Raw genomic sequence first — 72,089 nt, forward strand, 5'->3', positions numbered from 1 at the left:
GCCTTGAACATCCATCACCATCTCGTCTTAAAATGGTTTTTTCGCTTCACTATCATTGTTGCAACCAATTTCTTATTATTCTTCTTCTTGTCCTTTGATTAGGGTATATGTAATAAAAACGGAAATATATTTCTTGAAGTATTGAGACATGTCAAGAAGGTCTTGCATATTTTCATCATTTTCGATTTTTATAAGGTAGTCGAGCTCAATTCTTCTTGGTTTCATACATGGTTGAATATAGTTTCTAATTGGATCAATACTACACTGTTCATTCAAAAGTTAAACAAATCTCTCAAGTGTTATTCCAAAGGAAATTTTAACAAATTGTTTACAACCTCTAATATACTTCATTGTATTGTCATTACGTTAGATCCATTCTCTTTGGAAAAAAACAAAAGCAAAAACATAACCAACCATTTTAATTCCTACAATGAAAAATTTTAGGGAAAAATTAAACATTTATTTAAAAAAAATCCACAATAACCATTTATTGATATATATATACGACCTCTAATTCGCAACATGTCATTAAATACCCCTATACATTATATGAAACCAAAGTGTTAATTTCATATATTGATTAATATCCAAATGGCCTTATATTTTTCAATATTTCATTTTACTCCTTAATATATTATAAATATCAAATTGCACCATTCTTTTATAATATATATGAACTTGATATTCTTATAATATTGTAAATGTCATCTTGTTTTTTGTGTATTGTGTTTAGCACCCTTAAATTTTGTATGATTTCATAGTATCCCTATATTTATTTAGAATTTTTTAAACCCCCTGAAATATTGTATTGTATCGATATGCCCTTATATTTTTTCAAAATATCTATATATATTCCTAACATTTTATTTAAAACATTTTTATAATGTCAAATATCAAAATACCCCCATATTTTTAACATTTTATTTAACCTCTATAATTATCTAACATTTCATTTAATACCTCATATGTTGTCTTGTATCGAAATACATCTATATATTTCTAACATGTCATTTAAAACCTTCTTATAATGTTAAATATCAAAATATTCCATATTTTTCTAACATTTCATTTAACCACCATATAATTATCTAATATTTCATTTAACTCTCATATAATTATTTAACGTTTTATTTAACACCCTCATATGTTGTCAAAATGCATCTATATATTCCTAACATTTCATTTAAAACATTCTTACAATGTTTAATATTAAAATGTCTTCATATTTTTCTAACATTTTATTTAACCCTCTATAATTATTTAATTTCATTTAACACCCTGAAATATTGTTTTGTATCAAAATGTCTCTATATATTACTAACATTTCAGTTTAAACCTTCTTACATTGTTTAATATTAAAATACCCTCATATTTTTCTAGCATTTTATTTAACCCCTTATAATTATTTATTATTTCATTTAACACTCTATATGTTGACTTATATAGAAATGTCTCTATATATTGCTAAAATTTCAGTTAAAACCTTTTTATACTGTTTAATATCAAAATGCCCCTCTTATTTTTTAATATTTTGTTTAACCTCTAAAATATTATCAAATATCCAAATGCCTTCTTTGTATAATATACGAATTAAATTTAACAAATAAAATTAAGTTTTGAGTTAAAATTCGTATAAATACTTTTTTATTACTAAATGATTTCTTTTGATTTGAATTCAAAAATACAAATTTTTTCTTTCAAACAAATCTACAGTATGAAATATTTAGTAAAAATGAAAGTGAAAGTGAATATTTAAATTATGTGAGAAATATATATAAGTAGAGTTTATATAGAAGTGGTGAAAAGTAGTTTTAGTAGTTTTAAAAATTTTTGGGACATTTATGCTTGAAAGTTTGAAAAGTGGATATTTTTGCTTAAAAATAAGAAAAGGGAGTATTTTTGCTTAAAGGGGGGTAAAATGGATATTTATTTTAATTTCCCATAAAAAAGTTGTATATACGTAGAGATAGGGAAGACTAGGCTGGGCCTAATAGTTCTTGTTCATTATTAGTTTAGGAGTTTGGGTTTTTCAGGGAATGTTCATATAAATTTTAAAAATTGTTTTGTTTTTGAGAATAAAATATTAAAGATATAGAAAACAGTACAAAAGATTTTACGTAGAAATGCGTCAAAATGTTTTTGAAAATCATTTTCGGATTTAAAAAATGATTAAAAATCAATTTTTATAGTTTTTAATTTGCAACAAGTTTTCGAATATCATTTTAAAGTTCATTTTTTATTAATTAAAATAAAAGAACTTTAAAGGGTTTTTAACATGCGCTTTCAACGATGATTACATTATTAATCCTAAGAAAAGTTTACATGTTAGTTGTACAAAATAAATATCACAATTCATAGGATTCTCTACACACCGCTAGATAACTTCCCCACAAAAATCTATTAGCATATTTTAGCACTTGGGTTGGTTGTTTGACATGTGGGCTGGACATACCCAAAATGAAGTTGAACACTGGAAACAAGCCTTGTCCATGGATTGATTTCGTTGTATGCGTGCGGGTTGTGCTGAAACAGTACTCTATTGCGCTAACAATTAGTGACTCGTGACACTAATCACTTGATTTAGTATTTTGTGTGTTTAGTTAAGTAAGAGTTTTGATCATATAATATATTCTAGTATTTCAATGTTTCTTTGATTTCAAATTAAAATAATATTTATGAATTCGTAATATTATAAATTTTTGTCAACGAAGCATTCAAGTTTATATTGATATTGAACGATCTCATATGATATAAGTATCTTTAAAAAGAAAAATCAATCAAGTAATAATCAAGATCTTAATATTGTCAATTTTATTTTAAATGTTAATCATGCGAGTATTTAATTAAAGAAAAGGAAAAACTACCTTCTACTATCAAACTCCATCTTTTTATAAGAAATTGGGTGATTGATGCCAAATTACATTTATATAAAATTTAAAAAAAAAAAAATGAGCTTATTTTATGAATGTTCCTTGTGCTTACATGAAAGCATTAAATTAAAAAATATAACAAGATTTATAAAATATTTGCAAAAGATACAAAATACTTTTTAGTATCTCATAATTCTTAAATAAAAGTGTCAATTAGGTTAAACCATTCCAAAACCTGTAAAAAAAGTGTCATTATAGCATGTCAAGCCCGATCTATGAACTATAAAGGTTGGATAGTAGGTTTAAATAATAATTTTATTTATTTTTATTTTTATTTTGCCAATCAAAATATTTAACAAGATGTAAATTAATTTATTTATATTTATTATAATATTTTCATGATATAATCATAATATTCTTTCGTTACAAGTGAAAAATTATTAATAAAATATGTGAGATATTGTCTTCAATTTTAATAATTAAAAAATTGTTTAAAAAACATAATTTTAAAAAATTATTTTTTAAAAATTCTGGACTGACCTGTTATTGTAGGGTTGCACTCGACTCAATACTATACGGCTTAACCCAATACTATATATATCAGATCCGAGGCATGGGTCTTATATATTCCATAAGCTAACCTGATCCATAAGATCTATTACTGTAAAACCCTTAAGCTGGATCCAACCCATGAGTTCAATGGGTCTCTCCTCAGCCAACCTAACCAGTCCACTGCCACCTCTACTCCTAAACAACTCGACCTCCTCAATAGCTCTTCTTGAAGATGTGGATAAGCACATATCCAACTAAAATTAAATAAATAATTAAAAATATTTTCTCTTTTCTCGATCTTTCTTTCATATCTTGTATAAAATCATGGTGGGCTCATAAAACTTTTAATCTTATAGGTGGATAGATGGATGATGTACTCCAATCTTGACCACCAAATTATGACCAAACCCACCAATAAATTTGCCACAAATCAAGATGACAAATGTCAAGAGGGAAATACTATATGTGCACATACTCAAGTGTATAATTGAATATATGAATAATATATTATTATATAATTAAAATTCTATTATCTTTAATTTAAAAATATACACACAATTTTATTATTGATTAGTGACATTTTTCCAATTGTGTCTAGAGATTAGAATTTAAAAACTAACAACAAAACTACTTAGACCCAATTTTGAATACCGAATTAAGTATTAGGTGATTTCGAATTAAGAATAGGTACACATAACATTACTTAAAAATTAATGTAGATTAAACTTTCCAATGTTTTTGTTAATTTGATACGTGTAACATGAAGGCTGGAGAAACCATATTGTAAAATTGGAAGTTTGTGAACTTTGCGTCATTGCGTGTGCTAAGTTTGATTGAAAAGTTCAAATTGGGAGGGCTTGTCATAAGCCATTCAATTTCAAGAGCTTGTTGGAGTTTTGACTAATGTGATGTGATTTCAAAAAGGCAGCTTGGATTTCGCTGGATTTGGTCTCCACCACCCACCTCTTTGGAACCTCTTTCTATGACCAACTATATAGCAATACTTTTAAAACCGGATTGATGATCAAATCAGTTATCTTATTGATTCATAATTCAATTGATTCAATCAGTTTAATTGAAAAATCAATTGATTTAATTTATTATCAAATTATAATGAATAGATTTTACTTAAAAATTTGTAAAAAATAAAATCAATTAAGATACATACACCTATGAAGATTAGAACATATTATTTTTAAGGAGTAACAATTATTTTCATTTGATTTCAATAAAACAATTAAAATAAAAAAAATTTCAATCTCATGGTACAAAAAAATATAATTTTGTAAATTATTACCTATAAAAGATATTTTAATGGATATGAGATACTTTTTTCTTCTTTTTTATTTTATTTTTGAATTTATTTTTCCTTACAAACATTTAAAAATTCATCCAATTGAAAAAAAAAAAATTAAATTATTCAAAAATAATTCAAATTTCAAAAAAATTCAAATTTTTGGTCAAACCCGATCAAACCCAATTTTAACTAATTCATCTAGTTAAACCCAGTTTTTTTATCAAATTTGACAAAGTCAATGAAAAAATCATTTTTCCATATTAACTAGACCAGACTTAGAGCTGGTTCTCTGTTCAACCGGCTGCACTTATTGGTCCAATCCGATTTTAAAATCATTGCTATTTAGATTTTGAATCCCAATTGAATAAGTAAACATAGGGGTGTATTTCAGGCTAAATTGAGTAGTTTGTGATAAAATAAAGGCAAAACTTAAATCCGTCAAGCTACTAATTTCTTGACACAATTGGCTGGTTCGAGCTCAATCCAAGGTTAGACCGAGTTTTAATCTATAGTTTCTAAATGATTACATTTAAATTTTATAACTTAAACATTTATCAATTAAATTCATCCTCAAAGTCATAAAGTAAGATTATAGATGTCTAAATGCAATATTTGAAATTGTTAGAGGTATATTAATATTTTACTTGAGTCGTAAGCTCACTGAACCTACCACCAATGAGTTCAAACTTGAATCGACATTAATCAAGCTGAACTATAAAATTACTCACTAGTGGCTCGATTCGATATACACCCCTAGGTATACTTACAAAAAAAAAGATAAGTCATTAATGTTATCGAGTGATCTAATTATTTATTTTATATTTAATTTAAAATTATTCAATTATGATGACACATTATTTTGTTTATACTCATTAATATATCTCGTTTGTATATAAAATATTATGGTTTCTATCAACAACCATATTTAGTTCAAACTTATTCCCTATTTACATACTCTTTATAACTAAATTTTTGTCTATTGAAGTTTTATCAAATTTATAGGAACACCTATAGTAAAGGACAATGTCATTACACTTATTTTTAAATCTTAAATGACAAAAGATTGATCTTCCGAATGCATTGTTATAGTAACAAAATCATGATAATCGAATTGCATTATATATCGAAAATATAATTTTATGTATTGTATATCATATTGTAGAATACATATTTTTAAAAATAATAACAAAATTTTTTAAATATTACGCCATCATCTTAAAAAATATTATAAATCCCTCTTAATATTTTGAAATTTCTCATATATACTTTATTATCTCATCATTTTTACAAAAAGATGTAACGTTTTTTTATTGATAATATGTATTATATTGTACAATAAACTTATCGTATCGTATCAATTTAATATGTTTTAATATATGTGTCGTTTTTATCTGTATAATATTATGTCTTAAAATAATAATGAATAAAATCAATTGACCAAGCCAATAGATTGAATTGAAATTATGTTTAACACATTCAATTGTCTAAGTCATGTTTCTTACAAAATTTACTAAATATATGAATTAGACAGACCAACATGATAAGTCACGGAAAATATGTTTATATTTAAAGACTTGGCCCCATCAATCACCTAGTTTTAGAAATTGATTGATCTCTCCTCTTGGCATATAATTTTAGGTCATTTTGGTGAGTCTAAAATTTGAATATACCTATTTATGTCAATCTATAGTTAATACAATACAAGAAAAATAAGTTGTTTTGTTAATAACATTTGAGAAAGTTTTGAGGTTTCGGTTCTTGTTTCTGCTTTTTTAATAGGATAGTAAAATTTACTAACAATTAAATAAAATATTTTAATTAAAGTAGTGTTATGTGTACAAACAATATGTATAACTTTATAAATAAATAATATACATAACTTTATAAATAAATAATATACATAACTTTATACACAAATAATGATATGTCATCATATAATAGTGTAATATTTTATCTTTAATTTAAAATTAATCGATCATATGGTGACATATTATTGTTATGAACAAAGTTGTATAAATTATTTATGCACATAGTTTTATTATTTTAATTATATATCTAAATAATGTTATATTTTTAAAAAATTAACCCACCAAAAATTGTTTTCTTTTAATCTTTCAATCATAATAGTCGAATCGCATATCATATCGTGCATCAAAAACTAAATTTTCTATATTATGTATCATATTGTATTGTTTTTTTTAAATAATAATAAAAAAATATATAATTGTCATGTCATCATTTGAAAAATTTTACAAAAACCTTTTAAAATTATAGAACTTTACCAATACCACCCTACCATTTTATCTCCAAAAAGGTGTATTGATCCATATTAATAATATATATCATATTATACGATACACCTACCGTATCATATAATTTTTTATATACCTTCGGATATATATCGTTATTTATCTGTATCGTATTATATCATATAATACGTATGAAGTTGATTTATTCAAAAATGACAAAGATCCATTTTTAAATGAGTAATACTATGTATCGAGTATCCAATTAGATATTCAGATGACAGAATATCATATGATTGAGTGTTATTTTATCTTTAATTAAAAAATTTTCAATTATATGATAACACATCATCTAAATAATTATTTATTTATTTAAAATTTGATATACATAGTTTTATTTTTTTGAACCAATATGAAAATATAAACATATAAAATATTTTTATTATATTAATTTTCTTTCCAACTTGATATTTTCACATTGGTTCTCTTTATTTATATAGATAATAACCAACCACAATTTGAACACGGAAAGTAGACAAGCCCCAAAAGGGAATACAAAAGGTTAAATAGACAAACAATGAATAATATTAATATTGTTTGGAATAAACTAAAGAGATAATTAGTCTTAATCTTTTATTATGATTAATTAAGTGATCATTATTCAAATGGGTAAAAAGTCTTTTGAATGATCTAATAGGGACTAAATTTGATGTGAACATAGCAAAAACTTTCTCGGGAAAATGACCTTGTTTGGCCAGTCAAATCCAAGAAACTTTATTGATTAAATTAGAAAATTTGTCAAAGTTTTAAGCTTTTTTGAAAGCTAGTGAGTTTGGTGGATTTTCTTTACTTTTTGTAATTTTTTATATGCCTATATTTAAAATATAAAAATCTCATTGAAAATCAATTAACCATATGTAGCTTCACGACGTTTTTGAAGAAATTTTGATTGAGAAAATTATTTTTATTATTATATTATCATTATTATTATAAATAAAGTTAACTTTTTCATATTAAAACAAGCCTTATTAAAAATATTTATGAAAAATATTTACATACAATAATTTCTAAATCATTTTCGGATCTAGAAAATGATTAAAAGTCAATTTTTATAGCTTTTAATTTTCAGCAAGTTTTCGAATATCATATTAAAGTTTAAAATAAAAGAGCGTGTGCTTTCAAAGATGAAGCAAAATCTTTGTAGTTTAATTAAGAGGGGAAATTACTTAAAATAGACACCGAATTTGTCATCTAAACCTTTTACGGTAAGATTTCTCAAGTTTTACTATTTTAAGTAAATAATATTTTTCATTCTTAAAATACTCTTCATTCTATTTCTTTCCATTCAAAGCAGTTTTCACAGATTAAACTCTTATATTTTAGAGTATATAGATTAAGCTTAATTTTTTTGTAATGGATAAGATTTACAGATGAAAACAGATTAATTTTAGATGTAATAATTGATATTTATATATTTTTATACCTTTACAAAATGATGAACATAACTAAGATATGATGTGTGTGGGTTGTGCCAGGTGAGAAAGGGTGTACGTCTTTTCGAAACGATGCGAAAATGAGTGAAAGGGTGGGTGTTTTTTTGAAATGGTGCATTTATCCAAACGAGTGCAAAAATGTGTGAAAGTGTGTGAGGGGTGCGTGAAAATGTGAAAGGGTGTGTGGAAGTGTGAAGGGTTGCATGAAAATGTGAAAGAGTGCATCAAATTGTAAAAGGGTGCGTCAAACTCTAAAGGAGTGCATGAAATCGTAAAAGGGTGCATCGAACTCTGAAGGGGTGTGTGAAATCGTAAAATGGTGCATCGAACTTTGAAGGGGTATGTGAAATCACATCAACCTCAGTAAGGGTGCGTCAAAGGTGTGCCAAACTCTGAAGGGGTGCGTCAACGCTGAACGGGTGCGTCACTTTGAAAGGGTGCGTTAATGTTGAAGAGGTGCGTGAAAGAGTGCGTCAACGTTGAAGGGGTGCATGAAAGGGTGCATCAAGACTTGAAGGGGTGCATCAATGCTGAAGGGGTGCGTGAAATAGTGCATCAAAACCCGAAGAGGTGCGTGAAAAGGTGCATCAAAACCGGAAGAGATACGTGAAAGGGTGAGTCAAAACCTGAAGAGGTGTGTGAAAGGGTGCGTCAAAACCTAAAAGAGTGTGTGAAAGGGTGCGTCAAAACTTGAAGGAGTACGTGAAAGGGTATGTCAACGCTGAAAGGGTGCGTCAATGCTGAAGGGGTACGTGAAAAGGTGCATCAACATTGAAGGGGTAATGAAATGGTGCATCAAGATTTGAAAGGGTGCATGAAAGGGTGTGCCAATGCTAAAGGGGTGCGTCAAAACCCGAAAAGGTGCGTGAAAGGGTGCGTCAGAACCGGAAGAGGTGCGTGAAAGGGTGCGTCAAAACCTGAAGAGGTGCAAGAAATTGTGCATCAAAACCTGAAAGGATGCGTCAAAACCTAAAAGGGTGCATCAAAGGGGTGTGTGAAAAATGCATCAAAACCTGAAGAGGTGTGTGAAAGAGTGCGTCAACGCTGAATGGGTGTGTGAAAGAATGCGTCAAAACCTGAAGGGGTGCATGAAAATGTGCATTAAAACTTGAAGAGGTGCGTGAAAGAGTGCGTTAACGATGAAAGGGTGTGTCAAAACCTAAAGAGGTGCATGAAATGGTGCATCAACGTTGAAGGGGTGTGTAAAAGGGTGAGTCCAAACTTAAAGAGGTGTGTGGTGCGTCAGCGCTGAATAGGTGCGTGAAAGGATGCGTCAAAACCTAAAGGGATGCATCCAACTTTGAAGTGGTGTGTAAAATGAGAACGTTAATAACCTTTAGACGAACAAAGCAAACATAACAGGACGATTAATAATTTCGATCAAAACCTAAAATTACCCACCCTTGATTCACAATCGACATTGGAAAAATTATGGCAATGTCGTTCGAGTCGTCTGAGTTATCTCAGGTACATGTTTCCTTGTATATTGTTAACATTGATTAGATTAGAGTTAGGGATATTTGAGTTGGGATTTAGGTTTTTATTTGGTTGGATATTTGGGTGCTGATAAGTTTCATTACAGTATTATCAGTTTAGAATATATTATGATTGATTGTGTTGGTTCATCATTAAGGGAGAATGAAAGATTATTTTGGCCATACTGATGGACCTTGTGCACCCGTTCATATATTCATGCACCCCTTCACACTTTTAGGTGCATCATTTACACTTTCACAGCCCCTTTTCCAATTTTACACACCTTTGCATGACTTCATACACCCCTTTAGAGTTAACGCACCATTCACACTTTCACGCACCCTTTCACATTTTAACTCACCCTTTCATGCATTCAAGCACTCCTTCATAGCTTGACGCACCCCTTGACAATTTGATGCACCCTTCAGAGTTTGACGTACCCTTTCACACTTTCATGCACCATTTCATACTTTCACGCACCCCTTTACAATGTCACTCACTTCTTCACGCATTTAAGTACTCCTTTGTATCTTGATGCACCCTTCAAAGTTTGATACACCATTTCACACTTTCACGCACCCTTTAACAATTTGACGCACCCTTTCACACTTTAATACACCCTGTCACACTTTCACGCACTCCTTCATAATTTCACTCACCTTTTCATGCATTCAGGCACTCCTTTGTAGCTTGTCGCACCTTTCAGAGTTTGATGCACCCTTTCATACTTTTATGTACCCCTTCACACTTTCACGTATTCTTTTACAATTTGACACACCCTGTCACACTTTCATATACCCTTTCACACTTTCACACACCCTGTCACACTTTCACACACCCCTTCACAATTTGACACACCCTTTTCACAATTTCAAACACCCCTTCATGTATTCGAACACTCCTTTATAGTTTGACGCACCCTTTGACAATTTTCCTTCAGAGTTTAATGCACCATTTCACACTTTCACACCCCCTTCACACCCTTTTACAATTTCATGCACCCCTTCATATTTTCACATGCCTCTTCCACACTTTCACTTACCCTTTCAGATTTTCACATACTTTTTCACAGTTTGACGCACCCCTTCACACTTTTAGACTTTCATACACCCTTTCACATTTTCACACACCACTTCACACTTTGACGCACCCTTTCACACTTTCACACACCTATTCACACTTTGATGCACCCCATTAACAATTTCCACCCACCCGTTTACATTTGCACACACCTTTTTACACTTTGATGGATTATATTGGTTGATGGTTTAAATGATTTAATATTGCAAATTGTGTTGTTTCCAGCAGGTTTACTGGGGAATTTGAGTTAATGAGCACCCAAGGGAAAGAAGCTATAATGATACTCATAATTTTTTCGCAAAGTTAAAAGTTAGAGGTCACGTGGAAACAGTAAAGCAAATTAAAAATACTCTTACTCATGCCTAGAAAGAATTGTTCAAAAAAAGTTGTTTTAGACGATTCTTAAAGATGGAAACTTTGAAACGTAGCTCCAGTTTATTGCATTTTGTACTATTTTGACAAATCAACAAAGGAGTGCTGGGAGAGGAATTATGGTTTTGTCTTAATAGGGTTGACTGTAGATTTGGCCTCGTTGAATTTGCTCTAATAACAAAATTGAAATTCAGTAAGAAAATGGATAAGGGTAAAAACCAAGGTATTTTTCAGGTAACAGACCTGCGACATATGGTGATCTGGCAACAGTATTTAAAAACAACACGTGAGAAAATAATGATGAAGATGTTGTTAAAATATTTGGGCTATACCTACTTTATTATGCATTGTTGGGATCAGACAATAGAAAAATTGTATCAGACCATGTTTTCTGTATAGTTGATGATTGGGATACATTTAATTCATAACCATAGGATACACTTGTTTGGAGAATAATTGTAAAATCTTTGGGTGAGGCTTTACAAAAAAAAGTATGATGAAGTTTCGAAAATGTATCCACCATATTCACAAAATATCCCAATATTAACTTATGGGATGCGGGGATGTGTCGTCACATATCAGGTAATGTTTACTTTTCTGTAACATTTACGTTTAGTCTAAATACTCATATATTTTCGTTTCCATTTATTTTATATATTAATAATATATTTTGGAATGGTAGATCTGGATATACAAAAAACTTAATAATCTAGAAGGTTTTATGGTTTGTAAATCTCTAAAGAGGATTCCCCAAATGTTGAGATGGAAAAGTTTAGAAGGTCCAAGTTGGGAGGAGATTGATCGTATTTTAAACTCTTCTCAAGTAAGTTATTATGTTGTATAATCCAATCCTATTAAACATCTATTCTTACGACCTTTCAACTAACCTATTCTGAACATTTTCAGGATGTTGTTGCTCCTCATTTGATTGCATCCACAATTGAGAGACAGTCATCCTAGTACAAAGATGTTATGGAATACATTAATGATCGAGAAGGATATGATACTGCTCCTGTCACTATAACATCTTCTCCAAAAATCCAATCTGCACATTTAAGTTGGAGTACTCTTGTTTGTATGCAACGGAGTACAATTATACATAGTCCTATGCCAGTAGCTATGTAGCCACTTGAGCATAGCCCTGTTATATCATCACCTTGAACGACAGAAGAAACACTCACCCGTATGGATATAACCGCATCTGCATGAATAGATGAAGATAAACTTGAACAACTTCAAGAGCTTGTCCAAGGGTTCATGCACAAAGTTGACGAACGACTTAGAAATATCGACGAGCGTCAAGCAATACTTGAAGCACGTCAAGCATCGATTGAAGCCAAATTGATAGAGTTTCAACATAGGTACCATGCAACCCCCACTGAAGAGGTAAGTCTTTTAATCATATTATTTATTATTTAGAATCTATAATTATATTTTTAAATAAATGATTAATTTTCTCTTCACGACTATTTTTTTTTTCTAATTCTAAGATAAGTCAACATAAGTAGTGATTGAGTTCTTCAACAATGATGATGCGGGTATACAACAACCAACTAATGTCACAAATGAAACTCCAATTGAATAGCGTTCGAGTACTTGTATAATATTATGAGGAAAAATTGTCAAGAAGGGTAAATCACTTCAGAGCCCATACACTGATCCTTTCAAACAACATCGTATGTGAGAGGCTTTTCAGCCATTGTATCCAAAGAGAGAAGAAAATAACATGTTTGAATATTTGCAATAGTATAGGGACACTCCCGAACAGGCAATGGCAATCACTTATTTGTACAGACCATATGTTAAAAATCAATGGTGGAAGCCGCTATGTGAAGATAACCAATGGTTGTTGGATCAGGTATATTTTTTTGAACTCACACATGAGATTATTTTTACGTCATATTTTATTTTGCAATGTTTTCTCACTATATTTATAATATTATTCTTTTAGCACATTGTTTGTTATTTAGTAGTGTTAAGACATGTGTTTCCATCAATTAAATGGACTTGTCTGGAGACATCTTTCGATGGATGGTTACCACAGGAAATAAAGGATCGGGAAAAATATGGATCCGATAATTATCAGTGTTCACGTTTATTATTAGATCCAATCAAAAGAATAAATTATCTAAACTTAGATCGAGGTTGTATCTCATGGGTTCACATGGATCAGGTTTGTCACATTTAAATTGATATTGATATATTATTTTATTAGGCATATTAGTCACAATGATATTGATGGTATATTATTATTTCATTATAGGTGTACATTTCGATCAATTATGAATGTCAACATTGGGCTTGCAGTGAGCTCGACTTAAATGCATGGTCTTTGACTGTGTATGACTCATCTAGAGCATTTTTTGACTCTACAGAGAGGTTCTCTCAGGTGATGACACATTATCTTTATCTTCCATCTATTATCAGCGTGACATGGGGTCTTGAGCCAAAATTAGAGTCGTTGATGATTAGAAAATGTGTAGACGTACCCCAACAAGGCCCGACCTCGGGTGATTGCTAGATATTCTCATTATTTATTTTAGAGTATCTTGCCATTGGACGTGATTTTGATTTCATGCAAAAAACGTTACCCACATGTGTTGCATTGTTGCATCGAAGATATGGAAACATGGTGTCAATTCACATTCTTCATGATTTTTCTTTCGTATCATACTTAAACTTATGTATATTATCATTTTTTCAGTATATTATGACAAATTTGCATATTTATTTTGTATTGGTTGGTTGAGGTTTAAGCATAGGTTGATTATATGCATATCCTAAATTATTTTTTTATTTGTTTAATGTTTGGGCACAGTTGGGTCGATTGATCCTCAATATATATATAATAAATCATGATCTATTTGCTTATATAAATTTGATATGTGGATGTGGTTGGAGTTTGGGTTGATTGGATATATATATATATATATTGGAGTGTTGTATCTTAGGTGGTTGATTTTGGTTTATACAAGGAGGGAACTACTGAAATTATAGAGGAAATGCTATCGAAATTTTTTAAACCAATGTATAATCAAATAGATGATGATTTCTAAATAGTTTTGCCTTTATTGTTAGTTAAATTTGATGATTACGTAACAAAGTAAACATCCTAACCAAAGTTTTTCTCAACTTATACATCTCAAATTTATTTTTCATGCTCAAGTTGCATGCTTAAGTTTTATTCTAATAAAATTTAATCAGAATGGAGTAAGCAAATGAAAGAGGCAAGCTAGCAACATTCTAAACCAATCCTAACCATTTTTCTCCGTTGAGACAAATTTGCAATCTTCCTCAAGACATTCAACATATACCAGATGCAGAACCAATAGAACATTAAAAGGAAGCAAATACAAAAAAAATATACCTAACCAATATAATATATCTAAGTTAATAATCTCGATTAAAATATCTGATTTATATTATTTTAAATTACATTCTTCTTGAGGAACCGATAGCTAATAAAGACGTTGGAGCCTGAGGTAATGGATTTGTACAAACCAAACGTGTGTGCCCTTTCTGATGATATCTACTACATTCTACTTGACGTACTTTTTCCCCTCTAGATGGTCTCCTATTATGTTCAAAAGAACGATCGAAACATTTGCGTTCTATCTGTGGTGGATAAACTATACTTATTTCTTCAAGTTGCACCCATTCAAATAGATCGCCCAATGGTTCTACACTCTCCCTATAAACTGTTTTCCAATATTCAGTTAAGTAATACTTATTCACCTATGGATAACAATTTAAGAGGTTTTGAAATCTGATAATTGTTGCAACATGTGTGCATGCTATTTGTGATAGTTAAAATTTCTTACAGTTGCATTCTTTTGTTGCAAGATTGACTTTAGTGACTAGTCTGCAGAACCATGTGTTTCATATCTATCGATGGTTATTGGTTTGATAATCATATTGGCTGATTTGCTGATATGACTAGCCAACTTTTCTTCAGCCCACGGAGTCAAAGGATGAGTACAAGTATCTACATGATCGCATAAACACTAAAATATTAGTAATTTGTGAATTCATACAAGCACCAAATTATCTGCACTCACAAACAATCATACCCGCCATATTGCGACGAGTATAAAATCATTTTTGTAAAGTCGAACATAGAAATTCAAGGAGCATCATCACTGCCAATTTGCGTGTGTGTCGTGCCAAAACATTAAACGACTTAGCAATATTTGTAGTCATAATATTATATCGGATATTTGGAAAGTGAGCACGAGCCCACCTTGCATAGTCAATTCCTTCCAAATAAGATGCCGCAGTGGAGTTTTCAGCTTTAATAATATACAATGCCTCTTTAAAATCTTCTGTTCGATAAGTTTTAGCTACTCTCCAAAATAATTCTTCTATATGTTTTGTTTGCTTATATCGACTATGCATATTCCCTTTTATATGATGGTTACATCAACCATGGTATGCATTCGAAAACACTTCTCTCATGCAATAGGTGATAACATGGTGCCTGTCTGAGATGATTGCTAGATTTGAGATATCCCCAATACATCTGTGTAACACTCAAAGAAACAATGTCTAAGTAATCGTTTCCTCTTTTCCTCCAACTCTAAAAACTATTTGATAAATTTGATTGTTTTCATCTTTATCCACTGCAATAAAAATTATACCCAAATATCAACCTTTCAAGATTGCCCCGTCAATACAAATAACAAGACGACAATACTCACAAAATGCTCTAACAAAGCATCCTAAAGCCATAAAGACAAATTAAAACCAATTATCCGAGTCAATGTCTATTTGTGTAATAGTGCTAAGGTTTCGTTGTCAAAGGTTATAACAAAATATCAGTAATAGTCTGAATGACTCCTCCGATGAACCTCTTATCTTATTCAATACCTAATTATTTGCATGTCAAGCTTGTGCATAAGATATATCAATTTGATATCTATCCATCATATCTGTTATAATATCTTTTGGCCTATACACATGGTCACCTACAATAAATAATGTTTATAATATTTTTCCAAGTGGCCTTTTACCTTTTTGCCTATGATGAGGTCTTATGACATCGCGAGGACAAATATATGTTCCTCACTTTTGTAACACAAATATATTGTTGTTACTTAACTTCACCCCTCCTTATTTCCATTTGCATTGTTGATGCACACATTTTATATCCCATCTATTTTTATTTGAATTCGAAACCTTGAATTGATAACCATTTTCTAATACATCTCTATATAATGTATCTATTAAAACTTTTTTAGATGCAAATTGGTCTGTAACCATTTTCTAATACATCTCTATATAATGTATCTATTAAAACTTGTTTAGATGTAAATTGGTCTGTCACTTTGAATCTGCCATCCGGTGGTGCAGCTGTATGAATTTCAATTCCCTCATTTTCAACGTCTCAATAGGGTTCTGGACTACCAAAAAATGGATTGGAACTATGATGCATTGAAGCAATGTTAACTAAACTTTCAGGCACTGTCACTGACGAACCAACCCCTGCATTATCAACAACATCACCACCCATTTAAACACCAACAATATCACTGTCACTATTATAATCACTATCGCCCTCATCATCACAACCATAATATTCATTTTCTTCATGGAAGTGAATATCATTTGTTGGTAAATCATCTATTTGATAACAACCTTTGAGTATACCCCATATCGGTTCTAGGCCTCTTTCACCGTATGCCCAATCTTGAGACAGAGGATTCCAACCAACATCATTCTCAATATCGTCATGATCATGGTTTATATTTACCCTGCTATTTTTTGGTACACTTTTTGGTTGTGTATATATATTATCTATGGAATAAACTTCAGTTGATTGATTTTGATGAATCCTTTGATGAATCTCTTGTTCTGGTTGTGGGTGATGTTCATAATTAGCTCAGAATTCAATTTGTTGTATCACCACTTCAAGAAATAAGGAAGACCTTTTGTGTGACTTACATAGTTGCATCATCATTCAAATATTGTAATCATCTTTTAATAAATAAGGCAAATCACTAAACTCTGTTGGATTTGGCATATAATTTTTTATCTCATTATAACTTTGATTGATACTCAAGCGAGAACATACTTCTTTTACAAATCCGTCGTAATTGATTATTCTATTGACTGAAAATAATTTTTGAACTCCACCAATATATTTTAAATTATTATCACCTTCACTGCGTCATTGCCCACCAAATCCAAGCATGAACATCACTCCTATCATTTTTTCCGATCAATGGATTCAAGAAATAGAAATGTGGTTGGTTTAGAATGAAGCAAATTTGGAATAATGAAAATAACTGAAGAAAGAGATATTTATGAAACAATAGGAAAAAGTTTTGTCTGGAATAAGTAAATAATTGTTTTATTTTATATTGCAGTAAATATTTTCATCTGCCTCAAATCTACCCCATCCAAATATTAATGAAAGAAATGAATTCTCTTCTAGTTTAATGAATTATTTTTTTAATTTTTTAATGATATTGCTTTCATTACAGCAGATACTTCACCAATTTAAATTGTTCATGCATGCATGCATGCACCCTTTCAGAGGTTGACGCACCCTTTTACGATTTCACGTACCCCTTTACAGTTTGATGCACCCTTTTACGATTTGACGTACCCCTTCATAAGTTGACGCACCTATTCATACTTCCACACACCCCTTTCACATTTTCACGCATCTTTTTACACTTAGACGCACCCCTTCACACACTTTTGCACATTTTCGCACCTATTTGGAAAAACGCATCGTTTCAAAAAAACGCCCACCCTTTCACTCATTTCACATTGTTTCAAAAAGACGCACACCCTTTCTCACCCGGCACAACCCACACACATCCTATCTTAATTATGTTCATCATTTTGTAAAGGTATAAAGGTATATAAATTTCAATTATTACATCGAAAATTAATCTGTTTTTTATTTGTAAATCTTATCCATTACATAAAAATTAAGCTTAAATGTATACTTTGAGATATAAGAGTTTAATATGTGAAAACTGCTGTGAATGGAAAGAAATAGAATGAAGGGTATTTTTGAAATAAAAAATACTATTTGCTTAAAAAGGTAAAACTTAAGAAATCTTCTTGAAAAATATTTAGGTGGCAAATTCAGTGTCTATTTTAATTAATTTCCCAATTAAGAGGTAGGGGTTGCCTAAATTTGCTTAATTTTAGGCAACAAATCTTTTACTAGTCCAATCAAAGTGATCTCTTCCCCTTATGCGCTAATTACAATATTGATTAGACATGTCAAGGTTAGATGAGTTTGCAACAAGAATGGTTCAGGGCTTTTTTTTGGCACAACCTAAAAAATAGTTAGTCGTGCCAAGTTCACAGGTCATGTTGGGATCCCTAAGGTATGGTTCGCAAGTCGGTCCAATGCAGTCTAATAAAAATAATAAAAAGTTTTAATAATTAAAAAATAATTAAATTGAAAAAATATTAAAAAGTAAAATGATGGGTTAGTCACAAAAGCACGTATGTTGATCTACAAAAACATAATCCAAGAGACCTTAGACCAATGATTATATATCTAATTATAATTCATAATACCTTACGATACAATATGTGAAAAATCATGTGTATTTTAAAGTGTATCAAAAATTGATAGTAAATATAATCTCATATTTATTAGAATTACATAATGGAATAGCATTATACAACAACCCACAAGAAAGTGACTAATTATATGAATAGCATTATACTTATGCCAGTAGAAGCCCTCACCTAGCGACAACGATCTATCAAAAACATATTTCATTCTTATCTCATGTTTTTTATTTTAAAGCAATTATTTATTACCTAATTAGGTTCTCATTAGACAAAAAAGTAAATTAAAATCAAATTTAATTGATGTAACATAAGAAAATATAATTCCACTTCTTTATTGTATAAATATAAATCATTGAGTAGAGAAGTAAAGGAGAGACACAAAATCTTTCATAAAAAACTTTATATATTACTTTTATTTAACTCTTTTACATAGTTATCAAATTTTTTCACTCATTGTCTAATATAACGGACACAAAAATATATTTCTAATTTCAATTATGATCATCTTCCTCCTCCGCAAAATCCTTTTTACGTGTTTCTGGTTGGTACAAATTTCTTTATCGACAAACATTAATAGAACCATGTAGAAGATATATAAATTAATGATGCTAACTTTTAAGGATTAGAAATTCAATCAAATATTAAATGTGATTAGGTGAAAAATCATCTTATCCATTGTTTGATATATAACTTTCATTTCCAGGTAAAATAATAAGAGAGAAGATTAAACAGCTGAGGGAAATTGTACTCTCCAAGGAAACAAACAATTGGATATTCAATTGTTACTAAAAAAGACAAAAAACTTTGGATGTTTATTAACTTATTAATGTCAAACATTATTTCCATAAATAATCAGCAGTGTGCTAAAAAAACTTTTTGTAAGATAGTTTACAATAATGGTGATTATAATTATATAATTATAGAATCATTGCATAACAATAATGGTGATAATGAGACAAATGACATATAAGATAATTTTTTAAATGGTTTGACCCATTATTTAAAAGTTTATGTTCATAATTATATTGTTGATCTTTAGAAAAAAAAAATTGTAAAAATAAAAGATAATTATCTAGAAATCTCTAAAGAAGGTATTTGTGTTTTTTTTAAGGATTGAGACATGATTATCTAAATATTTCTAGTGAAAATATTTATGTTTTTTTTTTTTAGGATTCATCAATTATTCCTCTATATAATTTTTTATATTTGTAGGATAGAGTTACAATCTAATTTGTTGTATCCAAATTTAAATTCAAAATTAATTTCTTTTTTTTTTAATTTCATTAGATACAAGATAAAGATGAAATGTCATCTAGAAAATTGAACTTCTACCCATGTGTCAAACCTAATCAGTGCCATTGTAACTTATGTCAAATGTTGATTGCTCCCTAGTAGAGATGGCAATTTGGGCCCGACTTTAGGGACCCCGACCCTCCCCGACCCTAACGGGGAGGGGATTCCCCGATAAAAACGGGGAAAGGGGCGGGGATGGGGATGAAAAAAATCCCCGTAATGGGGGACGGGGATACATATGTCCCCTCCCCGCCCCGCCCCTCCCCTCCCTACCACACCCCCTAAATCTAATATATTAATATAATAATTTCTAAACTATTAAGTTTTAGAAATTTTTACATTATGATTTAATAAAAATATAACTTTAATTTTACTAATTTTTGAATTATCAATTATCAGCTTTTACTAATTTCTGAACTATTAATCTAATATATTAAAAAAACCCCAGAATCTCATTATCATAAAATGCAAATGCACCAAATTAATTCTATTTCAACTTCAAAACTTAGTTAGTCAATCCACCAGGTTTTACACAAAAAAAAAAACAAATTAGAAACTTGATAAAATCAATTGAAGTGAATAAAAAGTGTTAAATTTAATGTTATTATAAAATTACCCTAAATCACATACATAAAGAGCTACTAATGAAGATATTGATTATTGCATATTGTTAGATTTTATGAAAACTTTGTATTTGAACTAAAATAACAATGAATATTTTGTAGCTCTTGTAGCAAGTGATATTTTGAGAGAATATGATTTATTTTATTTATTGAAATGCATAAAGGAATTAAAATTTATATTTACGGATATGGGGAGGGGATTTTTCCCCACAGGGACGGGGCGGGGATGGGGGGGGGGGGATTTTTCCCCGCGGGGACGGGGAGGGGATGGGGAGGGGATTTTTCTTCGCGGGGACGGGACGGGGATTCTTTTTTATCCCCGTAACGGGGACGGGGCGGGGACGGGGATGGGGATTGATATCTCCTCCCCGCCCCTCCCCATTGCCATCCCTACTCCCTAGTGCTCTTATTTAACACTAAGTTAGCCTTTCCCATCTCCAGTACATAGTGGATTGTAGCACACAAAGAAAACACAAAAAAGAATGCTAGATTGCTTCTATTGTGTGTGTTAGGGTTGCATTGGGACAACGCCTTACCGTGCTTGGGTTTGCTGGCTTGTGACACCAATCACTTGATTATGTATCTCGTGTGTTTAGCTAAGTACGAGTTCTACAGTATAATATCTTATAACATCTCAATGCTTTCTTGATTTCAAATTAAAAATAGTATTTATGAATTCATAGTATTATTGATTTATGTCAATGAGATATCGAGTATGTATTAGCATTAAACAATCTTACAAAAGAGCAAATATCTTTTAAAAAGATTTTAATCAGGTAATGATCAAGAACTCAATGTCATCAATTTTATTTTAAATGTTAATCATGCGCATGTTTAATTTTTTTTTTTAAAACAACTTCTACCACCAAACTCCATATTGTTTTTTTAAGAAATTGGGTGGTTGATGCTAAATTACATTCATATAAAATTTTTTAAAAATATTCAGGCTTATTTTATGAATGTTCTTTGTGCTTATATGAAAGAATTCGAGTAAAAAAAATATAACAAGATTTATAAAATATTTGCAAAAGATACAAAATACTTTTAGCATATCTAATAACTCCTAAACAACTCAATATCATCAAAAGCACATATCCAACCATAAATAAATAAAATATATTTCTCATTTCTCAATCTTTCTTTCATATCTTGTATAAAACCGTGGTGGGCTCATAAAACTTTTAATCTTATAGGTGGGCACATATCCAACCATAAATAAATAAATTATGACCAAACCCAACAATAAATTTGCCACAAATCAAAATGACAATTGTCAATCACATTTTCCAATTGGGTCTGGAAATCAGAATTTAAATACTACTAATAAAATTATATATATTTAATTTTAAATACTTAATTAAATATTTAGAATTATATCCAATTGGGTCTAGATTAAAATTTGGATGTTTTTGTTAATTTGATACATGAAGAAGGTTCAAGAAACCTTATTGGGAAATTGGAAGTTTGTGCCCTTTGCGTGTGCTATTCTTGATTGGAAAGTTCAAATTGTGGGGGCTTGCCTAAACCATTCAATTTCAAGAGCTTGTTGAAGTTTTGAATAATGTGATTTCAAAAAGGCAGCTTGGACTTCGCTGGATAAGGTCTCCGCCACCCACCTCTTTCGATGACCAACTATTTAGATTTTAAATTCCAATTGAATAGGTGAATTTAATTTTTAAATCCAACTTGTCATGATAGATAAGATAAACTTAAGCTCAAGTTTGAAATAAGAGAGGCTGACTTTGGTTATTTAAGTTTAGCTCAAAAAGAATGTTTAACCCACAATTTTTGAATAATTACATTTGAAATCTTTTTTAACTTAAAAATTTATCAATTAGTCTATTATTCAAAGTCATAGGGTAAGATTGTAACTGTGTAAAAGTAAGATTTGAAACTTTTATCGGTATATTGATATATTACTCAAGTCGTAAACTCACCGAGCCTATCACCAGTAAGTTCAAGCTCGACTTAAGATTAATCAAACTTATTCCCAAAGTACACTTATAAAGAAATTAACATTTTATTATGTGATTAAATAATCTAATTGTATAATTTATCTATAATTAAAAATTACTTAATTATATAATAACATGTTATTTTATTTATATTTATTAGTAATCACCGTTTTTGAATTATAATATAATTTGGTTATGAAAATTTTGTTATGTTTAAGACTTGACCACCATCAATGGGTAAACAGATAAACAATGAATTATAATGATTTTCTTTGAAATAAACTAAAGAGATAATTAGTCTTAATCTTTGATTATGATTAATTAAGTGATTATTATTCAAATGGGCAAAAGTCTTTTGGATTATCTAATAAATACTGAATTTGATTTGAACTTATCAAAAACTTTCCCCGGAAAATGACCTTGTTTGACTGGCCAAATCCAAGAAAGTTTATTGATTAAATTTGAAAATTTGTAGTTTAAAGCTTGTTTGAAAGCTAGTGAGTTTGGTAGATTTTTTTTATTTTTCGTAATTTTTTATATGACTATATTTAAAATATAAATATCTCATCGAAAATCAATTACAATACGTGGCTTCATGACGTTTTTGATAAAATTTTGAATTAGATAAAGCAAGCCAATATGTAGTTGACATGCAAATAATAATAATTATTATTACTATAAATAATGTTTATTTTTTTATGCTAAAAAAATAGAGCTGATAATTTTTAATATAATTTGTTAACACAACACAAAAAATATTAAATTAGAATTGAGTTTTTTTATACAAAATGTATTTCAAATAAATCTAATATGATTTAAAACTAAATCAGATAGTGTTAGAGTTTACATAAAAAGTAATTTGATACTACTCAAATCGATTTGATTATTTTGGAGAAATATTAATTTAATAGAATTTGTTAGGGATAAATTATAAAAATATTAAAAAACAATATTAATAGCAACTAAAGTCTTTATAGATTGTAAATAGTTATATTTTTATATAATTATAATTACTCATATTATTGCTTATTTTTATTTAAACATTTTAATTTATTATTAAGTATTAAAAATTTGATTTGGTTAGTCAAATTATCGACTTGTTTTAAAGGTCTTACTCATATTATAATTAAATGTTGTATATTTATAGTAAAAATTTGAAATATTTACCTATTATATATAGTTGTATCTTTGTACAATTAAAATTATCTATATTTTTTTTATTTACATATTTTATTTTATTATTGAGCAGTAAGAATTTGATTTGATTAATCAAATTATTAACATATTTTAAAAGTTTTAATATATTAATTTTTAGATTATTTGTTAATGAGACAAAATGTTATATTATATGTTTTATTAATAGTAGGTTAGGATAATTTAGTGAAGAAATTAAAATAATAAAAATACTTTGAAAAGTAAAAACAATAGATATTTTTGGCTCAATTTCGGTTGGATCAGGTCAGGTCAGGTCAACTTTAATATTAAAAGGTTTGATTAAAGTTAAAAAATTTTAATACAATTCTAATTCGAATTAGGTTAAAATTAAAAGCTTTCGATACAAAATTTAAATTGACATATTATGAATATGATCTGATGATACGAACTTCTAAATCTAAAAACAAGTCTTATTAAAAATATTTACATACAGTAATTTCATATTAAATAAAATTTATTATGTCTAATCTAGTTTTACAAAATTTTAAATAAAATAAAATTTTAATATTTTTTATTACTATAAATTAAACATAATAATTATTTATACATGCTAATTTTATGTTATATAATATTAAATAATTCTAAACTTTATAAACATATATAAAATTAAGAAAAGAATAATATTATTCAAGAGAATAATAAATTTGAGATAAAATTAAAAAAAAAAAGTGCATGCTATGAGATAACCAACATTTTATTTGAATTTTATTATTAATACCACTTTCCACATTAAAAATATTTTTAATTTTAATGAAAATTACAAATCAGCAATGCCATTAAGGAAGTCAAAATATTTACAGGCATGTGCCAAAATTTGTGATGCCTCTGTCAGTTCGGATCAATCTGCATAAACCCTCCTCATGTTTATCCATGTCTACTAGAATGTGAGAGTAATGTTATATGTATAAATAATTTTATGTATAAATAATAATATATTATCATATAATTAAATAATTTTAAATTAGAGATAAAACAACAACTAGCCAATTTTAAATTATAATGTAAAAAAGATTAAATATATTTTTTATATTTAAACATAAAATTTATTTCTTCCCATATTTAACATGTGTTTTTAAGCACAATTTTGAAAACCGGACTACATCAGCCAATTCAACTAGTTAAATAGAAACCAGTTTTAAGTCCGATCCAATTGACATTAAATAAATATATATTTGTCAGTCGCTAAAGTTAATGAAAGTTTTTTCAGGCTTAACAAATTATACCCGTTAGTTGAATTAACAAAATATGTTAAGTTTTAAAAACTTAAATATATATTTGTCATTTGTTAAAGTTAACAAAATATGTTAGTTTGAGGGGTATAATTATCATTTAACATTTAATATAAAATAATAATAAAATTGTATCTCTTTTTCCCCCTAAATTACCATTTCCCCCTAAATCTAAGTTTTGAAAACTTTACATTTCCCTTGTAGGATTTTTTTCCCTTTTTTCTTTGGCAGCCTATTTCGTCATCGGCTAACTTGGGCTTGTCGCCCATCTTCTTCTTCGGTCTCTCCCCCTCCTAATGATCTCCCTAAAGAATGATGATTGAAGAATCGTTGAATCAAAGCAATGGAGGAATCGATCAACAATGGTAGTGGATGAATTGACTAGATCTAGAGATGGAAGTGCTTCTATCGTGCAATTCATCTTATGTCGAAGCTGATTCGATGAATCAAAGAATCAGCTTCAATTTTGCAATTTCTCATTCATTATCATTTCCCATCATTGGATCTTCGTCTTCCATCGACGTGTTTCGTCTGTCCCATCTCTGCCTTCATGTGCAGTTGATTCACAGTTAGGTTGTAGTTGCTAAAGAAGAAGGGAAGAAATTGCAAACCCAAAGGGGAAATGTAACTTTTCAAACTTTTAGGTAGGGAAAATTATTAATTTTTTAAACTGGAGGGAAAATGAAATAACATTTTATTTTTTAATATTATTTATTAAATGACATTTTTACACTTAGATTTAATATATTTTGTTAAACTTAACAATTGACGGGTGGATATTTAGGTTTTCAAAACTTAGCAGGTGTAATCTGGATTTCAACCAAACCTTGGGTGGGACAAAGTACTTTTGGCCAGTTAATGATATTAACCTTTAAGGATTAGACATTTAATTAAATATTAAATGTGATGAGGTGAAAAATCATTTTATCCATCGTCTGATGTATCACTTTCTTTTCCAAGTAAAATAATAAGTGAGAAGGTTAAACGGCCGAGGGAAATTGTACTCTCCAAGGAAACAACAAAATGGACATTCAATTGTTACTGAATAAAACAAAAAACTTGGATGAGACAAAAGAATTATTACAATAATTCTTTTCCAAGTAATATGCAAAATAAAGCTTTACGTAAGGCAGTTTACAATAATTGTGATTACAATCGTAGAATTATTACATTATTCATTATATCGAATACATGTAATAATGAGACAAAAGATAGTTTTCAATGTATTTGACCTACTGTTTAAAAGTCTTCGTCCTGGGTATATTGTTTATCTCTATGAAAAATGTTCTGACTATGTTAATGTAGTGATTACAAGAATTGACACAAAAATAAATAAATAAATAACAGTCTAGAAATCTCTATTGAGACTCTTTGTGATTTTTTTTAACTGAAGATCTTGAGTGGGGGTATTTTTGTGTGTGTGTTATTTTTAAGGATTATTTGTTTGTTCCTTTGCCTATATTATTTGTTATATTTACGATAAAGTTAGATTTGAATCAAACTAAATTAGAGTTTGACTTAATTTATATATAATAAAATTAAAGTTCGAACTCAAACTCATGAAAATTATGTTGGAACTCAATTGAAATTTGGTTTGGCTTGTTTTGAACTCGAGCTTTTAACTAACTCGTTATTAAAACGATATCGTTTTAATATATATTGAGTAAAACAATATTATTTTATATCAAAATTTTTAATTTATAAATTTGACGAGTAACTAGAGCTCAAAAATATTGGCTCGAACTTGAGCTCGAAAATATTGTATAAGAGTGGCTCATTTTGGATTTGCTCGAGTTAAGTTTAAACTTTAATAGATTCAATTCGAATCAAACCCTAATTTTACAGGATAAAAAGTTAAAGTTACAATCATATTTGTTGCATTCAAATTTAACATCCTATATAGAAAGTAGTCTATGGGCTTCTATTAGCATGTCAAACTCAATCACTGCCTTTGTAACTTGTGTCTTAAGTTGATTGCCTCCTGATGCTCCTGTGTGACACTTAGCTAAATCCCCAATCTAAGTCAGTTTCCTCGTCCCCCGAACATAGCGGAGAGTACCAAGCAAAGAGAGCATAAGAAAAAATATTGGAAATAAGAGTTTTCTTGCTTCTTGTATTTGTTCCAACTTGATACAATTAACCAGCCACAAACCCAAGAAATATCTAGCTAAGAAATTGCATAATTGATCCTAAGAAAATTCTAGATATTAACTGTACAAGATAAATATCACAAATTCTAGAATTCTCTAAACATATTCTAGACACCTTTAAACAACTTCCCCACAAAAATCTGTTGGCACATTCTAACACTTGGGACACATATAGTTATCAATATTTTATAATATACGATATGTATTATATAATATAATATAATATAGATAAAAAAATAATATTTATAATAATTAATATAATTAATATAAGTATTATAATTATAATTAATACTTATATTATAATTAATATAATACAATATACGTATCATACGATATAATATATATTATTGATATAAATTGATATTTTTTAAAAATAAAATAATAAAAGTCTATATAAAAAATTTTAAATTTTTATTAATATTTGTTATATAATCTAAAATAATATTTAATATATAGTATATAAAATTAAAGTTTTGATACACGATTTAATTATTATCAGCGTAGCCGCTTAACGCTTGGGCTGTAGATATCCAAAATGGGGTTGAACATTGGAAACAAGCTACAGCCCATGGATTGTTTCTGCTGTGTGCTCTGTAACTGACGACTCGTGACAATTATCACTTGAATAAGTAAATATAGTTGTGTGTTTATCGCATAATATCTACACGTTTTCTTGATTTCAAATTAAAATAGTATTTATGAATTTGTTATATCATAAATTTATGTCTACAAGAAGAAATATTTCTTTTTATGTTAATCGAGAAATACGATCCATATTAATTGAATAAATAAACTTTGACTATAATGAGTAAATCCACTTTTATTATCACTTTTGATTTTTTTTTTATTTTCGAAAACAACTTCTACTACCAAACTCCATCCTTTCATAAGAAATTATAAAATACTTGCAAAAGATACAAAGTACTTTTTAGCATATCTAATTACCCCTAAACAACTCAACCTCCTCGAAGCACTTTCTTGGAGACGTGGATAAGCACAAATCCAACCAAAATTAAATAAATAATTAAAACATATTTTCCCTTTTCTCTATCTTTCTTTCATATCTGATATAAAATCATGGTGGGCTCATAAAACTTTTAATCTTGTTGGTGGATGGATAGATCATATACACCAATCTTGATTTCTGAATTATGACCAAACCCACCAATAACTTTGCCACAAATCAAGATGACAATTGTCGATTGTGATAATTTCTAATTGGGTCAAGAAATCAAAATATCAAACCAATAATAATATTATATATATTCACTTTTAAATATTTAATTAAATATTTAAATAATATATTATATAAATATTAAATTAGATACTCAAAACTAGTTATTTGTTAATTTGATAATGAAGGCTCGAGAAACCCTATTGGGAAATTGGAAGTTTGTGCCCTTTAGGTTTGTTAATTTTGATTGAAATGTTCAAATTGGGATGGTGTGCCTTAAACCATTCAATTTCAAGAGGTTGTTGAAGGTTTGATTAATGTTGATTTTAAAAAGGAAGATTGGACTTCGCTGGATTAGGTCTTCACCACCCACCTCTTCGGTACCTCATTCTTTGACCAACTACTTCTATTTTGAATCCCATCTAAATTGGTAAACTTAGGGGTGTAATCAATGGACCGATAGGTTTTGATTAATATTTTTAATTAACAATAAAATTAAATTAATTGAATATATGAATTTGAGAGGCCGACATGATAAGACAAGCTTTTGAATTATATTCAAATTTGTTCATAGAAAATATGTTATGTTGAAGACTTGCCTCCATCAGTCACCAAGTTTAACATATGGATTGATCCCATCTTAATTTTAGGTAATTTTGGTGCGTCTAAAATTTAAATATACCTATTTATACCAACTTATAATTAATATTATCAACTATATACAATTGCATTCGAAAAAGATGGAAGATTCAATATCAAAACAAGAAAAACAAGCTATTTTGCTTGTAACATTTGAGAAAGTTAAAAGGTTTTGGTTCTGGTTTATGCTTTTTCAATAGATTACTCCGATTTGCCCACCCTTATCCATCCAATTTTTTATTTTTGATTAAATCCAATTTGGAAGATAAAAGTTCATTAATTTGAAACCGACAAAAAGCTTTTTTGAAATAGAGAAAATATTAAAATATTAAATATTTATATTATATTAATTTTCTTTTCTTTTTGATAAGTGTTAATATATATATATAAATATTAATGTTATCCCAATTTGAGCATATAAAGGAACTAAAAAGGAGGCTAAATGGACAAACAATGAACAATGATAATGTTCTGTAGAATAAACTAAAGAGATAATTAGTCTTAATCTTTGAGTATGATTAATTTAGTGATTATTATTCAAATGGGTAAAAAGTCTTTTGGAATTATCTAGTAGAGACTTAATTTGATTTGAACTTATCAAGGACTTTCCCGAGAAAGTGACCTTGTTTGGCTGGCCAAATCCAAAAAAGTTTATTGATTAAATTAGAAAATTTGTCAAAGTTTTAAGCTCGTTTGAAAGCTAGAGAGTATGGTGGATTTCTTTTATTATTATTATTATTATTATTTTGATTTTTTCATATCACTATATTTAAATAATGAAACTATCATACCAACTTTAACAACATATTTAATATGTGTTATTAAATAATTAAAATTTTAAATTAAAATTAAAATAATTTCTAATTATATAATACTTTCTTATAAATATATTTTTTATTTATATTATTAAAAATAAAATATATATATATATAGTATTATTCATATATAATAATAAAATTATATATATATATTTGATATATAATTTAAATACATAAAAAATATATTATTATAAGATTTGATAATTTTAAATTAATAATAAATAATATTTAATTATATCATAATATATTATTTATATATTGAAATTACATAATAAAAATATATACATATAATATTAACATATATTTAAAATATAAATATCTCATTGAATATTAATTAACAAGATGTGGCTTTGTGACGTTCGTTGATGAAATTTTGATTTAGACAAAGCATGCCACGATATCTACAATATTAATTAACAATATCTCATTGATTATGCAGTTGATTGACATGCAGATAACTTTAACTTTATTTTTATTATTATTATTATTATCTACAATAAGGGTACTTTAAATTCGGTAACTTTAACTTTATTATTATTTTAGGAAGAGTCTTTCAATATACGACAATTTAAAATTTTATTATATGATATGATAGAAGATTTAATTTTTTTTATATATAAAATAAATGAATGGATAATTACATTGCAAATGATTTGATGGATTTGATCGTGGTAACTGACCTTTTAGGTCGTGGATATAAAACTTTTAATTTCACCTTCCCGGGAATATTTTTTTAATTTTGTAAGCCTGGAAGGGAAGTGGGAACCTAACAATTAACAGTTTCTTTTAATTTATGAATAAAATGAATTGAATTTGGATGTCTTCGTGATGGAATATTACTGTACAGCAAACCAAAATAAAGTGACAAATTATATGAGTACCGATTAAAAGGATTGATTCGGCATACGAGTAGAAGCCCCTAAGAAGACTACAACGTATTTGAACATATTTTGTTCTTATCTTATGTCTATTATTTAGAAGTAATTATGTATTATTAGGTTTGTCAATTGGGTTAGTGAAGCCTAAAGTTTGATTGTGCGACTTGAAAAATTTAGTTTTGGGTCGAATATAATTTAGGTTTTACACATGTTTAGACAAAAAAATTTATCTATTAAATTATCAAGTTCAAACTTGAACAAAGGTTGTTCAAGCCTAAAGCCAACAAAAAATTTTATAATCTCTCTCTCTCTCTCTTTCCCTCTCTATATTATTTGTTCTTTTGTTTGTATGATTTTTTATATAAATAATGGTTTACGTACCTATTTTGAGTACATAATTAAATATATATTTGTTGTGTTTGTTCCAACTCGACAAATATGCTATACAATTAACCCTTTATATAGTCACAAACCTAAGAAATAACTAACTATGAAATTACATAATTGACCCTAAGAAAAGTTTAGATACAAGCTGTGCAAGATAAATATCATAAATCCTCAAATCCTCTAGACGCCTCTAGACAACTTCCTCATATTAACTTGATACAATACGAATGATGTTAGATTTGAGTTTTTTTATACGAAATTTATTTTGAATTAATTTAATATGATTTAAAATTAAATTAGATAGTATTTTATATAAAAGTAATTTGAATCGATTTAAATATTTTAGAGAAATGTTATTTTAATATAATTTATTTGAGATAAATTATAAAAATGTTAAAAGATAATATCAATAATAATTGAAATCTTTATAGATTGTATATAATTGTATCTTTATATAATTATAATTATTTTTATTATTGTATATTTTTATTTAAATATTTTATTTTATTATTAAGTAGTAAGAATTTTATTTAATTAATCAGACTAAATATGTCTTTTAAAGTTTATATTCGTATTATAACTATATGTGGTATCTTTATAATAAAAATTTAAAATTTTTATTGATGGTATATAATTGTTTCTTTGTATAGTTATAATTATTGATATTATTTTTATTTTTATTTGAATATTTTATTTTATTATCAAGAATTTGATTTAGTTACTCATATTATTGACGTGTTTTAAAAGTCTTAGTATATAAATTTTTAGACCATTTATCAATAAAACAAAATATTATATTGTGTATTTCATTAATAGTATATTGGAGTAATTTGATGAAGAAATTAAAATAATAAAAACACTTTGAAGAGTAAAAACAATAGATAAATTGGGGTCAATTTAGGTCAAGTTAGACAATTCGAATACTAAAGGGTTAGGTTATGGTTAAAATATTTCGATACAATTTTAATTTGAATTATATTAGAGTTAAAAGTCTTTGATATGAAACTTAAACTGATACGATACAAATACGATCTAATTATACAAACTATCAAATCCAATGGATAAATAGATCATGTACACCAATCTTGATAGGCCAAACGACTAGTTCCCACCCAAGGTTTGGTGTTTTCTCAAATGTCTCCCCTTTAACTATGAAAACATCAAACACCCACTTATGACCGGTTAGATTTAACAGAACCCTAACGCCTAAAAATTTTATCTCTTTTTGCCCCCCTAAACTTTAAAAACTAAAATTTTTCCCCAGCCTAAGTTTTAAAAAATCGTAGTTTCACCCTAGGGTTTGGTTTTGAAATCTCCGACGACCTCTTCGGCTCCGTTGCCGACGACCTCTCCCTCCCGAAGCAACCTCTCCCTCCCGAAACAACCTCTCCTTCCGGCGATCTCTTTCCTCCCATTTGAAGGTCTGATCGGCGTCGGAGACTCCTTGGGAGACGAAGAACTTTGTCGGGGAAGACGAAGTTCTTCGTCTCCCAAGGCGTCTTTGACGCCAATCAGACCTCCAAATGGGAGGAAAGAGATCGTCGGAAGGAGAGATTGCTTCGGGAGGGAGAGGTCGTCGGCAACGGAGCCGGAGAGGTCGTTGGAGATTTCAAAACCAAACCCTAGGGTGAAACTGCGATTTTTTAAAACTTAGGCTGGGGGAAAATTTTAGTTTTTAAAGTTTAGGGGGGCAAAATTATATTCTATTTTAGTTTATTTTTAATATTATAGCAAAAATGATGATTTTACCCTTACCACCGTTAAAGTTTTGTTAAATCTAACCGATCATGGGTGGGTGTTTGGTGTTTCCATAGTTAAAGGGTGGAAACTTGAGAAAACATCAAACCTTAGGTGGGAAATAGTCGTTTGGCCATCTTGATAACTAAATCATGACCAAGCCCACCAATAAATTTGCCACAAATCAAGTATCAAGATGACAATTGTTAATTGTGACGTTTTCCAATTGGGTCTAGAAATCAAAATTTAAAAATTTACGATAAAATTATATATATTTAATTTTAAATATCAATATAAATATTAAATAATATATTATTATATAATTAAATTATTTTAAATTGAAAATAATATTCAAAGTTAGGATTACGTAGCATCGCTCCAAAACTAAATCAGATTAAACTTGTCAATGTTGTTGTTAATTGGGAAACCCAATTGGGAAATTGGAAGTTTGTGGACTTTACGTGTGTTAATTTTGATTGAAAAGTTCAATTTGAACCATTCAATTTCAAGTGCTTGTTGAAGTTTTGATTAACGTGATTTCAAAAAGGCAGCTTGGACTTTATCGGATTAGGTTAGGTCTCCGCCACCCACCTCTTTGGAACCCCTTTCTACGACCAAGTATTTAGATTTTGACCTCCATTAAATTATAGTAAACTTAGGGGGGTATATTTAATTGTATTATTTTGAATTAAAAATAGATCAATAATTAATTATATGATAATTGTAAACAGGGTATTGTTTAGCCAACTGAATTATCATATAATTTGGTGATGAAAAATATGTTATGTTTAAGACTTGGCCACCATCAATCACCTAGTTTAAGAAATTGATTGATCTCATCTTCTTCCATTATAATTTAGGTAATTTTTGTGCGTCTAAAATTTGAATATACCTATTTATGTCAATTTATAATTAATATTATACAAGAAAAATGCCCTATTATATCATGTAGATTTATATCAATAATATATATCGTATCGTATAATATATTTATTTTATCATATAATTATTAATACATTTTAAGATATATATTATTTTTTATTTATATTATATCGTATCATACATATATCATGTATAGTATGATATTAATAACTATGTTTTTACTTAGATCTAATACCATATATAAAGTTCATATATTTGAAAATAATAAAACATTTTTTAAATAAGTAATGTTATGTATTCAGTTACATATTTAGATGATAAATTATTATATAATTTAGTGTTATTTTATTATTAATTTAAAATTCTTTAATAATATCATTACATATATCTTAATAATCAATTGTATATTTAAAATTAATATATATAATTTATTTAATAATAATAATAATAATATTCTTTGGACTAAACTCAGGAGATGATCAGTCTTAATCTTTGATTATAATTAACTAAGTGATTATTATTCAAATGGGTAAAAAGTCTTTTGGATTATCTAATAAAGACTGAATTTGATTTGAACGTATCTAGAACTTTCTCGAGAAATTGACCTCGTTTGGCTGTTCAAATCCAAGAAAGTTTATTGATTAAATTAAAAAATTTGTCAAAGTTTTAAGCTTGTTTGTAAGCTAGTGAGTCTGGTGGATTTCCTTTATCTTTTGTAATTTTTTATTTATTAATGTCTAAAATTAATTAACAATATGCGGCTTCATGACATTACTTGATAGGGATGATTTCAGGGAGGAGTAGAGCTAAATATTTTATTCACCATTCTCGTCCCTATCTCTGTTCTTATAAAATATATAACAATTCTCGTCTTCATTATAAAAATGACAACAATATCTCATTATTTCTTCATTAAAAAAAAATCTTTTTTTTATATTTTGTAAATACAATATAAACATATTTAAAACAATTAAATTAACTAAAATTAAAATTAACATATTTCAAATATAACAAATAATATATATTAATCACTTTCATATATACAATAAAAATATAAATAAATTTAAAAAATATAAATAATCTAGAATTATAAAAATATATTAACATTTTTAATAAAAATATTAATATAAAAGAGCAATGACGGGATAAGTGTATCCCCATCCCTATTTCTGATTGAGAGAATATTTTTTATTTATATCTTTTTTTTTTCATTTTTATCAGAGAATTTTTTCCTTATTAAAGTTAAGAAGAGTTAAAAGCTGTAAATTCGAATTGAAATTATTATATTTATTTGTCCATAAAATTTTGATTTAGATAATTATTTAATTATATGATGATATATCATCTATATATATAAATTATGTATAGAAAATATATACATATAGCACTACTTTTAATTAAACTAATATATTTTATGTTAAGTTGATTTTGTTTTCTGTATTTTCTAAAATATTTTTATGTTAATAATATATTTTAATTTTTTTCATATTGTCAAATAATGAAATTAATTAATTAAATTTTTTTTAAATTGTTATCTTATTTTCAAGATCTTGTGATATATTTTTTAATGTGAATTGTTATTTTAATAAAAAATAGAGTATTTTTTGTCTTAAATTTTTAATAAATAAAAAATAAAATTATAATAAAATTAAAATTCTCTTAATAACTTTTTATTTTATAAGGTAGATGTAGTAATTAAATTACCCTTTATATTATCTATTATATCATTTTTATAATAAAAAATTATTAAAATATTTTATTATTTGATAAAAATATTATTGGTAAATAATAATTTAATGGGGTCTCCCAAAAGTTAACTTTTCTTGAGAAAACAAGATATTTTATTAAAAATATACATTTAATATTTTTATATTAATAAAATGATATTATATGTAATGTCTCTCTTTTACAAATTTTTTCTTTTAGAATTTATCGGTAATGAGAAAATATAAATTTTAAAATAACATTGATTTCTCTCCTTGCTAACAACTGAAAAATAATATTTGCCTTTGCAATTAGACATAAATAAATTGATATATTATTATATAATTAATTATTTTTATCTTTAATTTAAAATTATATAATTATAGTATGACACTTTATTTTATTTATATTCATTAGTATACCATAGATGCATATAACATAAAGTTTTATAGTTTATGGTAAACCCCATAGCTAATTAACCTATTACAATTTTTATTTATATCCAAATGGTTGAATAAACCCTAACCTATATATAAAATATTTTTTCTAATCATGTTATATTTTCTCAATCCTATTAATCAGTGTTTTTGGAATTAGTTGGATATCAAACTGGTAAAAGGTGTAGTCTGATCCAACTAATGATAAAAAAGTTTAATTAATGATCGAATCAGTTAACTATTTAAAAATAATAGTTAAAACAATTTTATATAATTAATAATTAAATCATTTAGTTTAATATAAACAGTTTTTGAGTAAACTGTAACCTTTTTTTTTCTAATTGGTCACGATCGGACTGATATTTTTAGACTTTGTATTCCAGAAACCCAAATACATATTTGATTTTTTATTATTTCAAAATATTATTAACATTTATGATGTAGGAAAGGAAATAAATGGAATACTTTTTGAGTCACAAATAGTAATAACTTTTTCATAAAAGAAAACGAAAATAGTAAGTGCGAGACCAATAACATGTTAAACAATTTTCTTTTTCAAAATTATAATATTTCTGTATTTGTGTATTCATTGAGGCTAAGAAATTTTGAACTATAAATATACTATATATAATTAAGGAGATGGGTAATTTCAACCAAGATAATAATGAATTTTAGATAATATTTAAAAAAAAAATGTGCAATGGCAGCAATGCTACGGGAAACCCAACATTTTATTTGAATTTTATCATTAATCACTTTCCTCAAGAAGAATATTATTATTTATATATGCTGTATACAAATATATATAATATTACTATAACAAGTAAGTCAAAATATTTACAAGCATGTTCTAAAATTTGTGACGCCTTTAATTTCTAAAAACCTCTTCGTGTTTATCCATACCTTGCCAAAATAAGTTTATATATATATTTAAATCATTTTCAACCAAAAAAAACATTTTAATAATGTACATCATTTATATATATAATATTACTTAAAAATAATAAAATTACATACATAAGTAATATATATATTATAAAAAATATTAGCTTTATCGAGATAAACAATAACGAGATAGTTCTATTCTATCATTATTAATACTTTTTTATAATTTTAGTGATTAATTATTTATATTCTTGTTAAAATAAAAAAAATTATTATTTTAATGATAAGAAAATGATTATTAAAATTTATTTTTATTATTAAAATATTTTAATGATAAAATTTTTTTTTTTATCAACTATTGTTATAATTTTTATTATTAAAAATATTAATAAAAGGAATAGGAAAAAATTTTCCTTTGTTAAAGTCTTTTTTTTTTTTTTTAAGTGTTTCTAGTTGATTCTAGAATTTACCTGCCAATCCAAGAAAATTCATTAATAAAAAAATTTGATTTGAAATCTTGTCAAGCAATATAATATAATTTGTGGTAATTATGAGAATATTATACAATTTTAAATTGTATAAAATGATATCTCTTTATATTTTTTAACTAAAAAAGTTATTAAAAATATTTTTCATATGAAAAATATATTATTAAGTCAATTACTCACGTGTCATAAATTGTGTTGGCCACAACCTAAATTTTACTATCTAAATAATTATCCACATTCTTTTAATGTTTTTCATACTAATTTTAACTTGAGTTCACATATAATAATTATTAATTAATTTTTCTTATTTATTTTAAATTTTTTGTTATTTATATTTCTTATGTAACATAATATATGAGGTTTCAATAAAATACATTATCTCTAGTGATGTTATCATACTTTTGATTATTACATATTTTTTATTTGTTAATTTTAGAACACACGTATTATTTTTAAATAAATAATTAAATCATTTTTCAATTTTTTCAAATTATTAAATAAAAAATAATTATTTTGACCTCATAAAAAGAAAATTCATTAACTAATTCAACGTTCACTCCATTCCATAAACATTTCTCACATTTTTTTAATTTAAAGCGGTTTACGTGTAACGTGGACCCAGTGAGGGGTGCAGACACTTATTAAGGACGAGGTGCCGCCCATGTTTTCGTAATTAATTGGCGGAAAAAAGAGGGGGAAATTTGTGGATAAAGTGGGTCCCATGTCATCCGGAAGTGGGTCCCAGGGGAAACGTCACGTCGATCTGTTGTGGAAAAATGATCAGAAAATGATTTATGAACACGTGGACGGTTGAGATTGAAGAACCCGAAAACTTTGGTCCTCCCAAAAGGTATCAACTTTGACACCTAATGTACGGCAGTTGCGATCCGATCGAACGTGGACCACAAAGAAGTGTCCACGTCATCGTGAACCGATTAAGGCTGGCGCTATAAATTGTATAATACAAGAATAATCGTATAAGAATTTATATTTATGTATTTATAAAATAATTAGAAATTTTGATAAGCTTTATCGGATATTTATAAATGAAGACAATGCAAAGGCTATCTGAAAGTGTGACGTGTCATGAGGGGAGTGGAGACAACAAGAACTGTTGATTTGACGTAACGGCCAAGTCAAGAGTCAAACACGTCCGTGTTTTTGGATTTGTGGATGACCTAGACACGCCATGTTCGCCTTGTAACAATCCACGTGGCATGTTCTAGAACCTTTAAGATTGCCCGTGGATCAAGTAGCTGCAACTACAACATAACAATCACAAAAAGTGTAATGTTAGACATCCGAAAGAGATACATACCATCGAAAAAAAAAAATCTTCTAATTTAGAGATATTTCCAGCTACAACCCCAACATTTTGATTATTACAATTCAAGTAAAATGTTTTCAGAACATAGCATCAAAGTCCATACTTTTTGCCAACACTAATGAAGTTTCAGGACAGTCTAATCATACTAAAATTGTCATAAATTATAAATAAAAGCTTATATATACAATTTAAAATCTTACGTAAGATAAACTAAGATAGTTTTACACTGAATAAGAAATCATATATAAATAAAATAAGAGTACAAATAGATTTTTAACATAGTTCGACTAAATAATTGGAATAATTTAAATTTATCGTGTGTTATTAATGGTAATTGAATTATGTAATTTAATTTTCTGTATCATATATTGAGTATCGTGATTTTTAAAAAATAGAAATAAAATCATTTTGATCTTAAGAAATTTTATTGTTTTGTAGAGTTTTTCTCTCTACTTCAAAAGAAATTTGAATAGCATTGAAGAACCATATCGATCAAAATTATGCTTGGATTATATCTAAATTGTTTGAACTTGAATTCAAATTCAGATATAATGATTTCGAATTCAAGTTAAAGATTAAGTTTTATTTTTGTAAAATGAGTTGACTTTAAAACGTTTTAAATATTTGAGTTTGAATCGATTTAAATTAAATTTAAAATAGAATTATTTTGAATTGAGTTTTAAGTATCAACTCATTAATTTTGAATTAAACTTAAACTTACTCAGAATCGAATCTAGCTGTCAAAACTAATATGCTTATTTCATATGACATCCATGTCTTGATTAGGGATGACAATTTGGACCCGATTTTAAGGACCCCGACCTTAAAAGGGAGGGGATTCCCTGATAAAAACAAGGAAAGGGGCAGGGATGAGAACGAAAAAAATCTCTGTAATCGGGGACAGGGATACATATGTCCCCGCCCCACCCTACCTCCTAAATCTAATATATTAATATAATAATTTCTAAACTATTAAATTCTAGACATTTTTACATTATGATTTATTAAAACTATAACTTTAATTTTACTAATTTTTGAATTATCAATTATCAGTTTTTATTAATTTCTGAACTATTAATCTAATATATTAAAAAAACCCCAGAATCTCATTATCATAAAATGCAAATACACCAAATTAATTCTATTTCAACTTCAAAACTTAGTCAGTCAATCCACCAAGTTTTACACAAAAAAAACAAATTATAAACTTGATAAAATCAATTGAAGTGAGTGAAAAGTGTTAAATTTAATGTTATTATAAAATTACCCTAAATCACATACATAAAGAGCTACTAATGAAGAGATTGATTATTGCATATTGTTAGATTTTATGAAAACTTTGTATTTGAACTAAAATAATAATGAATATTTTGTAGCTCTTGTAGCAAATGATATTTTGGGAGAATATGATTTATTTTATTTATTGAAATACATAAAGGAATTAAAATTTATATTTACGAGTATGGGGAGGGGATTTTTCCCTGCGGGAATGGGGCAAAGATGGGGAGGAGATTTTTTCCCGCAGGGACAGGAAGGGGATGGAGAGGGGATTTTCCTTCATGGGAAAAGGACGAGGATTATTTTTTATCCTCGTAACGGGACGGGCGGGTACGAGGACGGGGACAGGGACGGGGACGGGGATTGATATCCCCTCCCCGCCCCTCCCCATTGCCATCCCTAGTCTTGATTTATGGAATTGTTGTGGTCCACCAATCACGACCAATGCATGCAATTTTGGCAATTTACAACAATTAGGGGGATGTCGTAAATATTCTTGAATTGATTACCTGGTTGGTATCTAAAACCTTAGGGGGCATTTTGTTATTCCGTCATTTCAAAATTTCCAAATTAAATAAAAAAATTTATATAAGAAAGAGTCTCGCGGATATATATGAATTTTAGAGTTGTTATCCCCACACGTGGCGGCTGCGTGAAGCTGTATCCAAGTATTTTCCACCTAATGACCGAGTAATTATGGTGACAGCCGTGAATTTCCTTTTTTTTTTCTAATTATATTTCTATTTCCAATTATAAAATTATCCCTTAAAAATAAAATACATTATTTTTTTTTTAGAAAGAAACAAATTACATATTATTGAAATAGAGGGCCATTTCTTTGTTATTAAAATAAAAATTCAAAATAAGTTCGAAAGAAATAGAAGTGACCGACTATTTCGGTAGCAGGTAAATAGTTAAGAAGAATCAGACACAACGCAAAGAGAGTTTGTTTGGTTATAATTTCACTTGAAGAATAATCTACTACACTCGTTCTCATTTTAACTTGCATGAAAACAACTAGAATAAAATAACGAATCCTGACCGTCCATTTCACCTCTTCACGTAACTCGTATAAATAAATTGGCCTCACTAGTCGGTCTGCCTTGCTCGCTCGTCTTCGTTCTTATCCTCACTGGTTTCAGTTTCCATAAAAGGAGAGAGAGAGAGATAAGAAGGCTTAATTTCGTATGGAAAGAGTATCTTTATCTCCGATTTACATCACTGTAACAAGTTTTATTTTTTTATAAAATACCCCCCACCATTGAAGAAAAAACGAGCAAGCTATTGTTCTTTTCATTAACATGATATCGAGATCTTCTTTAGACTTATTGAATTTGATCTCGTTTGATGACTTCGACGTTTTGAATCGGATTCCGAGGGTGATGACGGTGCCCGGAGTTATATCTGAGTTGGAAAAAGGCGATGAAACGACAAGTCTTGTGGGGTTAAACGACGATGATATGGAGGTGGTTCAAGAGCGGAGGATCATTGTCTCAAACCAGCTTCCTTTACGTGCGTTTCGTGATGAAAACGGGAGATGGGCGTTTGAGTTTGATCCAGACAGCCTTGTTCTTCAGCTCAAAGACGGGTTCTCCCCCGACGTTGAAGTTTTATACGTCGGAGGATTGAAAGCCGAGATTGATGCCGCTGATCATGACGAGGTATCGCAAGTTTTGTTGGAGAAGTTTAAGTGTGTGCCGACGTTTTTGCCTCCGGATGTTAATAACAAGTTTTACCACGGGTTCTGTAAGCATTATCTCTGGCCTTTGTTTCACTACATGTTGCCTGTAACGCCCAGCCATGGCGCCCGTTTTGATCGAGCGGAGTGGCAGGCGTATGTGTCTGCAAACAAGGTGTTTGCTGATAAGGTGATGGAGGTGATAAACCCAGATGAGGATTATGTATGGATACATGATTATCATCTAATGGTTTTGCCTTCTTTCTTGAGAAAAAGATTTCATAGAGTTAAATTAGGATTCTTCTTGCATAGTCCATTTCCATCTTCTGAAATCTACAGGACTTTGCCCGTGAGGGATGAGATTTTGAAGTGTTTGTTGAATTGTGACTTGATTGGGTTTCATACGTTTGATTATGCAAGACATTTTTTGTCATCTTGTAGCAGAATGTTAGGCCTGAATTATGAGTCCAAAAGGGGTTACATTGGTTTGGATTATTATGGTAGAACTGTGAGTATAAAGATTTTGCCTGTTGGGATTCATATGGGGCAGCTTGAATCTGTTTTGTCTCTTGAAGAGACTGCAAATAAGGCGAAAAAATTGAGGGAAAAATATGATGGGAAAATTGTGATGTTAGGTGTGGATGATATGGATTTGTTTAAGGGGATTAGTTTGAAGTTTTCTGCAATGGGGCAACTTTTGGAGCTGCATCCTGAATTGAGAGGAAAAGTTGTTTTCATTCAGATTACAAACCCGGCTAGGAGCAGTGGGAAAGATGTGCAAGATGTTGTTGATGAAATCAGTACAGTTGCTAATGAGATTAATAAAAAGTTTGGTAAACCGGGCTATGAGCCCATTGTTATGATTCAAGGGCCTGTGAGTACGCTGGATAAGGTTACTTATTATGCAATTGCAGAGTGTTGTGTGGTGAATTGTGTGAGAGATGGGATGAATTTGGTGCCTTATAAGTATACTGTCAGTAGGCAGGGCAGCCATGTTTTGGACAAGGCCTTAGGATTTGATGAGAAGAATCCAACTCCAAAGAAGAGTGTGATAATTGTATCTGAATTCATTGGCTGCTCACCTTCTCTTAGTGGCGCTATTCGTGTCAATCCGTGGAATATTGATGCAATCGCTGATGCCATGGATTCAGCCTTGAGAATGCCAGAGACAGAGAAAAGATTGCGCCATGAGAAGCATTACAAGTACATTAGCTCTCATGATGTTGCCTATTGGGCGAGGAGTTTCGATCAAGACCTTGAAAGGGCTTGCAGAGATCATTTGTTCAAGAGGTGTTGGGGCGTTGGGTTGGGATTGGGATTCAGGATTGTTGCTTTGGGTCCGGAGTTCAGAAAGCTTGGAGTGCATCGTATTGGTGATGCATACAGGAGGACTAATAGCCGGTTGATCCTTTTGGACTATGATGGGACAGTGATGCCACAGGCTTCAGTTGACAAAAGACCAAGCAGTGAGGTGATCTCAATCTTGAATAATTTATGCAGTGATCCCAGAAATACAGTGTTTATAGTCAGTGGCAGAGGAAAGGATTCTCTCAGCAAATGGTTTTCTCCGTGTGAGAAATTGGGAATTTCAGCTGAACATGGTTACTTCCTCAGGTAATTCTTTAATTTGTTAATTTACTGGTTATATACATCATTGTCATTTCTTGTTTTGATTTCTCTTTGTTTGGATTTTTGTAGGTGGACCAGGAATGCTCCATGGGAAAGGTGCTCGTTGGCGATGGATTTCGACTGGAAGAAGATTGCAGAACCTGTGATGAAGCTTTATACTGAGACAACTGATGGCTCCTTCATTGAACATAAAGAAACTGCACTGGTGTGGCACCACCAGGATGCTGACCCTCATTTTGGTACGTGGCAGGCGAAGGAGCTTCTTGATCATTTGGAAAGTGTCCTTGCAAATGAACCTGTGGTTGTCAAGAGAGGCCAACACATTGTTGAAGTCAAGCCACAGGTATGCAATTGTTTAGATATGTCAAGTTCTAATTTTACATTTGAATTGAGGACTGAAAATGGTGAATTGCAGGGAGTAAGCAAAGGTATAGTGGTAGAAAAACTGATTTCAACTCTGCGAAGTGAGGGGAAATCTCCAGATTTTGTGCTGTGCATTGGTGATGATCGTTCAGATGAAGATATGTTTGAGAGCATTGCACTTGCTGTATCAAATCCATCCTTGCCAACCATTGCAGAAGTGTTTGCCTGCACTGTTGGTCAGAAACCGAGCATGGCGAAATATTATCTTGATGATACTTCAGAAGTTATAAACTTGCTTAAAGGCCTTTCTGAAGAGGTTGTACATAACAAGTCTGAAACTTCTCATCAGGAATTACAGGAATGACTTAATATTTTAAAATGACTATAGGAAAACAACACAATGGGGGTTTAGAGCAATTGATACAGGTAGCAATGTACATGGAAATATTACTTACTTTTACAGGTTCATCGTGAAAAAAAAAAAAATCCCAGTGGAAAATTTACAAATTACTTCATTCATATTCTTCTCTCACTGTTGAACACAGTTTTATTTTTCTTTCTTAGTTTTATGACAGGAAATTCATTAATTTCTGCATTGTGCATAGATTGTAATGAATGATAATATTCTTTCAGGACTCGCAAGTTACCTGCAACATTAACATTATTGAATTATTATGTCATCATTACTTAACATGTTTGATGGTTTTTACTGTAAATCTGGAGAATTTGAAGCCAAAAAAGTACTGTAATATTGTGATAAAGAAAGCAAAATCTTTGAAGTAATAGAATATAATCTTGAACCCTGGCAATTCGTCATATTAGAAGGGCGGCATCATTTCTGCTAAATTTAGAAGTTAAAAGGTAGGCATACCAATTGTCGTATCTGTCAGTTTGTGATTGTATGCTATTGCTATTATTCTTGTTGATGTGATTGGGAAGAAAAGGATCTAATTTTAACTTGAGAAGGCAAAAAATTGATGGAAGTTATGATTTTCTTTTTCTTTTGAAGCATTCACTGAATTGAGAAAATATCAGTGGGATAGGTATCTGGTTCTCCTATGCAATCTTTATTTTTCAGGTACTTACGGTCAAAACAATCACACCACAACTTCCCCTCTCTCCACCCATATGACTGGACAAACGCTATATCCCGACAAATTTGAGAGTGCCGGAGACCTCTCCCAAGGTTGGATTTGAGTGCCAACTATCTCCCCTAATTTCCTTCCTAGGCACCAGTTAGCCACGTAGCATTTCTTTCAATTTTTTCCCTTTAATAGTCCCCTGGTGAGTTGATAATTCACCCCTTTTTCTTGTGCATAAAAAAATTGTTCTTCCTACTCCTTTCTGGGTAAATGGTCAGTTGGTTAACAAATCTGTTATTGGTGGGAAGAGGTTTCCGGCCCTCTGGACCAATAGACTATTTCTCTATATAACACTCTCAAATTTCAAAAAATTATGTATTGTAATTCACATGATTTTGTGAAATTTAAGATCAATAAATTTCATGGGGAATTTTTGTTATGATTATTAATTATTAATTTCCTACAATATTTTGTGAGATATTGAAAAAACAAAAAAAAAAAAAAATCTGGATTTATAGGTAAACAAGCAAAAGGCAACAAAAGATCACAAAATGGAAATTAAGTAACGTTGAAAATACTAATTCTAACCTGGAAGGCAAAAAAATTAATGGAAGTTATGCTTTCCTTCTTCTATTGAACGTTCATTGGATTAAGATATAGATTAAAGAATGTTTATGGTGATTTTTATAATTAAACCATTTGCATTTTAAGTTATGCAGTTCGATTAATATATAAGCATGATATATCTCAAAATTTAACACAAATCCATACTTACATTAAGTTTTATATACCTAAATAACAATAAGTGTTTTGATTAGCCATTCTTCATTAATTCCCAAAGTTGAATCAATCTACAATATTTTAATCAAGAAGGTACAGGACAAAGGTGAATCAAGAGGAAAATTATAATGATAAAAAAATGAAATGGATTTTTTTACCCATAGCAAAAACTTGGTGTCATAGTTAATTGCCTTATTCGGTTTCAGCAATTTTTACTTGACCTCCAAACTATTTCTGAATAACATCTTCATTTAGTTTCTTTTTTTTTTTTAAAGTAAAATTTATATTAACAGAAGAACAACGAGCCTACAAATAGGCTCGGAAACAGCCTAGCTCACCGCACCTGAAAAGATAGGAAAGGAAAAAACAACTGAGGAAGCTAAAGTCCATCACTCTAGCTTGAAGACCTATCAAAATTTTTAGAATAATAAGGTTCAATAGGAGGACAATACGACTACCAGACATATCTAACTTTACAAAAGAATATGCAGATTTCTTAACAGTAGGCGCAAACGTACAAAAAAATATCTACATTAAGGAACCTAAGAGACAAGCCTACACCAAGTGTAGGAGCAGCAAAAAGACACCATGTGGAAGCTTTTATTTAAAGAGCATTTGCACACTATTGGTAAGCCCTTGAGAATAGGTTTCAAGCCATTGAAACGTGTCCTTAATCTGAAATTTAACTGAGAGTGCAACTCCACAGAAGACAGGTGAAGGCAGGAGCTGTCAAGGACTTGGAACTAGAAATAGAATTGATGGAAGATGACAGAAAGGGCCAGTTAGCTACTGGAAAGAGCTGAAGATAAATCCAGACATGGAAGAATTTGTACATCAGGAAGATAACATCTTCATTTAGTTGAACTGTTTCTCTAATAAAATCCAAAAATTTAAAAAGTTATGCAATATAATGAAAAAATTATATATTATTATTCACTTGCATGATAGTGTGAAATTTAAGATTGATCAAATTTTATTGTGACTATTACATATTAATTTCCTCCAATTTATGAGACACCAAGTAAACTAAACAGAAGAGGCTAAAGTACTATATCCCACCTAAAGTTTAATGCAAAGACAAATACACATCTACAGTAGATTAAAAACCAAATACCTATCTATAGCTAGCTTTTGTTAAAATTTTTTGTTAGAAGTAAAGGTAGAATCATCATTTTATTACTAAACCTTAAAACCCTAAAAATCTATATTATTTTCCCCCTTCGTTTGTAAAACTAACAAATTTCCCCCACCCAAAAGTTTGAAAAATTATATTTTCCCCCTAAGGTTTCATTTCTTCCCATCCATTCTCTGATGACCATTCTCCAACCAATCTCCCATTTGTTGGCGCATCCTTTAGCATCCCAAATGACGACAGATCTCGACCAAAAAAAATGTCTCTTGAGCATCTCCGTTATGTTCCTAACTGAATCAAAATGTCTCCCAAGTGTCTCTGTCACTTTCTTGGCCTAATCGAATCACATTCATGTTCATCGCCATGACAAATTCGAATTGAAACGTGACGATATGTTGCATTTGTGGCAGCTTCGTCGTCGCGTTATTGTTTGGGATGCAAGAAGGCGTGACAATAGATGGGAGATTGGCCAAAGAACAATCGCTAGATAATAGAGGGGAAGAAATGAAACCCTAGGGGAAAAATGTAACTTTTCAAACTTTTGAGTGAGGGAAAATTGTTAGTTTTTTAAACTAAAAGAGGAAATAATATAAATTTTTAGGTTTTAGTGATAAAATGATGATTTTACCCGTACCTCTTATAGAAGTTAGCTCATAGATGAGTGTTTGAATTTTTAATCTCTCACGAGTATGTATTTATCTTTGTATTAAACCTTAGGTTGGAAATAGTCCTTTGGCCAACAGAAGACTACAAAAGATCACAAAATAGAAATGGGGTAATGTTGAGAGTATACTTATAGAAATTAAACAATGGAAAGGCAAAATATTCATTTGCAGCTCATGATAATTGCAGTTGCAAAATATGGAATCCATTTAAATTCTGTCTAAAAATGATAAAGCAAAATTGCAATGCATCATAATTTGTATCACAATTTGATGAAAATTTGTTACTTTTAGGAATACATTTGGCTTTGATTTTAAAATATATTTATACATTTTGAATCAATTGTTTTGATTACTCCTTATAAAATAATTATGTTTTAGAAAAACAATATAAAGTACTTATTCTATAATCTATCACTTTAGTAAAACGTACCACGATGATAGAGAATGAGGAAGGTGAAAATGAGTGTAAATTTTAAGATACGAGATGGTATCATTATTACAATAAAATTATATGTATAATTTTGTATATAAACACTCATGTGTCATTATATGATTGGATATTATTTTATTTTTAATTTTTAATTATCAAATTAAATAATAATAAATTATTGTTTGTACATAAAATTGTATATATAACATCACATATATTATTATTATTATTATGATTCATAAGCTTAATTTAAGTTGATTAATTACTATATCCTGATAGAGAGAGTGGGCTTGCTTAAAACTTAATAATAAAATTATTAATTGTTTACCAATAATTGGTAACAATATTTGGCGTTCCCTTTTTGTTGAATTTGAAATCTTAATTATACAACATTACAATAGTTTGACATAAGATTGACAAGCTAAATAATCATCCAAATTCAAGTTGGTTCAGATAACGTTCCCCCTTACTAGGCACCCTTGGGAATGGACATAGTGTGACATTAATTTTCAGGTTAATTTCAGGTAAATAACAAAGTTCTTACTCTTGGGGAAAAAAAATATATTAAATATGAAGATTTGTGCATATTTCTGTGATGTCTTGTTAATCATAATTCATTATGTGGATAAAAATAATTTTGTAAATAACAATGCATCAACTACTAATATAAAATTTTAACATAACAAAAATAACTTTCCCTTGGTAAGTTATTTCTTTTCTCACCGTTTTGTAAAATATATTAAATATGAAGTTTAATGGATCACGGTTGTTAGAATTAGTAGCACTGTTTTTAAAATCGAATTGGATCGATCAATTCAATTAGTTGAATTGAGAATCGACTTCAAGTCTAGTTCGGTTAATATAAAAAAGTGATTTATTCATTAACTCTGTCAAACTGGATGAACCGTCTAAATCAACAGGATTAGATTTGACTAAAATTTAGGATATTTTTGAATAATTTAATTATTTTTTATTAGATTAGATGAATTTCTAAATGTTTATAAGGAAAAATAAGTTTAAAAATAAAATTAAAAAGAAAAAAAAAGTATTTGATATCTATTAAAATATCTTTTATAGATAATAATTTACAGAATTATGTTTTTTTCTGTATCATAAGATTAATTTTTTTTTATTTTAATTGTTTTATTGAAATCAAATAAATAATTGTTACTCCTTAAAAATGATATGTTTTAATCTCTATAGGTATGAATATCCTGATTTATTTTATTTCTTTATAAATTTTTAAATAAAATTTATTTATTATGATTTAATAATAAGTTGAACTAGTTGATTTCTAGTCAAATCGATTGAATCAATCGAATAATGAACTCGTGAAACAAATGATTTGATCATCGGTCTGATTTTAAAAATATTGATTAATAGTTCATTGCACCCAAATATAGTTATTAAAATATTTAAGAGTAAATTATTATTTCCCACAGATGGTTTAAGGAAACCGCAGTTCCAAAAAAAGGGTCAAACTCGAACAAGCCAAATATAAAAAGTTTGACTTGCCATTGTTGCATTAGATCGAGCAGCCATGCTACGGGCCACCATTTGGCTGAATCGAACAACCAAAATGCGGCACCTAGAGAGAGTAGGTGGGGAAAAGAAACAATAGAGAGAGAAAAAAAGAAGAAGGAGAAGGAAAGAGAAGAAAGGAGGAGAAAAAAACATAGAATAAAAGAGGAAAAAGTGAAAAAACAAAAGAAGAAACAGGAAAAAGAAAGAGAAGAAAAAATGAAAGGCAGAAAGAACAAAATGACAGGAGTAAACTGGTCAACAGCCAATTGGCCAAGGCAAAGCTTAATTAATTAATTTTTTTAATTTTAAAAAGTTAAAATAACTTTGTGCCCCTCATAATTTCAGAAAAAAGAAAGATAAAAATAAAATAATTAAAAATAATATGATATTTAATTGTTGACATGTGTCATAACCTTTTCATCAATGAAGTTATATTTTGAATGAGAAAATAAAGTTTTTGAATTAAAGAGATGAGAATGGATTATCTCAATGTTTAATTTTTAGCGAACAAATACAAAAAGAGTCCGGAAATTAGGAAAACATTTGGGTTGTAAATTATATTTAATTGTATAATAATTATGTCGTAACTTGTGTTAATGTGGTTGAAAATTGGTTAAAATTATATTTAATTAAATTATTTGACTTGATAATTATTTTTTTAAACTCTTTTAAAAGTGATTATTTTAATAATATTAACCTATTTTCACTATCATAATTATCATACAATTAAGTTAGAAAATTAAATCCAGTCAATCTAAGACAAACCACACAGATTCAAGTTTCTTTAAACATTGAAATATTAAAATTATAAAGGCCAAATAACTATTCCCACCCAAGGTTTGATACAAACCTACTTTCCACGTACTAACTATTGAAAATCTAAATAGTTATTCATTTATTAAATTTCACTGTTATTATCAAGGGTAAAATTTGTATTTATTAAAATATTTAAAAAACTAGAAATTTATCATATTCCTCCTAAAGTTTAAAAATCTAACAAATTCCCCTTACTCAAGATTTGAAAAATCAGCATTTCTCCCTAAGGTTTTTCTAGCCACCACTGCTAACGGCCGGAGACGACAACAACAGTGTTATCCCTCCCTCCCAGCTTCTCTCTCACTTTCACTCTCACTCCCACTTCATTTTCTATTGTTACTGACCAAGGAAACTAACCGATGAAGATGACATATTGTCATCTCTCAAACGACGATGATTTGTCATCTTCGTCCAAGATGAAGACGTTTCATTTTCATCTCTGATAAAGATGAATTGTTGTCTTCTTTGGGAGATAAAGAAATGTTTTCATCTCTAGCTTTCGTTAGTCGAAGTTGGCTAAGAATGGAATGAGATTGACAGAGAAGCCAGAAGAGAGAGAAAGAATGATACTGTCATCATCATCGTCATCTTCAGTAGTCGATAGTGTGCTGGAAAACCCTAGGATGAAATTAAGTTTTTCAAACTTTGGCTAGAGAGAATTTGTTAGTTTTTAAACCTAGAGGACAGAAATATGATAAATTTTTAAATTTTTAAAAAAAAATATTTTAATAAATGATAATTTTACTTATGACAATAATAGTGAATATAATAGATAAGTGAGTATTTGAATTTTTGACAGTTAGCGGGTTGACAGTTGGGTTTGCATCAAACCTTGGGTGGGAAATAATGATTTGACCAATTATAAATTCCAAACTTTAAAGTTTACTATGAAGAAAATTTTGTTTTCCTACCATTATTTCTTATATTAGTTTCCTCTAATATTTCAATATATTGGATTTTTATTAATATGAACTCCATATCAAGTTACCTATCCAAAAAACATGAAACTAAAAAAGGTATAATTTTAGGGAAATTAATTGAAATAGCCCTTTTTTTTAACCCGCCTATGCCTTCTTAGCAAACTTTTTTTTGCTCTATACCTTTCAATCCAAAACCCAAATTTTACACCTGTTATACCCTTATCACTAACCTTAGCAACCCTAACTGTCTTCATCATTGTTCATTCAAAAAACACAACCAAATTCAACCATAAAATTGAGGGTATTTTCTCCAACAAAATCATCACATTCCAAGTAAGTCTCTTTACTCAGTTTATATCAAAACATAAGAACTTTTATTCTTTTTGTGTTTTTGATAAAAATTTCAAACAAACAACAATAAAATCTTGGTGTTTTTGATAAAGTATGCTTTTTTTTTTTGTTGTACTTCCAAATTTAAATTAGCTACATTGTTAGATAGTATAAATTGTTGTTAGCATAAAAGTATAACAAGTTTAGTGTTCAAATCGAATGGAAAAGAAAACTAAGGTTTTCTTGGAAAATGGTATGAGGGTAGGCAAGTGGGTTGGCATATGTGTGTGTGGGCGTATGCATTTGGGTGGGTATGTGTGCGGGCATGTATGGGTTTGGTGGGTAGGCGTTTTGGACCAAAAATAAAAATTTCAAATTGTTAGGGTGTATTTTAATGTACAATAATCCAAGGGGTAAACATAATTTCATATGGTAATTTAATTGTTGATTCTAGGTTTTTTGTAGATACTATTGCAATTTTTGTATTCTTTTTAATTATTTAGAAATCATAAATTAATCGTGTTTCTTTCTACAATATTAGGATAAATGATTATAAAAATAGTTGAGGTAATATTTATGGTTGGATATGATGGCTAGTGAGTAATTGAAGCTGATAACACTTCGATGTATGAAGGTGGGGTTTAGAGATAAGTCATAGTTGACTCAGAAACCAATTACGACAAATTGATAGACATTATATGTTCTTGTTAGAACATTGGTAAAAGTTTTAATGATGTACACTTATTTATACAAAATACAAGTATACTAAATGATTTGTCTTATGAGGTTCGAGATAATTACGATATTTGAGTTCAAATGATGTTATCCAAGGGATAAAAAAACCAACAATAAGTCTTGTTGTGTTTATGAACCGTAAATAAATGAGAACCAACTATGAACAACAATATCCTAAAGGACAACATAGGGACCCATACGTTGGCATGGAGAATGTTAACTTTTTGGATAATATAAATTTGGAGACACAAGTCACAACCGTAAAGTGTGCCACAAAAAGATGATAGGAGGAATTTAAACTTACATGATGGTCTTAAGGTTGGTGTAGGGTTGCTTGCAATGATTTAGTATTGGGTTCAAGGTTGAATGAAATCCAAATTGATTTGAGGTGTATTTGATAGAGGTGATGAGATAGATGACATTCCTGTGGATGATACTAGGTTGGATAAAGAATAAGTTGTTGGTAGTGATCAAGAAAATGATAATAATGTGAGGGTTGGTCCTAGTGGGTTAGTTAAGGGTAGTGCAAATCATGATATTCCAATTAATCATGGGCCCACCCCTATAAATGTTTAGGTATCAGATCTATTCTGTTAGGGTCCAAAGCCTATGATGGATGTTTAGAATGAGAGTATCGATAATTTTGCTCTATTCCACGATAGGAGTTTCAAAGTGAATGATTATTTTATGAGTAAACAGTCATTAATAAATACATTTCAGAGGTATGCATTGAAAAATGATTACTAGTATAAGGAGATGCGTTCACGCAAGTCTAAGAATTGGACATCAAATGCACTCAGAGGTTCACTAGAGGAGTTTTTTCGGCTTTTACCAAAATATTCTACAACCTTGAGCAACATAACCCTGACACAATTACACATATTGAGACACGAGGATAACTAGTTCAAGTTTTTCTTTATGGCTTTAGGATGCTCAATCAAAACATTTCGGGAATATTGTCGTCTTGTGATTTATGTTGATGGAGCATTTTTGGAAGGTATGTACCTTGGGACACTTTTCATTGTTGTAGGAAGACAAGAATAAATAGATTTACTCATTGGCATTTGGTGTTGGTAGGAAGGAGAGATGGAGACGTGGACCCGTTTATGAGAGCTTTACATCAAAGCATAGTTAAGGTCCTAGGATTATCAATTATTTCAGATAGACACAATGCTATCATTGTTGTGGTAAGAATTGTGTTTCCTAAGCTTTATACTGAGACAACTGATGGCTCTTTCATTGAACATAAAGAACTGCACTGGTGTGGCACCACCAGGATGCTGACCCTCATTTTGGCACGTGCCAGGCCGAGGAGCTTCTCGATCATTTGCAAAGTGTCCTTGCAAATGAGCCTGTGGTTGTCAAAACACATTGTTGAAGTCAAGCCACAGGTATGCAAATGTTTGGATATGTCAACTTCTAAATTTACATTTGAATTGAGGACTGAAAATGGTGAATTGCAGGGAATAAGCAAAGGTATAGTGGTAGAAAAACTTATTTCAACTATGCCAAGTGAGGGGAAATCTCCAGATTTTGTGCTGTGCATTGGCGATGATAGTTCGGATGAAGATATGTTCGAGAGCATCACTCTTGCTGTATCAAATCCATCCTTGCCGGCCATTGCAGAAGTGTTTGCTGCACTGTTGGTCAGAAACCGAGCATGGCAAAATATTATTTTGATGATACTTCAGAAGTAATAAACTTGATTAAAAGCCATTCAGCAGAGGTTGTACATGACAAGTCTGAAACTTGGAATGACTTTAAAATGAATATAGGGAAAAAACATAATGGGGTTTATAGCAATTGATACAGGTAGCAATAGAATGTAATATTGAACATTGGCGTATTCCAGGAATGGCATTATCTATAATGAATTTATAAATGAAAAAGCGGGCCATTTTCCAGGTCTCTGCGGATTTTTCTCTGCTCAAGTTAGTCTAATATAAGTATTAACAAAATGGAAACTAGGTAATGGTGAAAATACACTAAGAAACTAAATAACAAAAGGGCAAAATATTCATCTGCAGCTGATGATAATAGCAGTTACAAAATATTCATATTAAATCCATTTAAGTCATAAAACTTAAATTTCGTCTCAAATGGTAAAGCAAAATTACCATGCATTGCAATTTGCGTCATAATTTGATGAAAATTTTCTACTTTTAGGAATAAATTTGGCTTCTATATATATACACATTTTTAGTACATAATTTGGGAAGACAAATGATGTGTCATCATGTGATTGATTGTTACTTTATTTTCAATTTAACTTTATGAAATTATATAATGATATATTATCCATGTATTTAAATTATATATTAAAAATGTGTATATATAGTTTTATTATATATATATATATATATATATATATATATATATATATATATATATATATATATATATATAATTTGTGTGCTCATTTGTACATTAAAAAATATATGTACACAATACAATGTTGCTCCTATCACTTTAGTGAAACATATCATGCTGAGGGAGAATGTGTTAAGGCAAAAATAAGTGTAACTTATGACATATGAGATGATATTATTATTATTATTATCATTACATAAAGTTAACTCACATCTATAAATTACTATATCCTCATAGAGAGAGGGTTTCTTAACCATTTAAAGATAAAATTATTAATTTTTGGTAACAATATTTGGCTTTCCCTTTTTGTTGAATTTGAAATCTTAATTATAAAAAATTACAATAGTTTAATTTGAGATCGATTAGCCTAACAATGATCTAAGTTCAAATTGGTTCGAATATTGTCAAACCCTGATATGCACACAGGGAATAGGTGCAACATGCCATTAATTTTCAGGTTAATTTAAGGTAAATAACAAAGATCTAACTCTCAGGGAAAATATATATTGTGTGGAAGATTTGTCTATCTTCATGTGATGTCTCTTTAATCATAATTTATTATGTGGATAAAAATAATTTTGTAAATAATAATACATCAACTACTGATCTTCTATTACATGGGCTTTGATAGAAAATTTTAATTTCAAGAAATACAGCATTTAATGTGTACATATTTTAACATTGTAAAAATAACTTTCCTATGGTAAGTTATTTATTTTCTTAACATTTTGTACAATTTATTTTGGATAATAATATAAAATAAAACTAATAATTTATAAATTTTGGCAATAGTTAAATAAAACTAATACTTTCTTATGGGAAGTATGTTTTTGAGATTAGACTAAAACTTAGATAGAAAATAATCCTTTGGCCTATGGAAAATTAAAAAGTAATAATAAGTTTATTATTAATTTTATGGAAAAATAAAAAGATAATATAGGGAATCTAAATTTATTAATTATTTATCATTATTTTTATGGGGAAAACTAAATGGTTAGTATGAAAGATTCAAAAGACATAACTAAATGGTTAGGCACGACATGACCCATTGTAGCATGAGCCATGTTGTGGGTTGATGCATATTTGATTCTATCTCCAAATTCGGGTCGCAAGCAAACCTAGGATCCATGAAGGTTGGCATTCAAGCTTTAAATAAGCCCAATCTCTCTTTTGGATATAGCCTCCTTGAATGGGTTCAAGACCCCCTAAGTAAATAAGCTACTTCCTTGGTCTAAAGAAACTCCAAGTAAAGCCTCTCCGAGAGGCGAAGCCATCTAAGAGCAACAAAGAAGCCCATTGAGCCCAAAACAATACAATTTAGTTATTCTTAAACCAAGTGGCAATTAGTTGCTAAAGTTGGAGGACATAGTCCTTAGATTTAAGGGAAAAGACAATTTTGTCTTTGTGCAAATTAATGAGGCATGAATCAATTAGGGAGTGAATGGCTTTGTTTAATTTGAGAAGTTTAGTTTATCTAAATGAGATTTTTTTTTGTTAAAATTATGTAAGCATTGCCACCAAGGTCATTCTATATAAAAACTAGACATTCCAATATAAAAGAACTTTTGGGAACTTTGTCATTTTTAATGTAAAAGCTTGAAGCTTTTACTCTTCTCAATTCCTCTATCATTATTTTGTGTTTAGGGAGAGGTGGTGTAGTTTCAAGGCTGATAGATTTAACATTTATGTCTTGGTTATGCTTGTATTTTAATTTAGTGTCATTTTAGTATGTGTATGTGAATTGTTTTCCTTGTTTTGGCAAAAAGTTGCATAAAAAATTATAGAATTACCATTATCATTTTCTTCCATTTTTATTGTCTTGTCTTGATCAATATATGTATAACACTTGATAATATGATAATTTAATATGTTATAAATATTTATGTATGAAGCTCGGCTGCATTGGAATTATATTTAGGGGTTAATTTGAAGAAATTATAAAATAATGTAATTTAGAGTAAACAGTATTTTCTAACTCTTCCTTTTTGGATTTCTTGCGCATGCATGGGATTATGTTTCATGGGTTTATATATTTTTGCAAATTGACCCTACACGAAAGTTTATGATTGTACGGGCTTTGGGTCTGTTATGACCTCCAGGTGCAGTGAGCATCCATGACCATTTTGCCCAAGTGTAATGTAAAATTGATCAATTTTATACCCGCCTCCTAATTTTAGTCAATTTAATTAATAACTCAAAGAAATTAGACAAATAATTATAATTATATATTGATACATACCAATTAACTATTATGATGACAGTCCCTGTTGTTACAGTGATTTTGACTTTTTTTTGGACAAATTTATTCATAGTCCTTTTTTTTTTTCTCACCTTATTGAATTAAGCAACACCCCATTTAATTTTTCAAGCGAGAGCCGCTAACATCACAGTTACACATAGGCCTGCCAATTGGGCTAGGAAAGAGGCCCAGATTGGTCAATCACAAAATCAATTTGGGCTACAGATTTTGACTTTTAGGTAGATTTTGACAAAAAATTTATTAAATAGCTATCAGGTTCCGACTTAGATAAAGGTTATTCAAACTTGAGGTTTGATAGGATCCAAAAAAAAATATAATATTAATTAATTTATAATAATGTTATATTTAAATTATATTTGTTAATTTATATTAGTATTATATTATGCAATGTTTGTTAATTTGTTTCATTGTTTAGTTTAAATTCTATTTATATATATATATACACACAAAAAAATCTAAAAATCTCTAATTATATATATATATTTTAAATGATAATATTATGTGTATATTTTCAAAGTGGGTTGAACTGGCCTATGATATGACTCAAACCCTTGTTTTGGCGTGGTTCACAAGCTATATTAGGCCTATAGGCCTAGGCCCCACAAAATTACAATTGATATTCGACCTATGCCCATGCAAGCTGTGTGAGGGCCCCAGAGTATGGCTCACGGGCCAGCCCACAACAATCTTAAAAGAATAATAAAAAATTTTGATAATTAAAAATATAAAATAACGATCTATGCATAAAAATTGAAAGTGTTTTTAATCTTATTGTCCTAGACTTTGCTGCTAAATTAAATTCAAAGTATTCTAAAGGTTTGTATATCAAACCTTATATATGAGATAATAAAAAAAGAATTCTAATTTTTTGTTAAAAATAAAATTTTCATTATCCTTATAATCCAACCCTTTTTTTTTTTTAAATTCAGATAATCATGTTTTAGTAGCATTATATTTATATATGTCCATAACTTAAGAATTAATAATTGTAATAATTAAAATATTTTTAAAACTAACAAGAAAAGAAACTAAGTGAATACCATTTTACTATCGTACCCAAATACTTTAAATATAACAATTAAACATTAAAATGTTTAAAAAAACTCCATATATTTTAAAACTCTTATATGACCCCAATAGTTATAAAATAACATTTACACTGAAATTTACACTCATAACCTGTGAATAAGAAAAACTAAATCTACTAATAATATCGTTCATGTAAAACAACATATAAAATTTTTAAACAATTGAATAAATTAAAAAAAAAAAACATAGAAATTATGCATGTAAAAACAATTGCTTAGACCACTGATAAACTGCAATAAAATAATTCGTTTTCAAATTTATTTCTTTAATTATATCTTCACAAAAACTTCTTAAAAAGTAATATTACATTGTATTTATTTTATATATATATATATATATATATATATATATATATATATATATATATATATATATATATATATGTATATTTTTATTGAGATAGTGTAAGATCATCGTCAATTATTTATTTCGTTATTAGAATAGAGTGTATACGTATTTAACCATCCATTTTAAATTTTTACAAAACTCAATAACTTTAAATTTTTTGTTTTTAATACACACTTACATAGCAAAAAAAGGAAAATAAAGAATAACTTTAAATTCCGCTCGTGTTTATTTATTTTGCATAGGTGTTTAAGAAAAAGAAATGGTAGAATTTCAGCACAAACACGAAACTGCAAAAATGAGGATATAATATTGTTTATTAGAAATAACAATAAAATGGAAAATTTATGTTATTTGGGGTATTAAAATGTTGAGAGAAAATCCATGAATATAAAACCCTAACGCATAAGGGTAATCGCACTTTTCATGTAAAACAAGTTATTCTCGCTTAAGAAGGAATTTGCCAAATAAAATAAAAAATTTTCTCTCTATTTTTTTAAATTAAAAATATATTTAATTCAATACACTATATTTAAATTTTTGGTGATTTTTAGCTATTGAGGTAAAGCATTTTTTACATTTTAATTGTCAACCATGCAAAAAGAAATATTTTTACTCTTGGAAGTAGAGGCACGCCCCAAATAAAGGCAAAATTCTAAATGATCTTACAAAAATTTATAAAAAATTAAAAAATAAATCATAAACCTCTCTTAAATTATTAGAATACTCCCTAATAACAAATTATTTATTAAATTTTAGCAAAGACCTTCCCTCACAAAAAAAGTTTCATCATTTACCCGAAAAAAATTATTGATAGATATAGGAGGTGTTTTTCCTCTTCCATATTTTCGATGTATATAAGAAAATCAGTAATATTATGTTATTTTTAAAATAACTCAATTATAATAAGAAGTCCGTACAAGAATAAATAGTTTGTCATTTTATTTTTTTATAATTGAATTGAAGATGTTTTAAATTTAAAGTATTCTAAAAATTTGTATTCCAAACCTTATATATGAGATCATGAAAAAGAAATTTTAATTTTTTTAAAACTAAAATTTTCATTATCCTTACAATCCAACCATTTTTTTGAAAATTAATTTCAGATAATTATGTTTGTCATTTTATTTTTTATAATTGAAAATGTTTTTAATCTTATTGACCTATATTTTGATGCTAAATTGAATTCAAAGTATTCTAAAAAATAAAATTTTCATTATCTGTACAATCCAACCATTTTTTTTGAAAATTAATTTCAGATACATGTCCATTACTGAAGCATTAATAATTCTGATAATTAAAATATTTTTAAAAATGATAGGGAGAGAAAATAAGTGGGTAACATTTGTGTCTCAAGTGTTTTGCCTTTTGGAAATTTTTAGCACAAAGTTGAAGTTGTCTTTTGAGACATACTCCGATCATCTTTATGATTTGTAGTATATAATGTAATCAGTGATGTTATGTGTAGAAAGTAAATATGTTGAGAGGGCTGGGTTGACCTGCAGTAGGGTTAGTCTCCCTTTTATTACACAATCACAAAATTGTAAGTCATGTTAGGGTTTCAACACAACCTAGTAAAAAAAAAATATATATATATAAATAATTAAAATTTTAAATAATATAATTTGATGAACAAACCCGTTAAAGGCTTGTGAAGGCATGCTAATGGGCCTTGGCCATGCCACAAGCATTGCCATGCTTGCAAGCCCCACAAGGCTCACCAATTGGCAACCCTGGGCGCAACACAACTCATGGGCATGATAGGGTATAACAGATTCGATTTGGTATGACCATTGCAATGTCTAGTAAGAAGAAAAAGTGTTAATTTTGATATTAATAATGATGTGTCAATAAAGTTAACAGTAAATTATATCAAGCTGACCCACTTTTTTGGGCACAATCCCAAATTTGTAGGTTGTGCTGGAGTTGACAATCATAACAAATCATATTGCGGTCTCACAAGAATGCTTGTAGGTTGTCCTAGTATGAGTAGTAAATATTTAAAAAATTATAAAATCTAAAAATATATTTTTTACGGGTTAGCCTATTAAAAAGCCCACAAAGACATTGTTGGGGTTGATACTCTAAACCTAATCCTTAAGATGATACAAATTCATGAATAAGGTCATTTTCTAGATATCTACATATTTTTCTTTGCTAAACTTAGCCTAATATGAGCAATGCTATACATACCCGCTTGAATATACACATTATATGTCATTATGTGATTAGGTGTTATTTCATCTTTAATTCAAAATCACTCAATCATTTTATGACATACATCAAAATGTACAAAAGTGGTTACCATAATTTTATTGAATATATAATTCCAATGAACAATATTATGTGTACACAATTTTAATATACAATTTAGGTACACAGATGATATGTCATTATGTGATTGAATACTATTTTATCTTTAATTAAAATCATTTAATCACATAATGTGTCATTACTGTGTATACAAATTATGTACAAGAATTTTATACGCAACTTATGTATAAAAAAAATATGTATGTATAGTTTTATTGAATTCGAATTGGGGAAGGCAAAAGGGTGAATGGAAGTTATGCTTTTTTCTGATACTTTTGAGCATTCATTGAATTGAGGAAATATCGTATATTAAAAATGGCAAGCATAATTATAAAATCTTTATAGGCAAACCATTGAAGAATGTTTACGGTGATTTTTAGAATTAAACCATTGCATTTTGAGTTATGCAGTTCGATAACTTCGATTGATATCTAAGCGTTATACATCTCAAAATTTAACACAAATCTACATTTATATTGAATTTTATATTTCTAATAACAGTAAGTAATTTTTTTAAGTTGAATTAAAATAAAAATATTATGAAAAAAAATGCAATGGATTTTCTACACACCAGGAAAAACAGAGTGTCATTGTTCAGTCTTGGTTACTTTATTCAGTTTCAGTAATTTTTAATTAGCCTAAAGACTTATTCCCATTTAAGGTTTAGCGTTACTCATTAATTTTTGAAAATTTAAATATTTATTTTTAATTATTATTATTAAAAAAATTTATTAATTATAAGAATAAAAATATTATTTAATTAATAATATTAAAAAATATAAACTTCTAGAATAATTATAAATAAATAAATTAATTTCAAATCTACCAACTAGTGATTTGCTGGGCACGAGTTTTCAAGAACGCCTATTAGGAAACTAAAATCCTTCAACTTCTGCTCCAAATCATGTCCATGGTTATTTCTCAATTATGCAATCGGCCTGCCCAACAACTTAATAACAATCGCCTTACAAATTTCCACTGCTAGAATAACACCATCTTCGTGTGATAATTCCTTCCTCACTTTGCTAACGAACTTTTATATCTCCCGCTCTTTTATCCTCTCCACCACCGTCATTAATCTGTTAACAACACTGCAATAACGTCCTGCTCCTCTTTTTCTTCTGTCTTAACTTTGTTCTTCTCCTCAGCGCAGGGGCTGAAAAATTTTGGAATGTATAAAAATTCTGAATTGTATTACTGTGCATGTATCAGGTATAATATATACTAATTATAGGAAAGCATGATCCTACAATCAAGCCACTAATGATGAGGGAATCACTCTTACAATATGTATAATAGATCCTAATTATTCTCATAATATATTTAAGAATAATTCTAGCCAAAATATATGCGGCAATGATTACAAAAGATTCACTTTTATTTCTCTTGTACTCCCCCTTCAAGTTGGAGCATGGAGATTGGAAATGCTCAACTTGCCCAACAAAGCTTGAAACCGGTCTCGATCAAGGGTCTTGGTGAATATGTCGGCTTGTTGATGCTGAGATGAAATTGGACGAGGAAGTAAGAGTTTGGATTGAATATGTTGTCGAATAAAATGACAATCTATCTTAATGTGTTTGGTACACTCGTGGAAGACAGGATTTGCAGCAATGTGTAAGGCTGCTTGATGATCATAGAACAAGTGAACAGGGTGCGAATGAGAGACACCCAAATCTGAAAGCAAGCGAACAAGCTAAACAACTTCACTAGCAGTAGTAGCCATTGCTCTATATTCGACCTCAGTTGTGAATCGAGAAATGATAGACTGTTTCTTTGATCTCCATGAAATGGGTGAGGATCCCAAAAACACTATATATCTAGTGGTGGATCGTCAAGTGATGGGACAACCAGCCCAATCTGCAACGTAATATGCTCGCAAATACAACAAACTATTGGAAGGAAGGAAAATGCCTTGGCAAGGAGCATTCTTGAGATAGCGTAAAATTCGTATAGTAGCATCAAAGTGTGGTTGTCTCGATGTATGCATGAACTGACTGAGGATGTGTACGACATAGCTAATATCTGGATGCGTAATGGTGAGATATACTAAGCATCCAATGAGACACCTATATTGTCCAGGATCATCACATTTTGCTCCTGAATCAAGATCAAGTTTATATTGTTGATCCATAGGTGAACGACATGGCTTGCAACCTGTAAGGCCACACTCTGCTAAGATGTCAAGGATTTATTTGCGTTGACTTAATACGATACTAGTGGAAGAATGTGCCATTTCAATGCCCAACAAATATTTGAGTTTTCCTAGATCTTTAATGTGAAACCTGGTGTTCAAATATTGGTTCAGCCAAGAAATTTTAATGGAATCATTCCTGGCAACAATTACATCGTCAACGTAGATGAGTACAACAAGATAAGATTCTCTTTGTGTTGTTGGAAATAAAATTAAACAGAGTAATAAAACAGGAATAATGCAGGCAACAATAAAAAAGCAGCAGATGTTTTATTAATTAAAATAGCTGGTACATACATATCTAAAAACGTGAACTGCCTATATATATATATATATAAGCTTAAAACAATAAACCAAGGCTTTCGGAACACTCCGTCACTAACAAAGGTCCACTACAGCCACTTCCAGATTATTAGCAGCAACAACACCCACTATGTAATTGACTGAAACAAACTGTAAACAACTAAGCATAAAATCCGCACAATCCTTTGAATCACGTCTTAACACTCCCCTTTGATTCAAAGTTGCATACACCAAGCAATCTTCTGAAGTAGCAGAATTTCTCCTGTGATAAAGCCTTCGTAAGTATGTCCGCCAACTGCTCGTCGGTGCTACAGTACTTCATGGCTATCTCCTCCTTTGCAACGAGGTCACGAATGAAATGGTGACGTAGCTCGATATGCTTTGTTCTGCTGTGAAATGTTGGATTCTTTGTCATGGAGATCGTTGCTTTGTTGTCACAAAATATGTCCGTTGGTCCTTCTTGTTCTTGTTGAAGTTCAGCCAACACTCTCCTTAGCCAAATGGCTTGACAAGCTGCTGAAGTTGCTGCCACATACTCTGCTTCCGAGGTCGACAATGTCACCGTCGCTTGCTTCTTTGAGCTCCAAGTGATCACTCCTGATCCTAAAGTGAAAACATTAGCCGAAATGCTTCGTCGATCATTCAACGAACTTGCCCAATCACTATCCGTGAACCCGCATAATCTGAAATTGAAAGCTTTAAAGTACCAAATTCCATACTCCATAGTTCCAGCAATATAACGCAAGACCCGCTTTGCTGCTCCATAATGAACCTTGGAAGGTTGATGCATAAACCTAGAAATAACACCAACAGGAAATGCAATATCGGGTCGGGTGTGCGTTAAATAAATCAAGCCTCCAACCAAGCTTCTGAATTTCCTAACATCTGCCATTTCTACTCCATCTTCATGCTACAATTTTTCATTAATATTCATGGGTGTAGCTGCAGGCTTGCAATTAAGCATGCCAAATTTGCTGAGGAGGTCCCTGGCATATTTCCTTTGTGAAATAAAAATTCCATCTTCAGCTTGATAGACTTCAAGGCCAAGGAAATAATGCAATAAACCCATATCCGACATCTCAAATTTATTCATCATTTGAGACTTAAACTCATCCACAAGAGAACTAGAGGAACTAGTGTAAATGATATCATCAACATAAAGACAAACAATGATGAAATCATTTTTACCTTCCTTTTTCACATACAAGGTGGGCTCATTCTCACTTCTCATGTACTCCTCTTTTTGAAAATATCCATCGATCTTACTATACCAAGCTCGTGGAGCCTGCTTCAATCCATATAACGCCTTTTTCAACTTGTACACCTTTGTTTCATTGCCCTCCTTTATGAAACCTTCAGGCTGTGCTACATAGACCTCTTCTTGTAAATCTCCATTAAGAAATGCCGACTTGACATCAAATTGATAAATAGGCCATTGTAGTTGTGCAGCCAAAGCTAGAACAAGTCTTACCGTTTCAAATCGAGCTACCGGAGAAAATGTTTCTTCAAAATCAACACCATATTGTTGCGCATATCCTTTCGCCACAAGACGAGCTTTGTGTTTTTGTATACTTCCATCTGCAGCAAATTTTGTCTTGAACACCCACTTCAAACCAATTGCATTTTTGCCTTCCGATAAGTCAACCATCTCCCATGTTTTATTTTTTTCAATAGCGTTCATCTCTTCCACCATTGCTTTCTGCCACTCTTCTTTTTCAGCTGCTTCTTCATAATTTATAGGATCTGAAACAGTAAGAGCAAACTGACAAGATGCATATATATCAGTCAAAGATCTATTCTTCCTTGGTGGTGTCTCATTTGCAGACTCTTCAAGAGTTGTGGATGGAAAATTTCTGTTTGGTGTTGCTAAAGTTGATGAGCTTGCTGATGCCGTAGCAAGTGTATTTGTAGGAATTGGTTCTTGTCTTTTATCTGAAGAGATTTCGACAGACATAGGAATCTCTTGTTGTACTTGTTCTTTACTCCAATCCCAGCTTGCATTTTCATCAAATACTACATCCCTACTAATTGAAATCTTGCCACTAAGAGGGTTATACAATTTATATGCTTTAGATTGAGTACAATAACCAATAAAAATGCATTTTTCAGATTTTTCATCAAGCTTTTGACGAACTTGAGAATTTATCCAAGCATAAGCAACACACCCAAAGACTCGTAAATGACTTACAATTGGTCTCCTTCTACGCCAAGCTTCATATGGAGTTTGATTCATGACAGCCCTTGTTGGTGAAAGATTCAGCACATAGACAGATGTTGCTACAGCTTCTGCCCAAAAATGGTTTGAAAGTCCCCTTGTTTGTAACATGCTTCTTGCCATCTCCACAATGGTTCGATTTTTTCGCTCAGCGACACCATTTTGCTCTGGAGTGTATGGAGTTGTTAACTCCCTATGGATGCCATTTTCTTCACAAAACAAATTAAATTCTTTGGACATGAACTCTCCACCTCTATCTGTGCGAAGAACTTTGATGTGGCAGTCACTTTGCTTTTCCACCATAACCTTAAATTTTTGGAATTTTTCAAAAGTTTCTGACTTGCTTTCCAAAAAATAAACCCAGCTCATGCGACTAAAATCATCAGTAAATAGCAAGAAATAACGACTCCCACCCAAGGACTCAGTTTGCATAGGCCCACATAAATCTGCATGAATTAATTCTAGACATTTTGAAGCTCTCCAAGCTTTTCCAATAGGAAATGATTTCCTGGTTTGTTTTCCATAAATGCACCCTTCACATAAATTAATAGAGCCAATTTTCGGTAGTCCGTGAACCATACCTTTATCACTTAACAATTTTAGGCCCTTAATGTTGAGATGCCCGTACCTCAAATGCCATAGCTTTGAGTCATCCTTTGCACTTGCAGCGAAAGCAAAATTCTCCATGTTAGAAACATCCAATGGGAACATCTTGTTTGAAGTCATGCTGATCTGAACCTTTTGGCCTGATTTCTTATTTTTAATGACACATGTATTGTCATCAAATAAAACAGAATATCCACCTGCTATCAATTGTCCAACACTCAATAAATTGTATCCCAAATCAGGTACAAATTGAACATTGTTTAACACTTTTACTTTGCCATGGCTAGTGTCAACTCCTACCGTGCCTTTTCCTGCAACTTGCATCTTTTTTTTGTTGCCAAGCTGCACCTTTATCCTTTGCGTCTCATCAAGCTCCTGGAACAGAGATTTGGTGCCTGTCATATGGTTCGAACAACCGCTGTCTACAAACCACAAATCACTTGGTTTATAGTCAGTATCAATACAGGCCATAAAAAGATTATTTTCTTCTTCATTTTCTGCTGCAAAATTCATCTTCTGATTTTTGTACCAACAATCAGCTTTTATATGCCCATATCCCTTGCAATGATAACATTGAATGTCACGCTTTGTGTTTCCTTGCTCATTGGACTGCCTTTGCCCTTCATTCCTTCCTCTTCCTCTGCCGTTAAAGCGACCACGACCACGACCACGATATCCGCCTCTTCCTCGACCTCTGCTTGCTGAATAGTCATTTTCTCCATATTTGGTGGCTGTCTCCTTCACTTGAAATGCCTTCTCTTCTTTCTTTTCAAGTGATCTATTGATTCTTGACTCATGAGCTTGAAGAGATCCCATCAATTCATCAACGGAAAGAATTGTCAAATCTTTAGCTTCTTCTATAGCAGCTACCACATGGTCAAATTTTGGAGTCAAGCTTCTCAATACTTTTGCAACGATCGTCTCATCTGAAATTCGCTCACCGTAGGAGCGCATTTGACTGACTATTGCCATTGCCTTTGACAAAAAATCAGCAATTGATTCATCATTCTTCATAACCAAAGTTTCAAATTCACGTCGTAGTGATTACAATCTCACTACTATGACTTTTGAACCACCTTGGAATTCCTTCTGCAGAATTGACCATGCTTCCTTTGATGTGGTTGCCGCTGCAATCCGTGAGAAAATAGTCTCATGGACTGCTTGCTGGATAATGAACAGTGCTTTGGCATCCCTCTCTTTGATTTCTTTCAGACGTTTCTCCTCTTCTTCATTAGGTTCTAATATATCAATGAACCCATACTCCACCAAGTCCCACAGCCCCTGCGATCTGAGCAATGTCTTTATCTTAATGCTCCACCACTCATACTTCTCACCATTGAAAATCGGTATAAGCGGCTGAGAGGAAGAAAACCCAGCTGCCGCCATTAATCTATCTATATCACTCTTCAAACTCAACTGCCTAATAGAGCCAAGCCTCACGTATTTTTACTCTTTTGCCCAAAAGACCAAACCTGCTCTGATACCAAATTTGTTGGAAATAAAATTAAACAGAGTAATAAAACAGGAATAATGCAGGCAGCAATAAAAAAGCAGCAGATGTTTTATTAATTAAAATAGCTGGTACATACATATCTAAAAACGTGAACTGCCTATATATATATATATATAAGCTTAAAACAATAAACCAAGGCTTTCGGAACACTCCGTCACTAACAAAGGTCCACTACAGCCACTTCCAGATTATTAGCAGCAACAACACCCACTATGTAATTGACTGAAACAAACTGTAAACAACTAAGCATAAAATCCGCACAATCCTTTGAATCACGTCTTAACATGTGTAAATATGAACAACGAGTGATCGAAAGAAGATTGTATAAAACCAACTGAAAGCAGGGACTGAGTGAATTTTTGATACCAGTTTCTTGAAGCCTGTCGAAGTCCATAAAGGGAGTTTTGAAGACGACAAACACATTGCTCCCCCTATTTAGCAAAGCCTTGAGGAATTTTCTTGTAAACTTCTTCTTCAAGGTCCCTATGTAGGAAAACATTGTTAACGTCTAACTGGTGAAGTTTCCACTTGCGTACTGAGGCTACCACAAGCAGGCATTTAACCATAAGTAGTTTGGCTACAAGAGCAAATGTTTCATGAAAATCAACACCTTCAATCTGTATGTATCCCTTAGCAAGGAGCATCAACAGTGTCATTGGGGTTGAATTTTACTTTGTATACCCATTTAGAGCCTATGACACGTTTCCCAGGTAGCAAAGACACAAGTCTCCAATGTGATTTTCTTTTAAAGCAGAGATCTCCTTGGCCATGGCATCCGTCCAATGAGCGTGCTTCATGACCTAAGAAAAGTAAGTGGGCTTATCTACCGACCGATGAGATGGCTGCTAAGAAAGCAGTATGAGTTCTATAAAATTTAGAATACGATATATTGTGAGAAAGAGGATATATCGTCAAGTTAGCTGAAGGAGGAGTAGAGTGCAAAGTAGATGAATGTGGGAGAAGAGAAGGCGTCAAAGTATAATTGTACCCAAAAAGATTCTTAGAAACCTGTCTTATGCGTTTAGTTGTCGCAACAGGGAGATCAATAATAGAAGTAGCATGTTAATTAGTTGAAGGTATAGGCTCCACAGTTGAGTGTGATGCATCTTGTTCTCCGTGTAATTGACTTTAAGATGAAGAGTCAATACTTGTATCCAATGGTTGTGACATGGAATCTGACAATGAAGATGATGACCTAAATGAAGTATTATCATGCTGCACAAGTTCATCTGTCACCTTGTTGCCCGCTTGAATCTCATAATCAACAAAACTATGGTTTGTATCTCTAAAGCAAGTGTTGCGAGCTTGTAAATCTGTTATATTTCCCTCTATGTTAGAATAAGGAAATATATCTTCAAAGAAATGAACATCTCTTGAAGAGTAAATCACATTGGTGTCTAAATCATAAATTTCATAACCTTTTTGTCCAAAAGGATAACTAACGAAAATGCTAGGCTTACCTCTGGAAGCAAACTTATCATGAGGCTTACCATTAGAATTCCTATAGCATAGACACCCGAAGCTACGCAAATGATCATAGTTAGGCACTATACCAAACAAGACCTCATAGGGTGTCTTGTTGTTTAGCACGGAGAGAGGCATGCGATTGATCAAATATACAGTAGTAAGTATGAATTCTCCCCAAAAACTGATTGGAAGATTTGCTTGAAATCTCATGGCTCTAGCCATTTCCAACTAATGTCGATGTTTTCGTTCCACTACTGTATCCTCTTGTAGTGTATCCATGCAGCTTGTTTGCCTCTCTATTCCATTCTTAAAATAGTGATTCAATAGTTTCTCATGATTAAATTCAAGACCATTATCTATTCTAAATGTCTTGACTTTAGTGTTGAATTGTGTTTGGACCCAATTGAAGAACAACAATAGATAATGTCTAGTTTCAGGTTTATTTTTCATTAGAAAGACAATGTTGCTCTATTGTGGTCATCCACTATGGTGAGAAAATAGTGTGATCTAGAGTGACACTTAGTGTGATATGGACCCTATATGTCACAATGTACCAAATCAAAATTATTCATGGATTTATTCTTATGAGTTAGAAAAGGCAATCTAGTTTGCTTCGCTCTACTACATGCATCACAAAAGAAAGAATTTGATGAATCAAACATGACAGATAGATCTGGAACTAGTAAGAGTAGTTCATTGGTAAATGGCCCAGATGACGATGCCATAAATATGCAATGTTGCCTTCGTTTGCCAAGAATGCCTTCCCCGCCCTCATTGGTTCCAAATTGTATAATCCATTTCACACTCTACCCACTCCAATCAGCTTCCTCAGCGTAAGTCTTGTATCACACAAAAATCAGATCCAAATATTAGAGCACAATTCAGATCCCCAGTCAATTTGTTGACTGATAATAAATTAAAATGAAAGTTAGGCACGCCTAGGACTTTCTCAAGGCTCAAACTCTTGCCAAGATTTACTTGGCCTACAGCATAGACTGGAACATTATCCCCATTGGGAATTTGAACTGAAGAAACAACAAGATTTATAGAAACATCTGTCATGGATTCAATTTCACAAGTTATATGGTCTGTGGCCCCAGTATCAATAATCTATGAGTTTGTCTTACCAGAGCAATTTTGTAAAGCCATATTTACAGAAGGTCCAGTAGTTGATTCGACTGATTGACAGTCAAGTAAATTAATTAGTTACTGTATTTGTTTTGACGTGAGACTCGAATATGCAGAGGCATCAACGGTGATCGCAAATGTTTGGTTTGGTACTGTAGGCAATGTTGTGGTAGTGCATGGTCACTGTTGATCTCCTCTTGGCCTTGGCTTTCTCCAACAAGTTGTATATCCAATGATCTCAAAGTAACTCTCTTGAGAATGATTATTTTTATTGCAATGAGTGCAGTGGAGTCACTATCTCGTTTTTCACCTCCATGATCATTCCTTTGGTCATTTCCTTGTCGTCCTATTGGTCATTTGGCTAACAAGGTTGTGGCCTCGATCGTGGGAACAGGAGTAGCGACTACACTGTGCTGCTTTTCATCTTGAGCAACTATAGCATATGCTCTTCCAAGTCCCAACAATGGTTCTGTGCTAAGGATTTGAGATTGAACTGTCTTGTAGGTGTCATCTAGTCTCATTAGAAAATAAAAAACTTTCTCTTCCTCACGCATTTCTTGCATCTTCTTTCCTGCACCACAAGTGCACACAAGTACTGATCTGAGACTTTGTAATTCACTCCACACACCTTTAATTTGCTATAGTATATGAAGATAGGTGATTTTTCTTGTTGTAGCAGAGCAATTGTTCGCTTCAACTCATACACCCAAGGTGCAATTCCTTAAGTGAATTGTTCCTCAAAATCAAACCAAATTTCACTTACAGTATCTGCATGGGCGGCACCTGCTTGTAATTCCTTGGAGATAGAATTGATCAGCCATGATTTGACCACAACATTACATTGAATCCAATATTGGTAATCCTCGGAATAAGCATCGGGTTTTTCTGTTGATCAATCTACGAACCCTGCTTTGTTCTTGGATTGAAGAGCATTCAGGAAGCTATTCCTCCAAGTGAAATAATTATCTCCACTTTCATTTAGGGGTTGTGTAACAAAGATCAAGCTTGACGATCCGATGGGTGCATGTAATATAGGGACTTGGTATCTACTGTGATTTGTGCATTTACAATGTGCTGCATATTCGTCGTAGGTACCAAACCCTCTTGGTTATGACTTGCAGGATCGGTAGCCATGTTGAAAGAAAATGAAAGCTATGGTAGGAGTCTAGATAGCACGGAAACGAAACGTAGAAACGTATTTCCTTAAAAAAGTAGGAAACGGAAACGTGGGGAAACGTGTAAATATAAAAAATATAGGGTTTTTTTTTATAAATATGAAATTTTTATAAAAAATACAATAACCTATATTTTAATTAAAAAATACAACAATTGATTTTTTCCAATCAATTTTAAATAACAAATAACAAAATAATCAAATTACAAAAATTATGGATTATAATTACAAATTATATTCATGATATATATATATATTAGGGGGAATAGAGCAAATAATTTAATGTTTTAAAATATATTTTATAATAAATTAGAATTCCAAGGTTGAGGTTGACACATCTGGAAGAAAGCATGCATTGATGGCAAAGGCTAATAGAGTCTAATTTTACTTTGAGCAAAAGGCAGACTAATGTAGAGTATATATAATAATTTAATATATGTTTTATAATAAAATAAAAGTCCTGGGAAACTAACAAATCTTGGAAAGCGAACAAATCTGGAAGACGCAACAGAATTATAATCTTGGCCCAGAGATGCATTAAATTCAAATCTATATAAATTAATTTATATCATAGAAGGGCAAGAAAACTCATACTTTTTTCACAGAGATTTGTTTCTTCCAGTCAGTGTTTCAGAGAAGAAGAAGATGCCCAGGACAACAAAGAAGAGAAGAAGACACCCAGCAGAAGAAGAAGACGCCCAACAGATTGACGGCAAAAGAGATTGACAGCAAAGAAGAGAAAACGCCCAGAAAACTATTACACACAGAAAACTATTTTTGTTATTTATTTTCAAAATCCTTTTAGAATCCATTTATGATGTACTTTCAGAATTCTGGTATGCATAGGAAACTCTTTAGGTTAAAGAAACGCGTTTCCCTTTTATTTAAAATTACCGAAACGGGCTCGAAACGTTTCGTACCAGTTTCGGGCGGTTTCGAAAACCGAAACATTTCGGATTCGTGGAAACGCACACTGCTGTGCGTTTCCGTGCTTCTTAGGTAGG

At 30.1% G+C, this 72,089-nt stretch overlaps 1 protein-coding gene across 2 annotated transcripts; it reads left to right on the top strand.

Moving 5' to 3' along the window:
* The first annotated feature begins 41,119 nt into the window (after positions 1–41,119).
* On the top strand, positions 41,120–53,502 carry LOC123194550 (probable alpha,alpha-trehalose-phosphate synthase [UDP-forming] 11). 2 transcript variants are annotated; one of them, XM_044607794.1, is made up of 3 exons: positions 41,120–43,319; positions 43,404–43,539; positions 53,373–53,502. In XM_044607794.1, the coding sequence occupies exons 1-3, from the start codon at positions 41,329–41,331 to the stop codon at positions 53,487–53,489; spliced, it is 2,244 nt and encodes a 747-aa protein (XP_044463729.1). In that variant the 5' UTR covers positions 41,120–41,328; the 3' UTR covers positions 53,490–53,502. The 2 variants fall into 2 exon arrangements, with proteins under 2 accessions (XP_044463729.1, XP_044463728.1); XM_044607793.1 differs by lacking the exon at positions 53,373–53,502 and adding an exon at positions 43,750–44,332 and having other exon boundaries at positions 41,124–43,319; positions 43,404–43,677.
* Positions 53,503–72,089: the final 18,587 nt, after the last annotated feature.

This window comes from Mangifera indica, chromosome 13 (assembly GCF_011075055.1).
Source record: "Mangifera indica cultivar Alphonso chromosome 13, CATAS_Mindica_2.1, whole genome shotgun sequence".
Taxonomy (NCBI): Eukaryota; Viridiplantae; Streptophyta; class Magnoliopsida; order Sapindales; family Anacardiaceae; genus Mangifera; species Mangifera indica.

Bases quoted from the DNA above. Each gene is read 5' to 3' on its own strand.
- LOC123194550 (XM_044607793.1), top strand. From the start codon at position 41,329: ATGATATCGAGATCTTCTTTAGACTTATTGAATTTGATCTCGTTTGAT. The intron at 43,320-43,403 runs GTAATTCTTTAA...GGATTTTTGTAG, and splicing joins GAACATGGTTACTTCCTCAG to GTGGACCAGGAATGCTCCAT. The intron at 43,678-43,749 runs GTATGCAATTGT...GGTGAATTGCAG, and splicing joins TTGTTGAAGTCAAGCCACAG to GGAGTAAGCAAAGGTATAGT.